Source organism: Dama dama, chromosome 14, assembly GCF_033118175.1.
Source record: "Dama dama isolate Ldn47 chromosome 14, ASM3311817v1, whole genome shotgun sequence".
NCBI classification, from domain to species: Eukaryota; Metazoa; Chordata; class Mammalia; order Artiodactyla; family Cervidae; genus Dama; species Dama dama.
Window position 1 is genome coordinate 74,732,471 of NC_083694.1, and position 72,089 is coordinate 74,804,559.

At 49.5% G+C, this 72,089-nt stretch overlaps 1 long non-coding RNA gene and 1 other non-coding gene across 2 annotated transcripts; one reads left to right on the top strand and one right to left on the bottom strand.

Annotated features, from left to right (window-relative positions):
* Positions 1–685: 685 nt before the first annotated feature.
* On the bottom strand, positions 686–42,233 carry LOC133069467 (uncharacterized). The gene is made up of 4 exons (XR_009695877.1): positions 41,706–42,233; positions 33,984–34,684; positions 6,022–14,537; positions 686–5,909 (listed from the first exon to the last, which is right to left on the bottom strand). It is a non-coding gene; the product is annotated as an uncharacterized LOC133069467 (long non-coding RNA).
* TRNAG-CCC (transfer RNA glycine (anticodon CCC)) lies at positions 16,406–16,478 on the top strand. The gene has a single exon. It is a non-coding gene; the product is annotated as a tRNA-Gly (tRNA).
* Positions 42,234–72,089: the final 29,856 nt, after the last annotated feature.

The window sequence follows — 72,089 nt, forward strand, 5'->3', positions numbered from 1 at the left end:
CTACACCTTAACTTATATAGTACTGTATGTCAATTACCTCCCAATAAAACTGGGAAAATATATATATATATATATATGTATATATATATATTCTGTGTATGCATATACACAGAATATAAATGTATATAAACAGACACTGTGTCAAACCTCAAACTACACAGAATGAGAAGTTCCCAGAAATATCTCTTTTTGCCCATGGGAACTACAACCCCAAGTAAGGCAGATACCATCTTTGTTGAGTCAGCCCCCAGCACAGCTGGGGTTTTGGAAATGCCTGCCCTAGATACAGTCTCCTGCTCTGCTCAGGAGAGGGGCCCCCAGTCCGAACCTGCTCTATTGCTTGAACCCCACCTTTGTCCCCAAAAGACGACCCTGCCCCCCAACCGGCTCTGTGCTCCCAGAGGCCTGCATGGTTGACAACTCTTTTCAACACCTTCTTTCCCTTACAGCAGAGGGCATAAAAACACACAACCGTCATCCTTGAGAACAAGAAAGTCAAACTAGCAGCCTAATGGTGCTCAAACTGTGGCCCATCTGGACCGACTTTGATTCAATAAAACATTTTATGAAAGGAACTCCAGGTGTTTCAAGCACCTGACCTAATAGGAAGCGAGGAGCAGCCACATGAGAGGAGTTGTAATGAAATTTCTCCATCAGAGATTCTTTAGAAAGTGAGAGAGAAGCATTTTTTTTATTAAACTTTTATTTTGTATTGGAGTATAGCTGATTAACAATGTTGTGATGGTTTCAGGTGGACAGCAGAGGGACTTCAGTTCAGTTCAGTCGCTCAGTCGTGTCCGACTCTTTGCGACCCCATGACCCGCAGCACGCCAGGCCTCCCTGTCCATCACCAACTCCCAGAGTCCACCCAAACCCATGTCCATGAGTTGATGATGCCATCCAACCATCTCATCCTCTGTCATCCCCTTCTCCTCCCACCTTCGATCTTTACCAGCATCAGGGTCTTTTCCAATGAGTCAGCTCTTCACATCAGGTGGCCAAAGTATTGGAGTTTCAGCTTCAGCATCAGTCCTTCCAATGAACACCCAGGACTGATCTCCTTTAGGATGGACTGGTTGGATCTCCTTGCAGTCCAAGGGACTCTCAAGAGTCTTCTCCAACACCACAGTTCAAAACCATAAATTCTTCGGCGCTCAGCTTTCTTTATGGTCCAACTCTCACATCCATACATGACCACTGGAAAAACCCAGCCTTGACTAGGGACTTAAAACACTTAACAAATCGCGTTTAGATAACCCTTCCCATCCAAGGCTAGGACCCTTTCTCTGCACGCCTCCCCCCACACACATTAAGGCACAACAGGTAACATGAATATAACTAAGAAATTATGCTTTGACTTTGTCTCATGTTCCTCTCAACAGTGGAAAAAATAGATGCTCCATAAATACTAATCACTTGGCTAATTAATTGATCAGCTGATACCCCTTCTAAAGTTATTTATTATCGGAGAGAACCTGGACTTACACTGTAAACACTTTGTTCCTGTTTTACCCCCAGGAGATTATTTTCTATTTCAAAGGAGTCTCACAGTTTAAACTGGACTGTGAAAAATGAACCAAAACAGGCGGGCAGATACTTCTCAGAATCTATTCCACCCACAAAATTTGCATTACGTCTGATGGTATTTGTCAAATGCCCTCAAGCCCTTCCTATTTATCATCCTCTCCCAGAATAGCTGGAGACTGTGCATATTTGCTTTCTGTCACCTAATAATTATGAATTTTATGGAAACTTCTTAAAGGAATGGAAATGATAGGCAAAAATAGATTTCGTCTCAGCCCACCAAATGATTGCTTTTAAAGATATAAACACAAGTTTAATTTCATCACTAAGAATTATAGGTTATCACATCACATATACCATTAAACAAATGAGTTTGCCTTGAGAAAGTTCACTGGGCTCAGCTATATGAAACCCAGCATCTGCTACTTTCAATGCTTATATTTGAATTGGCTAGATATGTTTAAAGTAGAAAATGTTATCCAGTGGGCATCTGGTTAAGAATTTGCAAGCAAAGATCCCTGCTTCTCATACTTTCACAGAAAATGAAAGTGATACTTAACTATCAAAATAAAAATCCTCTGAATCTACCTAAGTGAGGCAGCTTCCCCTTTTTCTGTTATTTTTAACCCCCACAAAGTAGAAGAACTGAAAGAGATCTTTCGGTGCTGATGCAAAGAAACTGAACTCTTTTTGTTCAGAAGTCATTTCAGAAGTCATTTCTTCAGGCAGTTTATAGCATCTTTGAACAATGATACTTTGTGGTAAAATCAAGTGTTAATTATAGCTTGGGAAATGATCATCGGTTTTATAAGTGCTCTTGATTCTGCCAGTGATTGAGCTCTGTGCATTTCTGGCGTGGTGCTCAACGCCCCGAGAAACATTTACCAAATGCTGTCTTTGGATGTTTGTGACCTTTAAACCCCCTTCAGCCTTGCTCTCCTCCTCCGGGGATGTTTCAGGGCAGTTTGATGGGCCCCGTATTCACAGTGCGTGCAAGCGGAAGCGAGGCTACAGACAGGATCTCGGGGCTTCTCTCCGGGTCGGGAAAATGGGGCCGCTGCAGGCTGGTGTTTACCCTGCCACCTCTCGGCCTTACCAGAAACGACACCTCCATGCAGAGTCCTGTCGCATGCTGTCCGCCCGTGGTATTTGTGCTTTTACATGAGGGGAGGGGAGCTCAGAGACCCCCCTGGAGAGAAAGTTATGAAAGCCCTGGACCTTCTTCCTGGAAAAAAACACGTGCACACAAAAATCCTGACCCTGAAGGCCTCCCATGCACCCACGCCTGAGCGAGTACACCACACATCCAGCAGCGCAGTCTCAGGTTCTGTGCGATGACCAGAAAAATCTGCAGCGTGGAAGAAAGCGGGCGATCCGGGAGGATCATTGGAATGCGAGACTCAGAAAGATAATTTTGATTTTTAGTTCAAAATTGGCTGTGTGTTGAAAGAATTAAAAATAAATAAATAAAAAACCTCCATCAACCTTTCCCTGCAGCCGAGACTGTTTGGATTTCACTTCAAAGTTAATCAGTGGGAAAGGCAGGCTCCCTGGGCATCCCGGGCGACATTTCCAACAGAAGCATGATGCTTTGACACCGCCGTGTTGATCTCGCAAATGCTCCCGGAGCTGACTTCCGGGCGGGTGACCCTCTGGAGCCTGTGGTCCGATCGCTGGCTTGGTTCACAGCGATGGCGTCTGGTCCGGTGAACGCTGCTGCGGCCCAGCCTCCTCCGCGGTCTCCGTGCTGCTCGGAACGTGTGTGCGCATGCTCAGTCGCTCCCGCGTGTCCCACTCTGCAACCCCATGGACTGCGGCTCACCAGGCTCCTCTGTCCATGGGGTTTCCCAGGCAAGAATACTGGAGCGGGTTGCCATGCTCTCCTCCAGGGGATCTTCCTGACCCAGGGATGGAACCCGCATCTCCTGCGTTGTCAGGCGGGTTCTCTACCTCTGAGCCACCTGGGAAGCCCCTGTTCTGCACATAACCCCGTGCTTTCCTGATCTGGAGGCCTCCCCCCGCCCTGCCTCCCATTTCCCACCGAGGGAGGGGGACACACAGTCGGTAGAGCATCTGAGAAGCTGCTGGGACTCATCCCCCTGGCCCTCCTCCCTAATGGGTGATTGGCAGACACCTAAAGAGCTATCGATCCACCCTGCCGGTCCAACGCCCTGGTCTTCTTACCTGTCAGCGTGCCCAAGGTACTGACCCAGAAACACTTGGAACCCTACACACGTCCCCTCCTCGAGACGAATCCTCTCTTCACGAGGTTCCCCTGTGCCTGCTGTAGACTTGGGGAAGAAGTGATCTTTAACATTGCCGGAGACACAACCTGATGGCTCCGTCTGCCCAGAGGACAAGAAGCCCTCTCAATCTGCTTTTTGTTCTCATTGAGTTTGAGTTTTATCTTTGCTTTGTTACTCTCATAGCTCTCAGGTAGCGTGTCATTCCAGCAGCATGTAGTATTTTATCTTGAAAAATAATCATCGTTATTTTATGGGTGGGAGAGAGCTTCCCCAACATGCTGTGTGTTGCTACAGCTAAGAGCGATTTGACAGACTCTTAGCTGCTGAAGCCATGAGCCTTAATAATGTCGCCTCTCGCCCGAGCTGGGCTGCTTCAGGAGTTTTATTAATGTAATAAAATGTAGCTTTTACAGCTATCTACAGCATGTAACTACAAATGCATATTATTGATATTATCAGTGTGATGCTTGAGTTTCCTTTTCCATTAATGGAAACGCTGCATTTTATACATGAGTTATACAAAGAATTAATGATGGTTTATACAAGTCTGTCTACAAGTAGATATTTTAGAAGCAATTATACTCATACGAGAGCAATCCTCTCTTGAATAACAGCTTTTGTTCCAAAAGTTGATTTTAAATTTATTTGTTCATAAACATAACATGATCCTCACAAGGAAATACAGTCAGTTAAAGCTGGGGTGTTTTGTTTGTTTGTCTGTTTTCTGGCTGGGCCTGACGGCTTGCGGGCTCTTAGCTCCCCAACCAGGGACTGAACCTGGGCCCCCGCAGTGAGAGCATGGAGTATCACTGGACGCCAGGGAGCTCCCCTGAAGCTCCATTTTACAGGAGAAGGGCAGAACATGGCATCGGTTCTTGTAAAGTTGTCCCTGTTCATCGTTTTAAAAAATCATGTCCACTTTTACGTTGCCTTTCTTTCCTAGAACTAGACGTTCTCGAGGTGGTGCTGCACTCATAGGTGGTGAAGAGGTTAACCGTGTCTGGATGGCACCGCAAGGGTGCACAGGTCACAGCGGAACTAACGTGACCCCAGGTACCCCCGGCCCCTCTGCCCACTCATGGTGGTGAGACTCACCCTTGTCACTCATGCCCTGGGGGACCCTCTGGACAGCATCTCAGAGCAGCTTCCCCCACTCTCCTGATCTCTGCAGTCCATTTTTTAGGAGAACTGCCTTGCTTCCCCAGACTCAGGCTTCCAGTGCCCTGGACCTTTCTTTGTGATTGAAGTGTAGTTGATTTACAGTATCCTGTTAGTTTCAGCTATACAGCGCCGTACTTCAGTTATATGTTTGAAAGTGTTAGTCGCTCAGTCGTGTCCAACTCTTTGCCACTCTATGGACTATAGCCTGCCAGGCTCTTCTGTTCATGGGATTCTCCAGGCAAGGATACTGGAGTTGGTTGCTTGCCATTCCCTTCGCCAGGGGATCTTCCTGACCCAGGGATTGAACCAGGGTCTCCTGCACTGCAAGCAGATTCTTTACTATCTGAGCCACTGGGGAAGCCCAGTTATCTGTATACACGTGTCTATTGTTTTTCAAATTAGTTTCCCATTTATGCTGTTACAGAGCATTAAGCAAAGTTCCCTGTGCTATACAGTAGGTCCTTGTTGGTTATCTGTTTCAGCCCATAATATTTAAAACAGTGCTAACTCCAGCTTGATTACCACCGAAAAGATCATCTCTAAAACTCAGTGACATCAAGGGTCTAGTCTGGACTTCTTAAACCAGCAACCAGAGTTAACCCGAATTGGAATAAGAAATTTTGGTTTGCAGAAGGTGAAAAAAAACCAACTTCTAGAACATGTTTCTTCACAAGAGGGGGGTAGGCCTCATCAGGCTCATGAAACCTAAAGGGAAGAAGAGGTTGACATCCTGATTTCAGAGCCCGCAAGAGAGCGGGGAGGCCGTGTGTTCCCAGGGCAGTGGCCAGGGGCCAGCCCCAAGCTGGGCTCTCGGAGGGCACTTACCTCACCCGCTCACGCAGGAGACAGGCGCCGCAGCCTCAGCCCGGCTCCACAGATGAGAGACTCGGGCCCAGGAGACTCTGGTCTGACGCTGAAGGCGCCACAGCGGCCAGCGGAAGGATCAGTACGCTCCCCGGTGGACGGCACGCGCGCGCGCTGTTTGTGAAGCAGGACGGGCTTTGTGAAAGCTGTCCCCCCACCACCACCTGTGGGGAGCCCCTCACCCCGGGAGGGCGCCCACACCCCTCCCCTGCAGCCCCGTTCATACCCGCGCTTTCCTTCTCTCCTGTCTTCTGGAAGGCTGAGGCCGACCTCCCCTGGGTTTGCGTGTCCCAGCCGAGTTCTCTTCTTGGTGACCTCCGCCCGCCAAGGACACGGTGTGACCAGCTGGGACCTGAGCCCTCCGGGAACCTGAGCGCACTCGCCGACCCTTCCCGGGGTGCTCAGGGCTCCTCTCGGATTTTGACATTTGACAGAAAACCATGAATAAAACACGCATGTAAACTTCATCTCCGTCATCAGTGACCATACAGTTATTACTGAAAACCCTCTGCACTCAGGACTCAACGTGATGACAAACGACACCAACGTAATGACCACAGTAATTCACCGTCCTGTTTAAAGGTATTATTTAGCAAAGCCAAGGTTAGTGCCATGTCGTCGAATGAATTAAAGGGGTCCGCAAGACTTGGCACACACCTCAACTCAGCCACATAGCTGTGTCTCATACTCATCTCAAATTAAAAAATACTTTTCTTTGTAACAGCCTCAAAATACCTCAGGAGAGATTGTCAGAGCTCGCTTGAAAACTTTTTTCAGAACTGTTGGCCAATATCATCTTTTTAAAATAATTTTTAAAGTAATTTATGTATCTGCGGCAGCACTGGGTCTTCCGCTGCCTGTAGGCTTTCTCTAGTTGCAGCGAGGGGGGCTACTCTCTCGTTGCAGGGCGCAGGGTCCCATTGCAACAGCCTCTCTGGTTGCAGACTCTAGGGCGCGGGATCAGTCGCTGTGTGCACAGCTTTAGCTGCCCCGCAACACGTGGGATCCTCCCAGACCAGGGATGAAACTGTGTCCCCTACATTGGCAGGCGGACTCCTATCCACTATACCACCAGGGAAGTGCTAGCCAAAATAGTCTTTTACTTTTTAAACTTACTTTCAAAACTCCGGACTATAGAATATATTGACGATTAGGACAACAGGATTGCTTTTTTCATAACTAACAGCAGAGTCCCAGGAGAGTCTGGCTACCATTATTAGCCTGATGCTACTATGTGTGGATAACTTACGTTCATTAGGGGGAAGAGTCACCTTGGATTTTTTTTTTTCCAAAGAAGCCCTGGTTAGATGGCTTGCAGACACAAGCCTCGCCCTGAAGGAGGGCCTCTGAGCAGAAGAGAAGGCACACGTGTGCCGAGACTCCACATCCTGGTTCATCCCGCGGAGGCGGGGGCGCGGCTTACGCTGCCCCCTCCGCTGTAACCGCCGGCGTGTGGAGCGAAGGGCGAGTGGGCACCGCCGGCTCACATGTGGTGATACCAGCTGTTTGCAGACCCCTGGAGGGGAGGGTCAGTGTCCTCAGCCCACGCCACCTGCTGACCGAGCCCGCCACGGACCAGCAGCGATTTCACCTCATTAATGTATAACCACGGGGGTGAAAGGAACCATTTCACAATCTGCAAGTCGCCCCGATTTTCAGATTCCTCCAGGTCGAAAGCAATCACCAGCCAGGCTTTCTCCCCACCCAGACATATTTATTCTTCCTCTTCAGATTCAAACCGTTCCTGAAGGCAAACAAAAATTACAGCAAACCCGGCCCGCTTGTCTACAGTATTTACATGCATTACATACCCTAAAAATATGTAGCTTATTAATGACTGATTTTCCAGCCTCTTCAATAAGCCTTTTTATTAGCGTGACACTCCTTCACTTACAAGTGTCAGACCATCTCTCCCCGTGTGAGCTCCCTTTCTGGTATTTAATGTAAAGACAGAACAGTATTTATATCCCTCACAATAAAAGAACGGATTGTTTTCAGGTTATACAGCCGCGGTGTGATAAAGAAAGAAGGAACCTTACAAAATGATAAATATTTTCATTAAAAAACTTTAAAACTAAAAGTTCAAAGATATGTTCTCCTCTCTTATTTCTTGTCAAAACATGACTTAAGACCCAAAACTAATCTACTTTCAATTTTATTCCATATTTCAGCGCTGTCATAGTACTCAGCAGAGAGTATTGGAATACGATCATTTTTTATTTTGTTGATGTTACCGACAGCTTTATTTCACAAAGCAATCTTATACTATGTCTACCAGTGGCAGGGCACAGAGGTCAAATAGTCTATCCTTACAGGTAGAGAGCTTATTAAATGGCACGTCTATTAAACCCGATGGACAACATAAAGAAACATTCCTGCAAAATACTTTAAGCATAGTTCAATGAAGATATGGCTCCAAAGGGTAGTAAATAATTTAAACGGAGACCAATAAGAAATTTGTTATATTTTTTACTAGCATCTTCAAAATTATATTTCAAACAAAGTGGTTAGAATAGAGAGAAACACAAAAGCTGCAGTTAACAGCCCGGGTTCAATGGCAAATGTTCCAGAACGTGGCTACTTCAAGGCAAATCCCAACATTAATGAATCGACAGTTCCACTGCCGAGTTCATTTTAAGAAATCCAGACATAAATATTACATAATCATGAGCTGAGATAACTGCTTTTAAAAAATCATCTTACTGTCATTTTTATTCTAGCTTTGGAAAATGGTTAATTTTTAAATTCAGTGTAGGATAACATTTACTCGTGACAAAACTTCGCTTCTAGGAGAAACAACTGCATCAGAAGAGTAGCGTCAAAATAATGTGAAAAATATTTGCTTAATTGTTACATATTAAAATATTACATAATATTTTACATACACATAAAGTAGTGTATAATGCCTGGTAGGAAAATCTAAGTGTGATTACCAAGAATTAGAAAAAAATTTTTGATACTGCAGGATTTTTTTTCCCTGGTATCTCTGGTAACTCTTTGAAGATCAAAAAATTGAATCATCCTTTTAATCACAGTGCCTCCCCATGTATTTTATTAACCACATTTACAAAAAAGGAAAAAGGGGACCCATGAAAGAGAACTCAATTTCAAGCTGTGGGTTTTCTACCAAAATGACAAACTGAATCAGTACCTTTTAATAAGTTTATCATAAGTAAGAGTATTTATAACATAAATAAGAGACAGAGTCTCTTGCTCTTGATGTTGGCTACCGGTCTCTGACCAGGCAGCTGGGTCCATGGCCTCTTACCAAGAATATAGACACCTTGATCAAGGATCATTAATAGATTGGCCTGGTGGGGTAATTAATTGGATTCAGAAACATGAAGCCTGAGTTGTTAGAGTGGACAGTTACCTTCTCTGCCAGCATTACTCCAAAGACACCGTCCTTACTTCGGCACCCAGTAAATCATCTACCTAAACGTATTTGCACCCAATCATTTTTTAAAGTCACAATCTTTGTAGTGTCAACTTGTCAAGGGTCAAAGGGAAGAGCAGGCAAGATTCCCAAATCAATCTGCTTGTAGAAACTGTCTCATTTCATTTCAAATTACCTGCTGTGGTTGAAGCAGGCGATGGACAAACCGCCTTCCGCCATAAACCATGACAGCCCGGGTCGAACGTGGCCCATCACTCACCAGGGTTTAGTCAGGCCGCTTCTGTCATTAACTACTTTTAAACGGCTGTGTGGGGTTAAGTGATCTTGCGGGGCAGTCGCAGGTATAAATACTGTTTGGACAGTTTAATGTCAAGAGACAATTCCTCCGAGATGAAAACTGTGTAACCCAACAGAACAGTTGTCGATACAAGGATTAAGGTGCCTGTGCTGTTCCTCGGAGCCCTGCCTTGACGTGGGTTTTGTGTAAGTCGCCCCAGAGGAGACTGAATGTGGGTCAGCCACCTGACTCAGCTCCTAGACGGTGTTCTGAGAACACCAAAAGCCTTCAGGCATCCAGAGGACCACCCTGCGGTAGGCGGTCTTAGAGTGTTTACGGGTGTCCTTGAGAGGCTGAGCAGAAGATGAGGGCGCCCGGCTAGTGTGGGCAGACCCCCGCCAGCAGCTCCAGAGCCCCAAGGTCAATTGAAATCTCAAAGGTCTACAGCCGATCGTAAAACCAGGGCGGGCGGTACAACACCTTGGGCACGGAACAGTCACGATGAAGAAATCAGGCTGAAATGATGACCCCATCGCCCTTACAGAGCTCTCTCCTGAAGCCAAACTCTGTAATGTCTAAAGGTGACAACAATTAACATTCACCCAGTACTTAGCATATATGGGGCATGCACTGAGCACTTTGCATGCATGACCTCATTTAAGTCTCACAACCCGATGAGAAACCTATTTTTAGTTCCACTTTACAGGTGAGAACGCTATGGACCAGAACTGGTAATAATTTGACCCAGTCGCACAGCTGGATGATGGAGAAGCGAATAAACATTGTGTCTGGTTCGAGAACTAGTTACAATCCACTACATGCTAGACCACTTCCGCAATACTGATGCCCCCGGTGAGACATTCCACTTGCTGGATTTATAAAGTATAATACACGTCGGCTTACTGCCCTGTAGCATGCTTTAGCATTGTGAAAAAACTGTCTGAGTCATTGAAAGAAGAGAGTTGTTAGGTTACTCAGCTCCTTAAATCCAACCAGTATATAAACAACATGAAGACTCTCCAGGAGGTGCGTGCGTGTGAAAAGCCATTTCAAAATCTTCAGTGTCTGTGTGTTTTCTTCCCAAAATTGGTCTAACTGAGTAAACATCATGCCCATTCTGTTTTTTTACCCTATTCTCCACTGTGGTTCTCCAGCCTTACTTCAAGAGGCACCCCCTCCACCCCCAGAGTCTTACCTGGCCCCCAAGGTGAGAATCTCTGTATCAACGAAGACTGTCGAGCAGGTCCCTGAAGATCCTCCCTGATTCACCCCGTGAAGAGACGCACTTCACCCAAGAGGTTTCTGTGTTTAAAACTCATCTATCGAATGTTGTAATATATTTATGTCATTTGATCGCTTTCTAATACTACCCCAATACAGAAGGAAAATGTTAACCTTTAGAACCTTATAGTGTAGGAGTTAAAAACAAATTCAGTTTATGTGCAGAGTTTTGTAGCAGAGAATTACATGACCCCTAGTAAGGCTTTGGAAAGTAAAGATCTTTCATCAGGATAAAAATCTGTGGGGATTAAGAATGGAAATACAGTTTCAGGGACAAAAAGAAACAATGTTATAGACAATTGTGATGTGTTTTTTGAATGGATGCTACTGAGCATAAACTCACCATGATATTCATATTTCTTGGGGTGCATTCAAATCAGCTTCTCAAACCTCAGCACTGTCGGGATTCTGCCCTGATAACTTTTTCTTACATGTTGCTTTGTAGCATGCTGAGCAGCTTGCCTGGTGTACACACACACACACACACACATACACACACATGCTCTTTCAAACTTGTGTGACACCACAGATGCCTCCAGAAGTTGCCCAGATGCCTCCTGGGGGGCGAAACTCTCTCTGGTTGAGGATCTTTTTTTAGATGACCATTTCTCGTTCTATGTTTTGGTCGCTTGGTCCCAAGGCAAGCCGGATCCTAGCTCCCCGACCAGGGATCCAACTCACACCCCTGCACTGGAGGGCGAAGTCGTCATATCACTGAACCACCAGGGAAGTCCTGAGAATCCTTAAACAAGTAATATAACATTTCTTATAGATTTTTTTCAACATGCAATATTTAAATTTATAATGAAAATGTTTGATGTCCACTAGACATTATGCAAGAGAGAACACAATTTTTTTTAAGAGGCACGTATGGGCAAACACATTTCAAGAACACTGAGTTCAATAAAGACGTTGGTGGCCAGTGCGAGGTGAGCAGAAGGAATGTCGGCCGAGCTTGGGACCCCAGGGGACCTCAGGTGGGGCTTGTCCCTCTCAACCTTAACTGCTAGCTGACCCAGACCCAGAGAATTTAAACAGTAGCTGGACCATCAAAGGCAGGAGCGATGTCATATTGGAACATGGCAACTTTGAACACTCAGCAGCTTAAAGAAGCATAAATAATAATGAACACGCACAATTCCTCGACAATTTTAAAGTGATAGTTTTTGAAGAAAATAAACTGAGAAGGTCAAGTTCAGGAGAATATGAAGAATCCCCAGAAATGTTAGGACCGAAAGGGCATGGATGACATGGGACTTCTTTAGACCCTGTTGTAGTCCGAGTGTCAAATTTAGCCATGCTTACTCTGAACTTACTGATGCTGGGAAAGACTGAGGGCAGGAGGAGGGGACGACAGATGGTTAGATGTCATCGCTGACTCAACGGACATGAACTTGAACAAGCTCGGGGAAGTGATGAAGGACAGGGAGGCCTGGCGTGCGGCAGTCCATGGGATTGCAAAAAGTCGGACACAACTGAGCAACTGAACAACAACAACAACCGAGAACTTGCAAAATTGTGTCCCTGTGATTATCTACATTCAGACTTGGGGGTCTGGATGGGCAGAGCCCAGAGGTCCTTCAGTCTGAGCCACACACTAGAAGCCAGGCTGGAGAAGGAACCAGACCACCCATCAGACGTGGCAGGAAAACCACAGCTACTTAAAAAAAAAAAAATTCAATGGAGACCATTCTATTTTTTTATATAATTTTATTTATTTATCCACCCTGTTATTTTATATTAGTTAGGTGGTCACTTAGCTACATCTATTGTACAATACTGGATATTTATAGCAATGATCCTCGAGTATCAACTAAATATCAGAGTGTAAGTACAACCCTCTTCTTGGATATCTTTAAAGATGTTTCTTTTAAAAAAATGACTCAACTAAGTTTAAAAAAAAGAAGTGCATAGCAGCACAGCTAGGAAATGCAGATAGGCAAAACAGAGGAGATAAAATGACCCTGTTCTCCTCACTCAGAGATAACAAAAGCAGAATCTCGGGCGCATTCTTTTGAAACTCTGTGTTGAAACTGACAACTTGGGCTCTTTTCCCATCCCTGTTTCTCGCTAAAAAACTCTCCAGATGGCCCCTTTGATTTCCATGGTCCTCTGCGGCTATAATGCCCTTTAGACGGGCCGTCTCTACTGACCATGGGAAGCGCGTGAGGAAGCGGAGGCTCAGGGGCTCCAGCCCACACCCAGGACTGTCTTCTGAGCCCCCAGCCTCCAGCACCAAGAGTAGCAGCAGATCTGGAAGCGGCCACACGTCCACTTCTGGGTGAGCTGCCAACATGAGAAGTTTCATGCATGCGATCCTAGGTAAGCAGGATCAGAGCAGAAAGAGATTCACAGACACAGGGAGCAGCCTTGTGGTTGCCAAGGGAGAGGGAAACGGGAGTGTGGGGCCGGCAGACGCAGAGTGCGAATTCCACACAGAAGGGATGGGCAGCGAGGTCCTCCTGCCCATCAGCGCGGGGACCTACATTCAGTGCCTGGGATAAACCGTGACGGAAGGAACACAGAAAAGAATGCTACATGTGTGAGCCTGAGTCACTTTGTGTATAGCAGAAATTCACTTCATATTGAAATCAAGTATATTTCAATTTAAGAAAAAAACATCACATGAATCAGCCAGTCAAGGGTGCCTTTGGTACCTGAATCTTTAACATCAAAGGAAGTCAGGACACCCCATCCTTGCATGTTCAGAACAATCTTTCTGGACAGTGCTGCCTGGGCTCTCTCAGGCTGCAGCTCTGTGGCTGCATCCGTGGACACAAGGCCATCCTGGCCATTAGGCCAGGCACAAACAAAGGCTGAGATAAGAGACCAGGTACTGGTGAGAGGGTGTGGCACCGCGGGAGCCAGACCCTGCAGCACCCAGAAAGCGGAACAAAAGAAGCAGCAGGGGGCTTCCCAGGTGGCCCTGGTGGTGAAGAATCCACCTGCAGTACAGACAGGAGACACAAGTTCGATCCCTGGGTCGGGAAGAACCCCTGGAGGAGGGAATGGCCACTCGCTCCAGTATTCTCGCCCGGAGAATCCCATGGACAGAGGAGCCTGGTGGGCTACTGTCCACGAGGCCACAAAGAGTTGGACATGACTGAGGCTACTCAGCACGCCTGCAGGGTGAGGCAGACACAGGCGTTCATGCCCTCGGCCTGTGTGCCCAGCAGCGTCCTGGGCTCCCGAGACACGACGATGCAATAGCCCAGGCAGCCGGCTGCCCTGGGACCAGCCAGGCGCCTGCGAGTGCAAACCCTCCCGCCCCTCCGGCACCAACAAGGCAGACTCGTCCTCTCTGACCCTCGCTTCCTCAAGGACGAAAGGAAAGGAATGTGAGCCCGTTGTACGGAGTCAGGTAAGATAGCTGCGCTGCCGGGCGCACGGGAGAAGCACACTTGTCCTTCGTAGAAACTCACCTGGACCGAGAGCGACACGCTTCAGGACACTTAACCTCGTAAGCTGGGTTCGTCCTGCAGGGAGGACTTGGAGGCCTGAACCTCGTAAGCTGGGTTCGTCCTGCAGGGAGGACTTGGAGGCCTGTAAGTGGCCCAGGCACGTCAGTCACCGAGGGTCAGGTCAGAATTCAAGTCCAGGCGGCCTCTCTCCAGAGCTGGGGCTTCAGTTCAGTTCAGTTCAATCGTTCAGTTGTGTCCGACTCTTTGCGACCCCATGAATCGCAGCACGCTAGGCCTCCCTGTCCATCACCAACTCCTGGGGCTTATGGACCCGCAAAGGACATCCGTTGCGGTGGTTGTCAGTATATTAAATGAACAGCAAATCTCTAGGAATAACGAAATGCAAAGAGCTGGAGGTACCCACAACTCTTCAAATGTGAATGTCATCACTGCAATCTGTGAGACCGATTTGGGACGTCCCTGGTAGTCCAGTGGTTAGAACTCTGCGTTTTCACTGCCAAGGGCATGGACTCAGCCCCTGGTGGGGGATCTAAGATCCCAGGAGCCACAGCACCCACACACACACACACACCAAAAAAGGAATGAAACCAATTCTATGAAACTTCTACAGAAGCAGGATTTTTTACATAGGGTTAGTACAGGATGTTTTATATAATGGATCAACAAGATAGTAATAATGCTGATTTTATTATTACTCTGAGTTCAGTGTCTGCTGGCTAGGGTTAGCACCAGGTTAGCATGTTAGCACGATCTGCAGGGTGCACACGACCTGGGTAAGGCTGGAAGGCCGCACTCTGGCCTCTCACCCAAGGACCCAGCAGAAGCAGCTTTCAGACTGGAGGCTGGAAAGTCAACGCTGGAAACCCAGAGGAGCCCCACCCCTTGCCACCCGGATTCCTCGCCCGGAGCAGCTGAGCCTTCCCAGTTCGCACCTGGCAGCCGTATCAGAGAGGACGCCCCCTTCGCTGCCCCCTCCCCGGATGTGACCTCTGCCCCCGAGGGCCTCCCCTGCTGCAGGCTGCGTCTCAGTCCTCCTCTCCCGCCCCCCTCAGTGGGCCGCCCCGCCCGCCCACACCACCCGCTCCAGTCCCCGCCCCTGCCTCCAACATCTTCAACACAGTCTCTGAAAAGAGGCGGGAGCCGGAACTCTCCACTCTCCAGGCTCTGCCTTCATCTCCCCGCCTTCCCCCAGGTCCTTGCCCTCTGTGGACGGGGCATCGCTGCCCTGTGAGGACACACGGAAGACACGCTCCAGCCTTGCAGAAAGTGATAGATCCTCCTAGCCTGGCAGGAGAGCCCCGCTGCTTGCTGAAATATTAAAATACTTGCTTGTCAGTGGGTCCATAGTCACAACCCCAACTCTCCCTCCCAGAGCCGCTGCCTCTGCATCCTAACCCAGGACCCTGAGACCAGCCGGCATTCCAGCCACTGCCGCGTAGAGTCTGAGCCCTGGGGGGGGCTTCCAGAACCGCTGCCCCTTCCCCAGCCCACAGCCTAATGCCAACTGGTTGGTGCCTCCGCCTTATTGACTGTTGAGTGCTTTGGATCTTCGCCCTGGGTGACAGCGTACGCCTTTTAGAGAAGCACCATTGAACTACATCCCCAAACCCAGGGAGGAGCTGGGGGTGGGAGCAGCCCCTGCAGGGAAGGGCTGGCCCCTCCAGTGAGCTCGCACTGTCCAAGGCAAGCGAACGCTCAGGTCTTCGCTCTGTCCACTGGAAGCTGGGACCAGGAACTCCCCAGCCATCAGTATTATCCGTAATCATGTCATTTCTCTCCTACCTGCCCTGGGGAACCAGGACATTTAAGCAGAAGCAAACATAAAATGGAAGATGAGCACTAAAACTCAGATCCACCCTGGGATTACTCTGCATCCAGCCAAATCAGAGATTAGAGAGCTGCCATCTGATGCAGAAAGTAGAAAGCCAGAGTGGACAGTGACCGTGTAATCCATTTATAACCGTCCTCTTAAGAGATGCTGGATTTTGTAAAAGGCTGAATGTTGTAGGAAAAAGCCAACTCTGGCAGGAAGTAAATAAATCGAAGTGGTGCATGTTTGCTTGTTTATTTAACAAACTATTCTGAGTGCTTTTGGGCTCCAAAGAAACTTCTTAGATGTTTAACATTCAGTCTAGAAATATAACCATTCTTTAACACATCCCGTAATTTATTTTAGAATATCAATTGTGTGGTAACTTTTTAAGAGGTGCATTTAAAAGGCAAGAGAGGAACTTCCCTGGTGGTCCAGTGGCTAAGACTCTGCACTCCCAATGCAGGGGGCCTGGGTTCTATCCCTGGCCAGGGAAGTAGATTCCACATGCTGCAACTAAGATCTGGTACAGCCAAATAAGTAAAATGACTACTTCCTTTGAAAGGCAAGAGAAAAGACAGCTTGGTGTGTTCTCAATAAGTTAGACACAGGACTACCGTTGTTTTGTTGTTGTTGAGTCGCTCAGTCACGTCTGACTCTTTGCGACCCCATGGACTGTATGTAGCCTGCCATGCCCCGCTGTCCGTAGGATTTTCCAGGCAAGAACACTGGAGTGCATTGCCATTTCCTTCTCCAGGGGATCTTCCTGACCCAGGGGTCAGACCCGCATCTCCTGCATTGCAGGCAGATTCTTTGCCAGTAAGCCACCTGGGAAGCTCACACAGAATTACCATATAACCCAGCTATTCCACGTTTAGGTATACACCGGAAAGAATGAAAAACGGGTTTTCAAATAATAACTTGCACACAGATGTTCGCAGCAGCATTATTTACAACAGACAAAAGGTGGGAACAACCCCGATGTCCACTGACAGATGAATGGATGAATGAATCGCAGGCCATCCACACAATGGAACTCAGCCATAAAAAGGCGTGAAATCCTGACACACGCCACAGCAGAGGTGAGCACCCGAAACACATTCTACGCGGGAAAAGCCCCATCAAAAGGCCACACACTGTGGGCTTCTGCTGTGTGAACTGTCCAGGAGAGGGGAGTCCCCACTCAGAAGGCAGGGACTGCGGCGGGGAGAGAAGCGGATGGACTTCTCCATGGGGGCAGGTCTCCTGCTTGGGGCGGGCGATGTTCAGGAATTGGACCATGGTGATGGTCTTGACATTGGGAACGTGCTAAATGCCACCGAACTGGACACATTGGCATGGTTAAAATGGTGAATTTTGTCATATACACTGTATCACAGTTTTTTTAAAAGGCGGGGGTTAAGAGAAGACCACGGGAGTGTGGGGTCCTGGATACCTGGTCTACTGCTCACAGCTCTCAAAGAGCCTCCGCGTCAGCCCCCCTTCCCCCGCCGTCCCCCAAAGCAGCAGCTTCTTGCTCCCACAAACAGCAGAGCTTCCTCCTGGCTGGCCTTGTTTGTTTTGCTTTTTTCTTTAAAGAACTCTGGTTGGGTTTTGAATCTTCAATATTTAACTTCTCTAATCACACTGCGAAGACTTTTGTAAAGTATTTATTTTCCTGATGCTTTATGTAAAGAAACTCAGGACAGACTATTTCTTCCTTTGACAAATAAGGCGTGGCTTGGGCACACCAGAAACGGCCGGCTCTGTGTGTGAGTGTGAGCCTGGTCAGGAGGGCCACGCCAGAGAAGCTCCGGGTTGGAAAACCACTTGTCGGCCGCAGATGATAACCTTAAGGCTGGCAGGCTGACCAGCTCTCAGGACGAGGGCTCGAGGAGTAAGAAGGATGGTCTCTGTACCTGGAACCCATCACCGAAACCAACCCCAAGTTCTCCTTTTAATGTCAGGACGTCTGCACATGTGCGCGCAGACAATAAAACATCGTCACATTGTCCACTACCAGGAACAGAAGCAGCTCACTTTTTGTCTGTGGAAAATATGGAAAATTCTTCCACATACACTCAAGCCCACACATTAAAGGGGGGGTGGGAGATACAATTTTAGATTTCCTATATATTTCTGAGTCAAAAACAACATCTAAGGTTGCTATTTTAAAACCAAATTAGAGAAACTTTTATGACAGGAAACCTTCCTAACAATGACACCTTGTTTCCTGAAAACGACAAGTAAATTCCACATATTCCCAGGTGGAGTTAGCCAGGGTCCAAGGGCCACAGTTCCATATCAGAATCGCACAAATGTGTGTTTACGTCTATCATTTGAGATGGAACGTGGTTTGCATTCCGGGGTCCTGATGTTTGGAACACTTTGTAAAGGATTAGACAGACTAAAATGCAGAAAACACATTAACACTTGAGAAAGGTTTACATGATCGAGTTATTTATTTATTTTTGGCTGGGCTGGGTCTTCCTTGAGGCTCACAGGCTCGGTAGTTGGGGCTCCAGGGCTCAGCTACCCCTCTGAATGTGGGATCCTAGTTCCCTGAACAGGGACTGAACCCATGTCCCCTGCGTGGGAGGGCGGATTCTTAACCACTGGACCACCAGGGAAGTCCCTAGTTTACTTTTGCTATAACTAAAAACCCTCAGGAAACTCCAAGCTAATTTTGTGCTATTAATATCATGTCTAATGATTAATTTCTACGAAACTTTCCTAGCAAAGTGTTCACAGATCCAGGAAACCCAGAGTTACCCTCGCCCCCTTCCAGCCTAGACACAGCAGTGAATTGACATGAGACGCAGACCTCCCTGTAGTCACTCAGCAGCTTGGGGCTTCTTTTTTGTTTTTCCCTTTTGAAGACTGTAATTTTACTGAAGCTTAAAGAACAAAGTATTTTTTTTTTAATGTGTAAATGTGTGTAACTAACTCACTTGGCTGTGCCGAGCAATTAACATTGTAAATCAACTCTACTTCAATAAAAAAATAAATTTTAAAAACTCATTTTGCTTTAATAATTCCCCCGACACACACGGCAGCACCAGGGAATGTCCATTCTTCTGAAACTCCCTGGAGCGCGTGCCTGTCACTCTTTGCTTGCTTTTTAGTTGAAGTGGAGTTGATTTGCAATGTTTCAGGTATCAGTCAGTTCAGTTGCTCAGTCGTGGGATCGCTTTGCAGCACGCCAGGCCTCCCTGTCCATCACCAACTCCCGGAGTTTACTCAAACTCATGCCCATTGAGCCGGTGATGCCATCCAGCCATCTCATCCTCTGTCATCCCCTACTCCTCCTGCCCCCAATCCCTCCCAGCATCAGGGTCTTTTCCAGTGAGTCAGCTCTTCACATCAGGTGGCCAAAGTATTGGCGTTTCAGCTTTAGCATCAGTCCTTCCAATGAACACCCAGGACTGATCTCCTTTAGGATGGACTGGTTGGATCTCCTTGCAGCCCTAGGGACTCTCAAGAGTCTTCTCCAACACCACAGTTCAAAAGCATCAATTTTTCAGTGCTCAGCTTTCTTCACAGTCCAACTCTCACATCCATGCATCACCACTGGAAAAACCATAGCCTTGACTAGACGGACCTTTGTTGGCAAAGTAATGTCTCTGCTTTTTAACATGCTGTCTAGTTGGTCATAACTTTCTTCCAAGGAGTAAGCGTCTTTTAATTTCATGGCTGCTGTCACGATCTGCAGTGATTCTGGAGCCCAAAAAAACAAAGTCTCTCATTGTTTCCACTATTTCCCTGTCTATGTGCCATGAAGTGATGGGACCAGATGCCATGATCTTAGTTTTCTGAATGTTGAATTTTAAGCCAACTTTTTCACTCTTCTGTTCCACTTTCACCAAAAGGCTCTTTAGTTCTTCACTTTCTGCCATAAGGGTGATGTTATCTGCATATCTGCGGTTATTGATATTTTTCCCGGCAATCTTGATTCCAGCTTGTGCTTCACCCAGCCCAGCATTTCTCATGATGTACTCTGCATATAAGTTAAATAAGCAGGGTGACAATATACTTCAGGTATAGTGCAAAGCAATCCAGTTATACATATATAACATGTATATTGGCTTCCCTGGTGGCTCAGTGGTAAAGAATCCGCCTGCCAATGCAGGAGACACAGGTTCGATCCCTGGGTCGGGAAGATTCCCTGGAAGAGGAAATGGCAACCCACTCCAGTTCTCTTGCCTGGAAAACCCCATGAACAGAGGAGCCTGGTGGACTACAGTCATGGGGTCGGAAAGGGGCAGAGACAACTGAGTGACTAAACAACAACAACAATATATGTACACATATATATTCTTTTCAGATTCTTTTAATAAGTTATTTAATAAGATATTACAAGATAGTGAATATAACGTGTGTGTGCTCAGTCAGCCGTGTCCAACTCTTTCGACCCCGTGGACTGTAATCCACCAGGCTCCTCTGTCCATGGGAGTTCCATGGACAAGGATTCTTTCCAGGCAAGAATACTAGAGTGGATTGCCATTTCTTAGCTCCTTGAGCTAAACAGTGGGTCCTTGTTTATCTATTTTTTTATTTAGTGGTGTGGATCTACTAATCCCAAGTTCCCGAGGTGGCCCTCCTCCGTGTCTGGGACTTGAAATGGAGCAATCGTGGGCCCAGGCAGCCTCGCCCAGGGACACCTGTCCTGTCCTGCAGCGGGCGGGGACGCACTGAGTCAGATCACCAGCGTGCACAGCCTCCCGCTCCGGGCCGAGGGCCCGGGAGGCTCCGTCAAGAATCCTGCCCGGCTTCCCGGCTGCCACATTCCCAGTCCTTATCTGACCGCTCCACCTTTTCTGGGAACCTGACTGACATTCCATGGACGCCTCGGGCACTGCCGAGTGGCCGGTCCTGCTGAAGTCCCGGCCGCTGGTATTCTGAACAACCGGGGTCCAGGGGAGAAGCACCCTGGGCTGGGGGGATGCTTTAACCTTGCCGAGGCATGGCAACCCCAGATGACGAAAGCACATCTCTCCATCCTTCCGTCCTTCCGCCAGCGTCTGGCCTGTTAGGACTTTCAAGTCCCTTTGCTGGAAATGGTCAGCCCGAGAGCCCAATTTTCTCCTCAGTATGTATCTGGGGGTGATCCTGATGCTGGGAAAGATTGAGAGCAGGAGGTGAAGGGGGCAGCAGAGGATGAGACGGCTGGATGGCATCACCAACTCGATGGACATGAGTTTGAGCAAACACTGGGAGTTGGTGAAGGACAGGGAGGCCTGGCGTGCTGCAATTCAGGGGGTCGCAAAGAGTCGGACACGACTGAGCGGCTGGCTGAACAACGGCAACAATGCACCCGAGGACGTGAGCAAAGACATCTTTACAGAAAAGGGAGCGCGGCTCCGACCGGCATATCCTTCCGGTCACAGAGTGTGCCCGAGTGCTGGGCCTGTCCCCACAGAGGCCTGGCTCGGGGTCAAACTGCCTGTCTTCAGGTTCCAGGCTCCGTGCTCCACAGCCCTGTTCCTTGGGCCAATTCCTTCACCTCCCTGAGCCTCAGTCTTTTCTTCTGCAAAATAGGAGAATAATTAAGCTACCTCCCACTTAATGGGCTTCCCTGGTGGCTTAGATGGCAAAGCATCTGCCCACAATGCAGACCTGGGTTAGATCCCAGGGTTGGAAAGATCCCCTGAGAAGGAAATGGCAACCCACCCTCGCCTGGAAAATCCCATGGACGGAGGAGCCTCGTAGGCTACAGGCCATGGGGTCGCAGAGAGTTGGACATGACTAAGCAACTTAACTTTCTCTTCTTCCCATTTAAAGAAAAGACTGGAACAAAAAGATTGAAGCCGGCCGTGCCTGCAGAGCGCTGAGGGTGCTTGCGCGGCTGACAGCTCTCCTTGCTCTGAGCTCCTCCTCTGCTAGCGCAGTTTGAACAGCTGGGACAGGGGCAGGAAGTGGAAACCGTGGCGGAAGAGGAAAGGGGGCCTCTGGGGTGTCTCAGACACATTTACAGCCCCAGGTGGAGGAGGCAGAGGCAAGGCGGAGACCAGAGCTTCTGAGCCCCCAGGTGCCAGGGGAGCCCAAGCTGGAAAGGAGTGGAAGCCCCTCCTGGAGGGAGCCAACGCGACCCATGGCGAGGAGTCAACCCCGCCGGTGCACGTGGCTTCTTCCACTGATTTCTTTAGCTTCGTTCACTCATTCCACTTTGGCGACGCTGGGTCCCCGTTGCAGCACACGGCCTCTCTCCAGTTGCTGCTCGAGGGCTTATCTGACCCGCGGCATGAGGCCTCTCAGTTCCCCACCCAGGGAGGGAACCCCAGTCCCCTGTATTGGAAGGCGGATTCTTACCCACCGGACAACCAGGGAAGTCCTGCACGCGGCTTCTTCCTGTTGACAGCCGCCGCACACCCCTTGCCAGAGAGTAATTAACACAGGTTCAGCCCCTTGCCCCCAGTGCTCCGGACACCCCTCCACCGGCTTGGGGAGACACTCGGGGCTGAGCCCCTCGACCTGTTTGGTGGGAGAAGTAGATGCTCACTAAATATCTCCTGAACACATCAATATTGGGGCAAAGTGGAGTCAAACACACACGTGAAAAACTGAGGATCAGGACGCAGAGACCAGTCTGTATTCAAGCAACTACCCCTCATCCTTGAGGTCAGGGAGGACAAGTGTTTGCTCTAAGAGCCGAAGAGTGAATAGTCAGGACTGGGCCATCCAGGTGGGCTCTCCCACAACGAGCCAAGGCTGCAGCACCACAGGAAAGCCGCAGCGACAATGTGTACATGTGTGTGTGCCTGTCCTTTGCGTGTGCACATGTGCGCCTGTCCTTCATGTGTACACATGTGTATACCTGTTCTTTGTGTGTACATGTGTGTGGCTGTCCTTCACATGTGCACGTGTGCCTGTCCTTCATATGTACACATGTGTGCCTTCCCTTTGTGTGTACACATTTGTGTGCACCTGCTCTTCACATGTACACGTGTGTGCCTTCCTTCATAAGTACACGTGTGTGCCTTCCTTCACAAGTACACGTGTGTGCCTTCCTTCATATACACTTATGTGTGCCTGTTCCTCACATTGTACATGTGTGTGGCTGTCCTTCATGTGTACAAGTGTGTGTGCCTGCCCTTCAGTAAAACTGTTTGGACACAGACATGGGAAGTCTGTATCATTTGCACATGTCATCAACTCTTCTTTTCATTTTTTCCAACCAATTTTAAAAATATAAACACCACCCCAAGTTCGAAAGCTCCATAAAAGCAGGGGGTGTGGTGGGTCAGCCCTGCTTTAGGAAGCACCTACTCCTGAGTAGGTGGGGGACTAGGGAGGCCATGATGGCCACACTGTCTCCTCCTGTGTGTTCTCCCCTTGCCAAGGACATCTGTCAAGGATTCAGGGCCCACCTGAATAATCTCATCTCAAGATCCTTAATTCTATCAGCAAAGCCTCCTTTTTCCGAATAAAAGATAACAGTCACAGGTGAAGATAACTCCTGAACTATCTTTGCCTGGATGCAGTCACTGGCCGCCAACAAACAAACGTAGATATACTGGAAAACCACCGTTGGAGCAACTGACTTGGGCAAAGATCAGCCTGGAGGCTAAAGCTAAGGGGTGAAAGTTTCCTGGAAGAAAGGACCTTCACACAGACTCTACGAATCACCCAACAGACTACTTACTAGTTAAAAAGGAGACGGATGACTTGGCAGGGAAGAAGTCTGGTGAGTGCCTCTGAGCCGGGTGATCAGATCTTATTTATTGTTATTGTTGTTCGGTCACTAAAGTCCTGTCCAACTCTTTGCAACCCCATGGCCTCCAGCACACCAGGCTCCTCTGTCCTCCACTATCTCCTAGAGATAGTGCTCAGATTCATGTCCATTGAGTCAGTGATGCTCTCTAACCATCTCATCCCCTGCCACCCTCTTCTCCTTTTGCCTTCAGTCTTCCCAGCATCAGGGTCTTTTCCTATGAGTCAGCTCTTTGCATCAGGTGGCCAAAGCATTGGAGCTTCAGCTTCAGCATCAGTCCTTCCAATGAATATCAGGACTGATTTCCTTTAGGATGGACTGGTTGGCTCTCCCTGTAGTCCAAGGGACTCTCAAGAGTCTTCTTCAGCACCACAGTTCAGAAGCATCAGCCTTTAGCACTCAGTCTTCTTTATGGTCCAACTCTCACATCCATACGTGACTACTGAAAAAAACACAGCTTCGACTAGTCGGACCTTTGTTGGCAAAGTAATGTCTCTGCTTTTTAATATGCTGTCTAGGTTTGTCACAGTTTTTCTTCCAAGGAGCAAGCATCTTTTAATTTCATGGCTGCAGTCACCATCTGCAGTGCTTTCGGAGCCCAAGAAAATAAAACCCGTCACTGCTGCCACTTTTTCCCCTTCTATTTGCCATGAAGTGATGGGACTGGATGCCATGGTCTTATTTTTTTTAATGTTGAGTTTCAAGTCACCTTTTTCACTGTCCTCTTTCACCCTCACCGGGAGGCTCTCTAGCTCCTCTTACCCTGGCATTCATCTGATGGGATGCTCTGAGGGGACCTGCCTCACCTGAGTAAGACACCAACTGTCCCTCCGACTCTGCCCAGGAGGACACGGCCACAGCCAGATCAAGGCATATTCTGCAGAATAACTGATCTGGACTTTTCGAAAATGTCAATAATGCCAAAAATGTTAACAACTGGTCAGTCCAGATAAAAAGAATACAGGCGTTCATTGTATTATTCAGTCAACTTTTCTCTAGGTTTGAAATTCTTCAAAACAACAAGTGAGGTACAACCTGAATGAATACAACGTTATATGTTAATTATAGCTCAACAAAACTGGGTGGAGGATAATGAAGGCTATCCTAAAAAATGATCCCAGGGCTATGTTTAAAACTCAGAAATGAACTAAAAAGATAATCTTTGAAAACCATTTGAATGATGGAAGCCTTGCTTGCCAAAACTTCACATAATAAAAACTAAAGAAAGGGACTTCCCTGCAGGTCCAGCGGTAAGACTCTGTGATCCCAGTGTAAGAAGCGTGGGTTCAATCCCTGGTCAGGGAACCAGATCCTGCATGCTGCTACTAAGACCCAGCACAACCAAATAAATAATATTAAAAGAGAGAAAGAACACACCTAGGTTCAAATGAAAGAAGGAAGGAAGGAGGGAAGGGATTTTTAAAAACCCGAGGCTCAGCTGCATACCTGCACGGTTTCCTGAGCAGGGGTTTCTGGGAAGGTCGCCTGTCCCTCCGACCCAGCTCTGACTGAGCCCGGGTTTGGGGTGGGGGGAGCCGGGCCCAATCCGTCCATGTGTCATAGCAGCTGCTGTGTCAAACGGAGGGGGGTCCCTGGACCCCGGCGTGCAAGAGCAATAAACACCGTCCACCTGACTCCTTATTTCCGCCACTGTTTTGTAACCCAAGTCCAGCTTCCTTATCTGTAAGATCATCATGTTAGGCAGCTTGAACTGTGACCCAACCACTGAAACGTAAACAACTTTAGAAAAACGAAGTTATTCTAATCAGTAGATGTTTTCCTTGGAAATGACAATGAAGCACAGAGATACGGAGAGGCTTCGTGCCTGAGATATTCTTAAAAGGCAAACCAAACCTCTGTAGCTTTTTATCCACCCCAGGCACTAGCCCCAAAATATTAGGCTTCGGTTATCATTAATCAATTCAATTCTACACTGAATTCGGTATTCTTCAGTAACTCCCCTTTCCAAAACTGCATCTGAGGTAGTGATTCATTTTACTAAGAGCTCTGCAATAGTTGAGCTCTACATAACACAAATATCAAAGATCCAAAAATAAGATGACCTGGAAAGAGAAGGTCAGTTTTTCCTACAAAAGCTTCAATGCTATCTGCAAAATAAATATAATGCGAGTACATGTGTTTGTGTGGCCAAAAATTTATCCAAAAATCCAGGTTTTTGTTAAGTGCCTATTAGCTCTCAGACACTGCGGAACTCCAATTCCCGTGAGGTAGTTTGTAAAAGTGACCAAAATGTCTTTTTCCTGCATCCATTTTCTTACAGTCACAGAGAGGTCCTTCCCGTCAAAAGTGAGCTTCCCCATGCCTTGCATATCCGTCCTGGGGCTTGTGACACAAATGTGATGCAACCCGTGACTTAAACCCCGCCCCCCATGTCTAGGGGTTGCTCTCTCACTGCACCTGGGGGCTCAGCACCCCCGAGTGAATGAGCCCGAGTCAGGCAGGTGGAGCAGAGACTCTGGCCACCCGCCAGGCACTGCGGCAGGGCCCTCCTGGGTATGTGGCCACCATCCAGCCCACCGCTGACTCTGGACCCGCCGCCCGCCCAGGAGAAATCCCCGGAGCTGCCACACCTGAACCCTCTGACCACAGAATCACAAGCTAGAGACTTGGTTGTTTGAAGTCACTAAACCTGGCAAGAGCTGGAGGGACTGTGTTCCTGGCAAGAAGCCACCTGACTCAAACGTTGACACAATTCAGGCGTTTCACAATTCAGAACGCTACGTTGGGCTTCCCTGTGGCTCAGGCAGTAAAGAATCCGCCTGCTGTGCTGGAGACCCAGGTTCGATCCGTGGGTGGGGAAGATCCCCTAGAGGAGGGAATGGCAGCCCACTCCAGGATTCTTGCCTGGAGAATCCCATGGACAGAGGGGCCTGGCGGGCTACAGTCCTTGGGGTCGCAGAGAGTCAGACGGGACTGAGCGACTGACATGTTGAGACACTGTAATTCACGCACTTGACACGGTTCATTCTTCTAACATCAGAGACGCAGTTTCATGTCCACCTGCTCTGGGTGGCGGCGTGGCGGACAGAACGGCGGTCCTGCTAAGGCCACCAAAGCTCGGGGACAACACTGCGGTGTAGTCGGCGAGCGTTCCCGCAGCATCTGTTGAGTCCACAGGAACCTGGAGATGATCAAAGGAGCCTGGTTCCACCCTCAAATCCTTACTAGGAAATGGGAAAGCACAATAGGAATCAGACGGGAATAGACTCTGAGCACCGATGGGGTGGGACGCAGGGGAGGGGAGGAGATGAGACTAAGTCCTCCAGGCCCTGATGCCTGGGAGTCAGCCCGGAAAGTGGGGAGGGGGTTTACAGGGCAGAGAAGCGAAGGAGAGACCTAGCTGGGACCCTGTTCTTTACAACTTCAAGTCCTTCCTGGGACTGGAACCCAGGACGTGAGTTGAGAAAGCAGCAGGGTGAGCGGAGCTGAGAGGTGGAGGGGAGGCAAGGGTCATCACGGCGCACAGATGTGTCACCCTAAGACCCTGCACTGGGACTTCCCTGGTAGCTCAGCAGCGGAGTCGGCCTGCCAATGCAGAGGACACAGGTTCGATCCCTAGTCCAGGAAGTTCCGCATGCGGAGGGGCAGTTAAGCCCGTGCTCCACCACAAGGGAAGTCACTGCATCCAGCCCACACGCCACAGTGGAGAGTAGCCCCCACAACTAGACAAAGCCTCTGCTCAGCAATGAGGTCCCAGCGCAGTCGCAAATAATTTTTCTTTAAAAAATGCTGCATTGCATTCTCAAGGTAAAGGGGAGCCACTGACGGTCGCTGAGGCGGGGGAAGACAGGACAAGTTCCAGGGGGGAGAGCGCTGAGTGGATGCTCAGCGGGAGGCAGGGGACCAACTACGTGAAGCTGCGGCTGCTCGGACAGACCAGCGCGGAGGCCCTCACCGAGGCGGCCTCCTTGAGGCTGGAGCACGGAAACCAACCCGAAACCCGGGCACGCCGTGGGCGGGGGGAGTCGGGAGGGGAAAGGTGCCGGCAGGGTGGCCCGTGGGCTCAGCGATGTCAGGGGCCAGGCTGGGGGTCGCCGTTGATAGGTGAGGCTGGGATTCGGCCTGAGCTGGGTTCCTCGGAAACCCCGAGAGGAGAGTGATGCGCGGCCTCCCTGGAGCAGGGCGGAGGAAAACCGCAGACCGGGGACACGCGCCCAGGGATGTGCCCTCGGGAGAGCAGCTTCCACCCTGCGAGCCACGTCTGTGCAGCGGAGAGATGAACCCTTATGCAGCGGGGTGTGGTGAAAACTAAGTGTGATATTGTTCAACACGGTGCTGGGTGCACGACAGGCGCTAGACGCCGGCTGCCTTATCATCAAGGGAGATCAGGAAGAGAATAGATCAGTGTGAAAGCCGGGGAGGGGCGGGGATCGGGAGCTCCAGGGTTTGAGACACAGGCTAAGGAGCAGACCCAGGACACCAAGAGGAACCAGCAAGAGAGTCAAATCAGCAGAAGAAAGTCCGACAGCAGGCCGCCAGCGCTCTGTTCGATCCCTGATGGGGGAACTAAGATTCCAGATGCAGTGCATCTGGGCCAGAAGAAAAAAAAATTAAACTGTCAGCTATTAATAGAGATCAAGTTATATTATATAAGAATTGTTTATTTTTGTCACCATCTTTAATTTCCGACAATAAATATGCATTATTCACCTGTATATGTCCCCCAAACCCCACATTAAAAAAATAATAAAATAAAAGCAGTTGCAGAATATTTCACCTGGTGATGGTGGGGAGGAGCGCTCACCTAGGTTTCAGCATCACTCACAATCTGACCCCCTCACGATTCTTCTATGGGGCTTCCCAGGTGGCGCCAACAGTAAAGAAGCCGCCTGCAATGCAGGAGACCCAGGTTGTATCCCTGGGTGGGGAAGATCCCCTGGAGAAGGGAATGGCAACCCACTCCAGTAGTCTAGCCTGGAGAATCCCATGGACAGAGGAGCCTGGCGGGCTACAGTTCATGAGGTTGAAAGAGTCGGACACCACTGAGTGACCAACACTTCCACTTTCACTTTCCTATGGTCGTTTCTAGCGATTCTGTCATCTTTCTCCAGCCAAACTGGGCTCCGCTCTCCCTTCTCAGACTCTTCCCTCTGCCTGGAGCACCGCCTCCCGGAAACTAACACCCACCCTGACCGGGGTACTGGCTGGGTTGGGGTGTTAGTCCTCTTTGATAGATAGGCCTGTCTATCAAGATACCGCCGACCACACCACCCCCACCCGGCCTCTATCTCTGATCTTTCTCAGCAGTGACTCTGAAGGCACGACTACTTCATTTAGTGCCCGAAACACTGAGCCTGAGGTCATTCTTACGGACCAGCTGCAGGGCAGGGGTGGGGGTGGAGGGTGTCTCTGAATTCTGAAATCATTGCAGAACAGTGTGTGCACATCCGTGCGCTTTCTGGGAAAGAGGACCCACGATTTCACCAGGTGTCAGAACACCACTGAATTCTCATTCGGACCATCTGCCCCACACACTCCAGGGTCACTGCCAGGACTGAGCCAGCCCAGCGACCTGGTGTCTGTGCTCCACATGGCACCGAGCCCGCGTCCCCCCAGTGTCCACACGGCGCTGGGCTGTGAACCCTTGACACATGCTGGCCCAGACCCAGTGGGAAAGAGGACAGTGTTGAGAAGAAAACCTTAGCTCCTCCAGTTTAAAGATCCTATCACACCCCAGGTAAGAACAAAAGTGAAAATGAAATCTTTGCATTTTCTCCTAAATGGGAGCCAGGCGAGGACGCGGCCGCGGGCAGCCACATCTGTCCCCGACACTTCTGTCTTGAGTAACCATGCTCACAGCTCGCTGCACGCCGTTCCCTCTCTGTGCAAGGCGGGACGCGGTGCTTGTCTGAAGGAGGAGGCCGGGATGACCCAGAGGATGTCGGTGGTGCTCCGTCAGGCAGCGTCCTCCCCAGTCCTCCCGCCAGAGAGCCTGTGGGCGCAGACTCAGGTGCTTGTATTCGAGCCCTGGGGGGCCGCCGTCCTGCAGGTCTAAAACATTCCAAACGTGTTCACATTTGACAGTGCTGGTAAGAGAACCCAGGGCTGGAATGCACTCTGACCACACGTCTTAACCCACATTCCCATTTGATAAGCATTAGGAACTTCACTCTCTTTACAAATTGTGTTATGAAAATAAAGGTTTAGGCTTTTCCCCTTTTCAAAGTGCCGACTCGGGACTTCCCTGGTGGTCCAGTGGTTAAGACTCCTCGCTTCCGCTGCAGAGGGCTCCTGGTTGAGGAACTAAGAACCAAGGTCCCACACGCCTCGTGGCCCAGCCAGTGTAAATAAGTATGTGATTCTACAGTAAATACAACTCGACAGTAAGAAGGGAGGAACTAGTGACTCTAAGAGCCCAGCTGAATCTCAGACGTGCTACCCGGGAAGAAGCCAGACCAGGAGAGGACGTGGCCTGGGGGTCTCCCCGAGGGCCAGGGATGGAGGCGGGAGGGGGTGCAGGACCCTTGGGGGGCGAGATGGAGACACTCCTTACATTGACTGTGATGCTTTCATGGGGGGTGTGTGTGCGTGTGTGCACTCACTCAGTCATGTCCAGCTCTTTGCGACCCCATGGACTGTAGCCCGCCAGGCCCCTCTGTCCATGGGATTCTCCAGGCACAAATACTGGAGTGGGGTGCCACGCCCTCCTCCAGGGGATCTGCCCGACCCAGGGATCGAGCTCCAGTCTTCCGCACTGCGGGCAGATTCTTTTCCAGCTGAGCCAGCAGGGTGGCTACAAATGTCAAAACTTGGCACATATGTGCATTGACCGTATGTGAATCACACATCAATGATGCTGCTTTGAAAAATTCTATTATGCCACTGAATTCTTTCAAGAAAAGTGAGCATCGTCCACCCGGTCCGCCTCTAAAGGGGAGCCCACTGGACACCTGGCTGTCTGTGAGTCAGTCTGGAGCCCCGGGGATGCAGCACTTGGCCTCAGCGCTACCCCCTCCCCAGGGCCCCGCACTGACGCCTCTCCCCCCGCCCCGGGGCCCCCTGCCTTTCTCCTTCTCCTCAGTCCTGCAGATGCAGCTCAGCGGTCTCCAGAGGGGGCCCTCTTCAGGTCCCCAAGGCCCCAGGGTATCTTCCTCACCTCCTCTCACCACTTCTTACTGACTATCTGTTCAGGCTTCTGGTTCAGCTCCCATCCCCCCCACCCCGCCCCAGACTGTACACCTAAAGGGGTTCTGAACCTGTCTGATGCCTCGGTTTCCTTTGGCAGCTGTGTGAAACCTCCCCAGAATCAGGCAAAATACACAGACATATGCAGAAAGCTAATTATGGAATTAGAAATTATGAATTAGAAAGCTAATTAGAGTTGTGGTGCTGGAGAAGACCCTTCAGAATCTCTTGGAGATCCAACCCGTCCATCCTAAAGGAAGTCAGTCCTGCATGCTCATCGGAAGGACTGATGCTGAAGCTGAAGCTTCAACACTTTGGCCACCTGATGCAAAGACCTGACTCATTTGAAGAGACCCTGATGCTGGGAAAGATTGAAGGCAGGAGGAGAAGGGGACAACAGAGGATGGGACAGTTGGATGGCGTCACCAACTCAATGGACGTGAGTTTGAGCAAACTCTGGGAGTTGGTGATGGACAGGGAGGCCTGGCGTACTGCAGTCGCAAAGAGTCAGGCATGACTTAGCAACTAAACAACAATTATGAAATAGCTAAATATTAAAATATACATTTGATGTACACAGTAACATGGGTGTCTTTTTATTCAATGACCAGGTTTAGTGGTAGGTCGGGCAACTACCATAATTTCAAAGTAGTGCTACAAATGCACTATATTTCAAGAGCGCTGCCAACAGCTGTGATGCGCCCGAGGGTCACAGGGACAGCTCTACCCCTGGCCTTCCGTCGCCACTCATCTCTGAAGGAAGCGCTGCATTGCAGTTGGAGGTTACTGAAAATGTACCCTTTTTTCCTTCCACATTCACAAAGCCCCTGAATTCCACCCAAGGACAAGGATCCGTGGCCGCCTGGGTAAGAACTGCTATTCACGCTGTGTACAATTTATCTTTGTGTTCTCAACACTCTTAGCACACAAGGGGCACATACATCCAGATACCAAACACTGTAAAAACAACAACGACAACACTAAGTATGAATTCAAAAACAAAGATAAATAATTTCTCCTGCTGATAACTGTTATCATTACTACTAGGGTGCTCGCAGCCAAGGGTAGCCTGGGAAACTGTTCACCGACGGCCGAGGGGCTTCAGACATATCTACCTGGGACCACATTATTCCCTGGTGTCCTTGTAAGAGTCTCCAGTTCTCTCAGCAGTAACATAAAACCATGCGAACAGAACTGAGAAGGTTCAGGGGACATGGGGTTGGGCGGGGGGAGTCAGTTCCCTTGCCATGACCTTGCCACATGCAATGTGACCTTCAAGTGACTATGCAGGTCCAGATGCACAACCACAAGAAATTCCCTTTGCTCAGTCTTTTTTTCCACCTGTTGCCATGGAGACTAAAGCAAGATGCTTCCTCCCACCCGCACCTCTCTCTTCCTATGTCTAAACACCTCTTTTCCTCTCTCTTGCTGGTGCCGTTTTTGTTGAGAGCATTTTCTACGAGCATAAGGATGCTGAAATGGGGTCACGTGAACTGGAGGGGCCACAGAGCACCAAGGGGGCAGCCCGGTCCCCGGTGAGAGTTCACAGGATCCCTGGTCTCCGGCTGCACACTGGGCTGAGGCTTCTGCCCCCAGAGGGTCAGGGTGACGTAGGGGTGTGGCCAGCCTCGGAGGAGGCGGCTCTACCCTCCGACCCACCCGTTTCCTCTAGCCCTGGAGGTGGACCAGTGTCTAACATCCAGCATCTTTCAGGTGAACTGAGGTGAGTAAACCTGAGCACCCCTTTTCTCCCCCACCCAAGATACTGGGAGTCAGTCTTACCCTCAACCGAGTTCAAGCCTGCTGCCAGGCAGGCGCCCCACCCCCTCCCCTGACGCCGTCACAGCCTAGACACCCTCGATGTCATCGGTGGGCTGGGGAGAGACGGGAAGACTCCTTAAGGCCACGGCGTCCTGGCTGCTGGAGGTCCTGGGGTCTCAGGGGGCTCCTCTCACCCCGGGGCTCATCTGAGGATGTCAGGCACCCTGCAGGGATGGGCATCTGTCCTCCCCTCTTCAGTCTCGCTCACCAGCCTCACCTTCATCCACAAACACGCTCATGTTGATTGCGTCCTCAGAGTATCAGCAACTACCTTTACACCACTTCTGCCCAAAGTTACCACAGTTCCGCTGAGCTATCTGCTCCAGCTTCCGAGGCCAGTGTCTTCACTTCCTCCTCCCTCTCACCCCCTCCTCTGGCTTCCCGGAGCTCTGCTTCCAGCCACCAACTCTGCACTGGGCTGCAACAAGGCTATTAAAATGGATGGAATCAAGTCGAGGACGTCATCAGTGCCAACTGATCCCCAAAGACAGCTCTGCGTCCCCGGAGGGCAAAGTCGCAGGTGACGCCAGCTACTCCTGCACCTGGAAGCTGTCCCCCACACCCTCCCTGTCTCGCTCTGAGTCTCTGCTGCTTGTGGGCCTTTGAGATCTTAGTGCCCAACCAGGGATAGAACCCGGGCTCTGGCAGTGAATGCGATGAGTCCGAGCCTCTGAGTCCCAGGCCGCTTCTAAGTCTCCTTCCTCAGTCTCTGGTCTCCCTCAACCTAAGACGGCCTTCAGGAGGTCTCGGTCACTGGGCTTCTAACTCTTTTCCTCATGAATATCCTAAAATGAGAACTGCACGCCCCTAGGCAGTGTTCAATTTGACATCCACGTTTTTTAACCCAAGTTTAAATGGCTGCAAAGCAACTCATTAATAGTGTTGTGAGTGCACAAATCTTCTTTAATAAAGCCAGAAATAGCACATCATTCTGTTTTTCTTTCTTTTTCCATTCCACTAACCCCACAGATTTAATTGCTTTATTGACATGTAAGTCACACATCATACAGTTCATCCATTTGAAGAGTACAAATTTCACGGTTTTTAGGATAGTCACAGATTTGTGCAACTATCAACACAATCAGTTTTCTTTTGTTGCTTATTTTTTGGCCACGCCACACAGCTAGCAAGTAGGATCTTAGCTCCCCAACCAGGGACAGACCCAGGGGGCTGAGTCCTAACCACTGGACCATCAGGGAATCCCCCCCTTTTTTTTTTCTCTTTTCTTTTTCTCCCCCCACAATAAGTTTTAAAACACTTTCATCTCCTTAAAAGAAACCAATCGCTGCTGGCAATCACTCCCCATACCCCACTCTCATACCACAGCCCGGAGCCACTGCCAACCTCTCTATAGGTTCACTTTCTCGGGACATTTCAAACACACGCCGTCACGCAGCATGTGGTCTTTTGTGAGGGGCTTCCTGCAGGTAGCATCACTTTTCGATGATCCAGGCTCTCTCCTATCTGTTGTCCGAAGCCGTTCCGCTGGACGGACAGACCACACTTCGTTCAGTCACTCCTCGGCTGGTGGACTGCAGGCTTGCTTCTGCTACGGGCCGTCTTGAATGATGCTGCTATAGACATTCATAGAGAAGCTTCTACGTTGCCCACTGATTCTAAGCCAAATTTACCTTTATTCTTCAGAGCCTTTTATTGACTACTTTTCCATGTAACTCATCCACAAGCTAGGTACATAATTAAAAATTTTAAAGTTCCTGTGACCATAATTCAAGCACACACAAAAAAACTTCTGGATTGAGAAGCAGGAAATCCTGATTATTAACAGTGCAGAGTTAGTCGGAGCATCAGAAGCATATCATAAACTTTGACGATGATTCAACATAAAAGATAAAATCTTAATGGAAATACATCCCTTAACAAGTTGAACTGGGTTTATATCCCAATGGTTAGCGCATGGGTCTGTGGATGCCTCATTATTACAATGAAACATTTTGGCATACCTTGGCATCACTGCTTTTTTTATTTTTTGGTCATGCTACGATGAGGCATGTGGGATCTGAGTCCAGGGATCAAACCTGTGCCCCCTGCAGTGGAAAGGCTGAGTGTTAATCACCAGACCATCAGGGAAGTCTCTGCTTTTCTTTTTATAGACGCAGTCCCTGAGGAACTCTTCTCACATAAGTAAATGAAGAAATACAAGATTTCTACTCAGAGCAGCATTACTCAAATCTTTGAAATCTGTGCAAATCACAGTCCCAGGATCCCTTTGGCATCTCTCATCAAAAACCACATTTCATTCCCCCAACGAGGTGGACGTGAACATCTTGAAACGCCTGACGGTGTGGGGGCGCATCCCTGGGTCCTCGAGCACCACCCCAGCCCCCTGAACCTCCGTCTGTCTGGAGCCCAGGGGTGGGGACACGCGCCCCGGAACACAGCAGAGCAGAGACGTGCCTTTCTTCTGCCATGTGGGAGGGGGACGCTTGTTCTCAGAAAGGGGTGTCATCACCCAGACCACAGGCTCCATCTTCTCCCCAGCCTGGCTCCTTGCTCTATGCCTTTCTCCGGCTGCCACACGGCTGGGTCAGCCCGCAGGCCCCCCAAGAGCCCCATGCCCAGCTGAGCTCCCCCAGATCGCCCTCCATCCTCAGCAGCCAAGCACCCTCAACATCCTGCCCCGCACTGCAGCCAGACCGGTCCGTGCAGAAGCACATCCTTCCCTCCGCCTGCAGAGCATCTCCTCCGGGAGACAGAGGGGAGACCGGAGTCTCCAGGGGATGGACTCGAGCCCTCGGCCTCTGACCTCTGACCGCGGCTGAGAAGGACCTGACCAAGGGGAAGGCAGGCTGGTGGTTAAGAGGACCTTGGGACAGGGGCGCCTGGGTCGCCGGCAGTTGCAGGAAGATAACCTGGGGTGGCCTCTGACCTCTCTGAGCCAGTGTCCTCGCCCGCAGATAAGGACACACCCTTTCCTACAGGGCAGGGATCAGGATGAGGGGTCGAAGGTGGTCATGTGCTGGGGCCTCCCGGTGGTCCAGCGGTTAAGGCTCCGGGCTCCCAGGGCACGGGGACCCGGGTCGGGGAACTAAGATTCCACAGGCCACAGCCAAGACCCAGCACAGCCCAAGAAACAAACAAGCAGAGGGGGCCTGTCACTCTCTCAGCACAGCGCCCGGCACACGGCACACGGGGCGAGGCCTCGGACGCCCAGCTGCCACCGCCATGAAGCAGACCAGCCGGTCCCAGCCTCGAGTCTGGGCCCCTTCCCCCTTCCCTAGGTGCTCCCCACCCCGGCCTGGGGGACCCCACCTTCAAACCCATCTCCCCTGGGCCCCGTCTCAAGTGTCCTCTGCTGACTGCCTCTTCTTCCAGGACTCTCAGGGCTGACGTGCCCCAGAGCGCAGCCCTTTGACCCCTTCTCTTCTCCATCCACTGCCCCTTTATGGTCTCTTTAAATCTCCAGGCTTTAAACAGGTATATGCTGATAATTTTTGCCAACAAAGGTCCGCCTAGTCAAGGCTATGGTTTTTCCAGTGGTCATATATGGATGTGAGAGGTGGACTATAAGGAAAGCTGAGCACTGAAAAATTGATGCTTTTGAACTGTGGTGTTGGAGAAGACTCTTGAGACTCCCTTGGACTGCAAGGAGATCCAACCAGTCCATCCTAAAGGAGATCAGTCCTGGGTGTTCATTGGAAGGACTGAACCTGAAGCTCCAATCCTTTGGCCACCTGAAGCAAAGAACTGACTCATTGGAAAAAACCCTGATGCTGAGAAAGACTGAGGCGGGAGGAGAAGGGGACGACAGAGGGTGACATGGCTGGATGGCATCACCAACTCGATGGACATGAGTTTGTGTAAACTCCGGGAGTTGGTGATGGACAGGGAGGCCTGGCGAGCTGCAGTCCATCGGGTCGCAAAGAGTCGGACACGACTGAGCGACTGAACTGAGTGATGCCTGAAACGCAGCTCCAAGGCCTCCCGGGAGGCTGTGCTGCGGACCAGTCAGGCCTGGGCCTCTGAGGACGTGAGCGGAGAAGCTCCCCCTCGCTGCGTGTCTCCGGCCCGTGCTGGGACCTGTGAGGAGACCTTCGAACTTCACGGCGGTCAAACCAACTGTCCCCGCTCACCAGGCTCGCGACAGCTGAGACAGAGCCGTGCCCACCCGCCGCCCGCCGGCACCTGGTCTTCAGGCCCGGCCGACCGCTGGAGCCCCGCGCCCTCGTCCGGCAAACATGTGCCCGTTCCTACTTCCGGCTCCGCAGAGTTTGTTCTTTTAATGCCAAGTCACTATGTTATGGCCATCAACCCAGACTGGGAAAACACACAACTGATGCTGAATACAGTTCACATTTTCACCTGCGGGTCACACAACAGCTCCAGTACAAAGTGCACCAAGTCAGACTCTTTCTCGGGGCCTGTCCGGCCTCCCAACTTTTCTGCCCTTTCCCCTGAAGCCGCTCCCTGAGGGACACACACGCTCCAAGCTGCTGACGACGTTCCTGCCATAGTTAACATTTCTGGCCCGTGAGTTGTCACGTTCACGACCTTCCCAGCTCCCTGCAGGGACACCAAGGCGAAGGGTCCTGCCTGAGGCCGACTCAGTCAGCCAGGGTGAGGAGGGCGGTGGGGACGATATAGCCTCGGGTTTTTCACACACTCGGCCTGAAGGTATTCAAAATACAAGTCGCAGGACTTCCCTGGTGGTCCAGTGGTTAGGACTCTGCCTGCCGTTGCAGGGGACACAGGTTCCATCCCTGGCCTGGGAACTAGGATCGCACGTGCCTCGGGACGACTAACCCGTGGGCCACAACCGCTGAGCCCGAGCTTTCGAGCCCACGTGCTGGGACGACTGAAGCCCACGCTCCTAGAGCCTGAGCTCGGCGACAAGAGACGCCACGGCCACGGGCAGCCCGCGCTCCACAACCGGGAGCAGCCCCCGCTCGCCGCGACTGCAGAAAACCTACACACAGCAGCAAAGGCCCAGCCTGGCCACCAGTCAGTCATTAAAACACACAGCTGGTTTCTCTGTAGACGGCCGTGGCCGGCCTGGAGGAGGCGGTGGAGGCTCCTGGCACCGTGGCGGGCATGGGCAGCACACACGCAGGGCAGCGGCCAGCGCTCTGCCCCACATGGGTCCAGGGATGCTGTGCCCAAGGCTCGGCCACAGAGGGCCCCGAAGCGGCTCCCCACTCGGGACGCGAACCTGCTGGAGGCCAGGGGGACGGTAACTGGCCCCGTGGTAAATTCCCACCTTGTGAAATGACCCCGGATGTTTGTTAACATTGGTAAACAGACATTTCTGACTTCCTGGAGTGTTTGCCTTCTCTCTAGCCCCAGATGCTGACTTTAGAGGAACCACTTTTATAGGATAAAAATAAAGCAGCAGTTCTCAGTACACATTACCCTGACTTTCATCTTCATCTATAGCCCGCATTCCCATCAAGAGTTCTATAAACTTTCTGACTCTAAGGAAACTGTAGCTTCCTGCCACTTCCTCTATTAACAGTCACAGCCATACCTCCTCAGGGTCTATTCAACTCCACAATCGAAATAGGAAAACAGATTTCCAGAAAGTTCAACCGAAGGTGGACATCACCTCTCGAGATCTGATTCATTACTGTATGTGGTTTGTTTGCCAGTTATTAGCTCTTTCCAAGAAAACTAATTCAAGAAACTTAATTATGCAAAACCTCAGAATAATGGTCAAGATTAAGTTTCTCTTTTTTCTAAACCTTGCACGACAAGGGCTTTTCCATTTATATTCATTTTCACTTTCTAAGAATGGGAAGAAACATTTACAAAATTTCACCAACATATGACCAATCAGAAAAGGGACTTATCAGACTATAAGAAATCTCCAGAGACTTCCTTGGTGGTCCAGTGGCTAAGACTCCAAACTACCAGTGCAAGGGGCCTGGGTTGGATCCCCGGTCAGGGAACTAGACCCCGCATCCTGCCACGAAAGATCCTCCGTGCCACAGCTGAGATCAAAGATCCCAAGTGCAGCAAAGACCCAGCGCAGCCAAACAAATGAAAAGAAATCTCCAGAAATAAGTTCTAAAATTAATACTAAGTTACTCTGCATCAACACATGAGCGTCTTCCAGTCTTATTTGTATTTAAATTAACGGCACACCAGCTCACAGTTTGATTTTTTCTGCTGTACTTTTCCCGGTGCAGAATGGGTTGACCCAGCAAAGACCAGGTGACTCAGCACACTGAAACTGCAGACCTCAGGTTTACGGGGTGGATATCTTCCTCTCCTCTAGAAAATACTGCTGAGACGATATCAGGATGGGATTTTTTTTTTTTTTTAATTCAAGGTTTAAAAGGTCAACAAATCTAAACATATGCCTCTCTAGCAAAAATAACAACCAAAAGACAAATATAGAACAGAGAAAAGAGGAATAAGATTCTCATAAAAACAATTCTAATCTGATTGTTAAAAAGACTGCTGGACTTAAGTGCATTAACATTTAAATTGCCCCAGTAGGATGCGGGGGAAATACCCCACTGCTGCTAAAAAGACGGGGAAGCTGGTGAGGTTTGCACCTTTCCTTCTCCTATTGTTTAAGCAGAGCCAGTTTTTTTCCACTGGCAGATAAACAGACCACAGTGAAGATAAAAACAGGCCTGGAGAAAGCGAATCCTTGACAAAACGGCAAATAAACTAGTTTCTTCTTTTATTTACAGAGACTATAAAGCTGAGAATTTTGAGCAGTAGGCTTTTCTGCTGTTGTACGTGCTAGAGGTTCCCAAACCCAGCAGATTACCAAAACCACAAGGGAGGTTTTCATAAATGCAGATTGTGGGTCCCCTTCCTGTCCCTATTCTGGTTCAGCAGGCGTGAGACAGGCCTCGGAATCTGAAACACTGCCCCAGTGATCCCCACAGCCATCGGGCCCAGGATCAGACAGCACTTGTAAAACACACAAGTGGAGGAAATCACGCTGTGCATACCATGCGCCCCCCAGGCCCACTGTGACCTGTATGGGAAAACTCAAAGAGAACTTTAAAATTTAGCTGGATGCATCTTCTTAGGTGAAAGCTGCTACAAACATTAGTGACATCCTTAACTGTCCTAACTTCTAAAACTCCCAGTGAAATTCTAAGTTTATGCAGTTATTTTAGGACGTGACCTTGCCTCCCAGTTCCTGTTTAGAATGATTAGCTACACATATCTTTGTATGCAACAGAGACTTCCCAGCAAGGCCCTGGGCTGGCTAATTTCCTTCCATTCCCTCCTATAATCTCAGCCACCCCTGGAGGTGGTTATAAGCATCCCCATTTCACAGATGAGGAAATGGAGGCTCAGAGAAGCGAATTGTTCTGATGAAAGAGCCAAGATTTCCACTGACGGCTTTTGCTGGTCTGCAGGTGGGGAGGTTGGCTGTTTGGAGGAATCTACCCCTGAGGTCCCGGACTCTCCAACCTGGCATCATTTTCACACGTTCTGGAAACACTGGCTGTGCTGCGGCATCGGGTCAGCCTCTGGGAGGATCCAGAGAAGGCCACATGCTCCCTGCACGGGAAGGGCCCTCACGGGGAGAGAGGGACTAAAGGGCAGGGTCTCAGGAGGCCTCAGGGTCTCGGTCTGATCCTCCATCTCCGGGGGCACCGTCGGGGCTGTGGGAGCGGCCCTTCTGAAATTCAGAAACGGAGGGCGCCTGGGCGGGAGGGGCCGCGGGGACCTCTCTGAAAGGCTTCGCAGAGGATGTGGCTTGTGAGCTGAAGGAGGAAAAAGTGTCACTCGGCGAAGAGGAGGAGGAAGGGTGTTCTGGGCCCCGAGCGGCACGTGCCAAGCCCACCTCGTGCCCTGGTCTAGCCGCTGGCAGGAGGGGGGACAGGGCAGGAGAGAGGGACTTGATGCCACGTGGGGCGTGGTTGGCACTGAAAGAGCCCACAGTGGTTCCCAGGAGCAGAGTCACACTTCAGCAAGATGCCGATGTTGGCCGCAGGGTGGGCGGGGGCTGCATGGCAGGCGCAGGGTCTGGGGGCAGGCTGCTGGACTCAGTGGGGCCGGCCCGCTCTGCAGTCGTGACCCTGAGGCTGGGGCAGTGTCTGCGGGCAGGGTGGAGCCGGGCGCCCCTGCTGGCTGACGGGCTGAGGCGGGTGGGGAGGGGGCCAAGCCCAGGTCTTCTCCCAGGCCTCTCCACTGGGGGGAGGCCCACGTGGTCGGCCGGAGGGGGGGGCGGGGGGCGCAGAGCAAGGGGCCAGCCTGAACGAGAAGGGGGGGGCCTTCGTTTTGAACAGGGCGAGCTCGGGCTTGGGGTGAGCCGGGGTTTGTTCTATTTGTGGTCAGTTGGGAACACAGACGGAGCGGGGGAGGGCAGAAGAGCAGGTTCACGAGTCACTCGGGGTTGTCGCTGGCGTTTCAGGGAAGGGGGGCCCGAGGGCACACAGATGGGGACGGAAGCAGCAGGAGAGGAAGGCAGAGCCGCTTGCAGGACGCCCCTGGCGGCCCAGTGCCTAGGACTCTGTCTTCCAGTGCGGGTGGCCCAGGTTTGACTACTGGTCGGGAAGCTGAGACCCCACATGCTTTGAGGCCAAAAACCAAAAACAAAATAGACACAATGTTGTAACCAACTCAATAAAGACTTTTTAAAAAATAGTCAACATCAAAACAAAAAAATCTTAAAAAAGAGAGAGAGAGAGAGAAAGCCACTCAGCAAACACGCACGAGGGGCCAGCTACAGGAGACAGTCTGCCCCGGAGCGCCAGGAGCGAGGGCAGAGACAAGTCCCAGGTGCAGCCCGGAGTCGGGAACACTCCAAGAAGAGTCTGGTGCCCGGGGGCGGCTCCTGCCCCAGGTAGGGTCTGGCCAGGCCAGCTGAGACCTGAGGTACAGAAACATCACCTGAGCGCTCCCCAAATGCAGGCTCCTTCCAAGCCTTCTAAGGAAGGAATGTATCATCCCATTCAATCCTTAGAACCACCCAAGAAACATCGAAACCATAGTATCCCTGCCTCAAAAACAAGGAAACCGAACTCCGTCTCCAGACGTGGTGAGGAGCCTGCCCACACAGGCAGTGGGCTGGTCCGGGAGGAACACGCTGACCCCGGCAGGGCGCCCCAGCCCGAGTCCCTGCTCAGCGCCACTCACCGCATGACAAAGCTCGGTGGAGAGGGGCCTCGGAGAAGGAAGAGTGACCAAGACTGTAGCTCAGTGCTTACGAGCGCAGAGGCTGTGTCTAGAAATAGCAGCGGTTGGTGTTTGCTCTATTATTATTTAAAGCAGGCGACTTCACAGAGGTGTGGTCAGCAGCCCCAAATTTAAACGCTCTAGCTCATCCACTTGACTTCTGCAACCTGGGGACAAAGAAGGACCTCTATGAAACTCAGGTTCTTCATCTGTAAAAGAACACACAACTCAAAGATGATCCTGAAGCTAGTGACCTGTGACCTGACTCACAGCAAAATACGTTTCACTTTCCCTACGCGGTGGTACCGTCACAGCCGACAATGCCAGAGGAAGTTCCCCACTGCAGATAATACAGCATCCCTTCAGGAGAACAAGCCGAAGCTCACAGTGGGTGCAGCGTTAACAAGATGGTTTACAACTATTACGAATTAATAACTGACTGCTATTCTGAGAAAAAAAAAAAGTTGAGTGGGGTGAAAAACGTTCCGTTGAGATCTACAGCTGTTATTAACAAGCACTAAGGAAAATGAGATTTCTTTTATTTGGAAGTTAGCTTGGACACACTAAAGGCAAGTTGGTTTCACAGAGATGTGGCTCATTCCAAAGCGACGTCGTGAGAAAGGCCAGGTTCCCTCTGCCCTGGGCCTTTTCTCCCACTCCTCTCCTCTTTCCAGAAGCAGAAGATGGTCTCTTAGGAGGAAAAAAATGGAACGGCAAAAGGAAAGCAAATTAGTTCTTGGGACGAATGGACACCAAGATCCCAAAGCGCTTGGCAACGTGCCATGAGGGGGGCCACCCTGGGCTGACCCTCTGAGCAATTAGGCTTGGGGACAGCTGTGCAGAGAAGGCGCGATCTCGGCTCTAAGGGCACTGCCTCCCTCACATCTGCCAGCCTCCTGAGAGCAGCCTGGGGCTTGGGGGCACCCGGGCAGGCTTGGCAGCACCCGGGCCTGTGAGTGAGCCTCATGCACCTCTCAGGAGGAACAGTCTCCCTGGGCAGCTGGATGGACATGCCCAAGGCCCCGGACATGCCCCATGCAGCGCGTGTGCACACGCACACACACACACACACATACAGAGTCACACTGACTTTCATTGTACTTGCTTCACGGCACTGACATCTGTGAAAGGTCATCTTGTTCATGTTTTCACTCGTTTCTTTTCTGCCCCCTCCTCCTCCGCCCTCTACACCATCAGAGCCTAGATATTGTCTTTCGTGTTCGCCCTTATACCCCCCGGCACCTGGCAGGAAGCAAGGAACTCAATAAATATTTATTGAATCAATAAAGCAAGGCAGACGAGCAGGGTCAAGTTGCAGAGGCGGGAAGGAAAGGCTGGGATTGGAACGTGGTGACTCGCCTGGCGTGGCTGCCCACGGACCTGCAGGACAGCAGATGGGCGTGAAGCTGGAAACCCAAGCGGAGACGGCGTCCCCCGCGGCCGGCAACGAGGGAGAAACCCACTAAGGAGGTAACGTGACAACACGGTCCTCTGTTTGCAGGGCTTCCCGGGCAACTCGGCGGTAAGGGCTCCGCCTGCAATGCAGGAGACGCGGGTTCATCCCTGGGTCAGGAAGATGCCCTGGAGAAGGAAATGGTACCCACTCCACTTTGCTTGCCTGGGAAATCCCATGGACAGAGAGGCCTCACGGCCCGTGGGGTCGCAAAGAGTCGGACGCGAGTGAGCAACTAAGCAGCAACAAGAGAGCAGAGATTGAAAGCTCTCATCACACAGAAGAAAAAAGCTTTTTTTTATTAATAAACAGAAGTTGACCAGGGTTGGAGGATATTCGGGGAAACAGTTGAAAATCAATTTGGTAGTATCTCTTAAAAGTGAAACTGGGCATGTTCACCATGTAGCCATTCTGCCTTAGAAACCATCCCCTATGTCCGACTTAGGGAAAAGTAATCCAAGCATTATCTCTGTTAGTGAAAATTTTTTATTCATCTGCATAGCCACTAGTGGACTAATTAATAAAAATATGGTATTATTCATACCATGACATGATGGGATGAATGGCAATATTAATAAAAATAGGTGTGTATGTGTATTTATATATCACATATACCTGGTGGCTCAGATGGTAAAGAATCGGCCTGCAATGCAGGAGACCTGGGTTCAATCCCTGGGTTGGGAAGATCCCCTGGAGGAGGGAACGGCTACTCACTCCAGTATCCTGGTCTGGAGAATCCCGTGGACAGAGGAGCCTGACAGGCTACAGTCCACGGGGTCGCAAAGAGTCAGACACGACCGAGCGACTTTCACTTCATTTTATATTATATAGGGATGGATTTCAAAACCCCTGTTCAGTGAACGTAAGCAAATCATAGAACAAGGGGCATGTATGGATCCACATATGCATATACATATGTACACTCATAAAACAATACATACATACATAAAACAATACTGCATACTAATTATGAGCACATGTAAATGTATGTAAAATGTTTTAAAGGCACATATCAAACTGAACATGGACTCTGCAAGATAGATGAAGGTAGAAGGAAGGAATGGAATTCATATTCAAAGGGAACTTGACCTTGTCTCCAATAGCTTGTTCATTTCAAGAACTGAAACAGATGTGATGAAAATGACAGCGCTAGTGTTGGGAGTTCAGCCGTGTCTGACTCTGACCCCATGGACCGTAGGCTCTTTGGTCCATGGGCTTCTCCAGGCAAGAGTGCTGGAGCGGGCTGCCATTTCCTTCTCCAGGGGATCTTCCCGACCCAGGGACTGAACCCCGGTCTCCTGCGTCCCCTGCAGGGGCAGGTGGGTCCTTTACCACTGAGCCGCCAGGGAAGCCCCACAGAAAGTTACAACATTCATATAGTGGTTATACTGATATCAGCTCTTAGTTATGGACGATGGAAACTGTGACAGTACTTTCTCCTGAGAGTCAGAAGAGAGCTGCTAGACACAGATGGACCTACTAAGAGGGTTTCAGGACAGGCCGGGCTGGGAGAAAGCAGGCTTCGAGGACGGGAGCCGACAGTCACACTCCTCGCCGAGCCCCGAGCTGAGCTCCCTGGGCTGCACGGCTTCCCACGAGCTGTCTGTTTCACCCGTGGCCATGCACACACGTCAGTGCTCCCTTCTCGACGGATCCCAGCTTATCCTCCCCCCGCCGTGTCCACAGGTTCGTGCTCTACATCTCTGTCCCTATTCCTGGTGCTCTGCGATGGCCTGGGGGTGGCGTTGGCTGGGGGGGCGGGGGAAGGCTCAAGAGAGAGGGGATATATGGTACTTAGAGCTGATTCATGTTAAACAGCAGAAACTAACACAACATTGTAAAGCGATTATCCTCTAATTTAAAAATAAATTAAAAAATAAAAAAATTTAAGTATACTTTTTTTTTAATTAACGAGAGGCTGGCTGCACCATTAAAAGAACTAAAAAACATTCAGTTCCATATTAGAAAGGCCTGCCATATAAATGAGACATCCAGGTGACATCCAACAAGAAGTCAGAATTCAAAAATCCAGCCTTCACTGAACAGGGGTCCTGGGAAAGTGAGGGATAAAATGGGTGCCTCAGTTTCCTTAACACACACACACACACACACACACACACACACACACACTTTTGTAAGGTCCCTAGAGCAACCTAAGGACAGTGCCCAGTAGACCACCAGTGTTAGTCTCCCTCTTGTAAAGTCAGGTTCCTACATCTTAATGTACTTTTCTAAGACGCCCGAGGGTCTGATCTCTGATAACCAATTAACCACTCTTAGGAAGGCAACTTGGTCACAGTTCCCTTTCGGTAAACAACACATTAATAGAACAGTGACCCAAGTTCCCACTGTCCAAATAAAAAATTTCAAGCATAAAAACTATTTTGAAACCAAACTCCCTATTCTTCCGTGAAGATAAACTCTCAACTATGCAAAGAACGCGTTTATCTTGATTCAGGAGCGCCCTCCCAGCCTCTGCTGTTTACGTGTTTGCACAGTGACTTTCCACCCTTCAGCTGTGTGTTTTGCAACCCCTGCAAAAGTCAACAGTCTCAGCTCCTCTGTAAAGAGGGAAATGCACAAGACAGCGGTGACTGGTCAGGGTGACTCACGGGCAGGGTCAACCGGGGAACACACCAGCCAGGGGCCCGGCCTTCCCAGTTCCTCGAGCCGCTGGTTTCTGGTAAGCCCAAACAATCCACTCCTTCACGGCACCAGGCTTCCTGGAGGCCTCGGGGACGGGAATGTGAGTTTCCAAAGCCTTCTCCTTGGAAAGGAGGCAGCAGTCAGAAATAAGAGCTGGCCTGCAGGTGGGGTCCCCACCCATTTAAGAACATCTCAGTGGAAGGGATTCCACTCTTGAACCTCTGCTTCTTACTAAGGTGTAACTGAACTCCACAAGGGCTTCCCTGGTGGCTCAGTGGTAAGACTCCGCCTGCCCCTGCAGGAGACACGGGTCCCATCCCTGGGTCAGGAAGGTCCCCTGGAGAAGGAAATGGCACCCTGCTCCAGGATTCTGGCCTGGAGAAATCTCATGGACAGGAGCCTAGAGGGCTACGGTCCACGGGGTCACAAAAGAGTCAGGCACCACTGAGCGACTGTGGTATGTGTTAGTCACTCAGTCGTGCCCGACTCTTTGCGACCCCGTGGACTGTAGCCCACCAGGCTCCTCTGTCCATGAGACTTTCCAGGCAAGGATACTGGAGTGGGTTGCCATTAATGTAACAGTCCCCATAACTCTTATAACCTTGCCAGTGAGTTTCTTTTTTTGAGTGATCTGTTCAGACTGGGTTACTTTGGAATCCCTGAGAACCATTTAAACTCTTCTGTGCTGTGTGTGTGTTGGAGTTGCTGCTACCTTGGACTTGAGCTCCTGACAGCCACAGGGCCGGTCTGCTAGGACAGACCTTATAAAGCCCAACACTTAGGGGCTGTGTATATAAAGACTTAAGGGGTTATTTTACCAGAATAAAGTTGCTCTGTAGCCATCCTGTGTAAATCGCATTTCTTTCTGCTAACAAATTGAAGAGTTCATAAAGCACCTGAAATTAAATGACAGCTTAAAAGAATAAACTAAGTGATACTCAAATTGAGGTTTACTGACAAGATCAGATATTTTCAGTTTAAAAAAACCAACCCAGCACTGGTTTCTGATTGTGCTTTTCTCAGGGGAACTTAAAACATTTTTACAATTTTTTTTCCCTATCACGTTTCTCATTCCAATTTTATTTTTAAAAAAAAAAAGCTAAATAACTTACCCAAAGTTACCCACAGCTAGATGACAGCAGAAATCAAATAAGAGCCCAATTAATTTAGCCATTAAGAATCTGATAAAGTGTATTCTTTTTGCTAGGCTGTATTGCCTCCTTATTTTATTTCCTTTAAAAAATAATTGTTACATATCAGTGAGTAGCAACATTAAAATAGAAAAGGGAGCCACCATTAATTATCAGCAGGTCCTTTCTTGAGGCAACAAAAACAATTAAAAAAATCAGCTATAAAAATAACGCTTTGTCATAATTTTACCTACAAGTTCAAGCCCTCATCGTCGTCATTAATTAAAATGCCATAAACCTTCCTTTCCTTTTGCTAAGATATTCTTAAACTGGCATACAAAGCACCAAAACGCACGTCAGCCACAACACACACAAATCCATCACTCAGCCTCAGTCCATTAGTCTTGCCAAGGTCAGTATCCAGTATTCCTGAAATTTTCACTTGTAGAATGAATAGATGTTTTGTAAGGATTATCTATTCAGGCAGGAAAAAAAGGGGGGGAGGGGGAAGGAATGAAAACAAGAAACAATTAGCCATTCAGCTGGCACTGCGCAGATTTCAAGTATGAACTCCTTCGTTTGTTTTTATTTTGTTTTTGTTTTTCTTACCTACCTTGGGGCTCCAGTGCGTGAAAAGAAATATATCTTGTGAGATTTTTCTGGAGCCCTTCTCCAGACCTCTGTGGGGACAGTGCAGTCAGCTTTGACTCTATTTTGCAGCCTTGCCGCCGGGACTGGAACCGGAGCAGTCTATTTGCATTTCAACACCCTGCTTTTGTTTTCTGTCCCTCCAGAGGCGCGCCCCCTTTAAAAGCAGGTGAGGCAGTTAGATCATTCCAATGACCCTAGAAAACTCCAAGGGGGAAACTTGTGCAAACAGTGCGGTTATTTTAGCAAAAAGCCACCTCTTACTTCAGTCCAGCCTACAAAGCCCAAGATAGACCATCTTGTTAAAGATTTACCTTGGATTGTTCTCAATTCTCTCTCTGCCCCAGAGCAGGAAGAGCAATGGAGGGGTGGGGGTGGGGGGAACCTCCTGGAATCGCTCCTCAATAAATATCAATGAAACGCTATCAACGCAACGCTCAGACGTTCACAGGGATTCACGGGTCACCGTATCACATCTGCTTCTGAGAGGGACAGCCTCTACCATTATTGCTGCAGGAGCTCCCCTATAGAGCTCTAACAAGAGTGAAAGAAAAAAAGGTGAGGGAGTTATAGAGAAAATCTGGGAAAGGGGCCCACCATCTAGGACCCGAAGGACACTAAGTCCAGATGCTGGTAACCGAGAGTTCCCCCACACCCTCTCACATGGCCACACGGTCACAAGATCCGAAGGCAGCTTTCCAAAAGTTCACTGATCCAGGAGGTGGTGGCAGCAGATAAATATTTCCCAAATTGCACACTTTAACAGGCAAATGCCTCAGAGTCCACGTGGAAGGTCAGTGTTTGGGGAAAGACTGTAATTATAATGAGGTCACAGAGTCCCAGCTTAGTGTCGGAAGGGCCAGCAGAGTCCGTTCCTCGAGGCCTGCAGTGACAGGCCAGCTGATGATGGGCCTGGGAGCGGGGGCCGGGTCTCTGGGCTCTAGTAGCAGGCTCTCTGGAGGCTGGGTACCAAACCTGCTGAGGCAGGATCCAAAGACTTAGCAACAGAGCACGCGGATCCCAGGACTTGGCAAGTCAGCCTAGGATGGAGACGTATCTGCCTGCATCTCGGAAGCCTGACCCGCCACCAGCACCTGTGAGTGGACAGGCCATTGGCTCCTGGACAAGCACCCGCTTCTCCCACCTGCCTGCTCTCCAGCCCCGCCTGTTCTCAGGAACCCTGCCCCCCTGCCACCCCCGCCCCCCGCCTGCTTCCTCCTCTTCAGCAACCCTCTGCTTTTGGGATCAGTTATCACCTCCTTCTGGCCAATCCCTTTGTATTTCCTGTGAATCTGAGCTGGAAGCCATCAGCCCTGGAGGAACGCGGGCACCTCCTTTCCCCTCAGCCTGCAGGCGAGGGGTTCAAATCCTGTGGGAGAACCTCAAAAGGGAGATGGGGGGGGGGGTGGGGGGGTGGGAATGCTTGCCTGGTGGCTCCTTAGATGAGAGTCTGCCTGCCTGTGCAGGGGACACGGGTTTGAGCCCTGGTCCGGGAAGATGAAACACGCTGCGGAGCAACTGAGCCCGTGTGCCCCAAGTACTGCAGCCCGTGCTCCCCAGAGCCCTGCTCCACGACGAGAGAAGCCTCCCAGTGAGAAGCCACAACCAGAGATGAGCCCTGCTGGCCACAATTAGAGAAAGCCCGCGCTCAGCACCGCAGACCCAGCACAGCCAAAAAAGCAAAACAATTTTTTTAAAGGGAGATGCGCTCCTGAGCACCAGGATCAACAGGCCCCAACGCTGCCAGCACCTCTGTTCTCTTTGTCCCTGCAGCTCGCTCTGCACCACCCCGTCTCCACGCTCACCTCTCCCGAGGGGAGGGCTCTTAGGCCTCCTTCCAGCCACCGTCCTGCCTTCCCTCTGGGCCCAGGAGGCCTGCAACCCTCCCCTGCCTGCCCCCTCCATACCCCCCTCCACCGCCGCCACCTCTGCAATCTCTCCTCACCATCACCCGAGGCACTTCGACCACCTTCATCTCTAATCATACGAAAATGCACCAGAAGAGACTATCCGCCCTGCCTTTAGGATACCTCTGAACCAACCGTGTCTCCCCACCCCGCCAGGACGTTCCATCCAAGACGCAGTCATTGCTCGTCCGGACGGTTAACGGCCCCCTGCCCGCCCCACTGCCCAGTTCCGGTCTGTTCTCCACACGGCGGCTGGTGATCACAGCCTGCAGCGAAATCCTCCTCTGCCTGAAACCTTTGGGTAGGCCCCACAGAGGCCGACAGGTCAGCGCTGTCCGGGAGAAATGTCTGTGGTCGTGGAAGTGATCCAGGCTTTCTTTTTGGCCTCGCCACGTGGGGTCTTCGTCCACCCACGAGTGATGGAACCAGAGCCCCCAGCAGTGCATGGAGTCTTAACCCCTGGGCCGCCGGGGAGGCGATCCCACTGTTAGCACAGGAGGCACTACGTGTGGGAAGTGAGCGCTGAAAACTAGGGTATGACAATTCTACTTTTTTTTTTTTTTTTTTTTTGGTTGCACAGCTTACGGGATCTTAGCTCCCCAACCAGCGATTGAACCCGGGCCCTTGAGAGTGGAAGCCCCGAGTCCTAACCGCAGGACCAGCAGGGAATTCCTGAGGATATAAACTTTTAATGGAAAGAGAAAACACTTCAGTTCCCTCACAGTAAGGCAGCCCCTGCGGCTAGAGGCCGCCACACTGGAAAACCACACTCTGAGCGCCTCACCCCAGCCCCGCACCCGGTGCCCCCTTCCAGGGTCTGCCCAAGTCTGCCCGCCACCAACACTACCCTGCAGGCAGGCACAGCCGTGCCTCTGCTCAGAGTCCCGATGGCTTCGCTTCTGACTCAAAACAAAAGCCAAAGAATGTCCTTATCGTCACCTGCAGGGCTCTCCGAGGCCTGGCCGCCCCACCCACCGCGCCGGCCAGTCCCCACCGCTCTCCCTGTCCACGCTAGCCATGAGCAACTCTGGCCTCTGCAGGGGCCAGTACCAAGGACACTGTTGCCAAGGGCCTTTGTTGTTGTTGTTGAGTTGCTGTCGTGTCCGAGTCTTTGAGATCCCATGGACGGCAGCACGCCAGCCTTCCCTGTCCTTCACCACCTTCCGGAGCTTACGCAAATTCACGCCCATCACGCCGGTGATACCATCCGACCATGTCGTCCTGCCAAGGGCCTTTAACTCATGCTCTGCTGTCACGGTGCTTCTGTCGCAAGCTCAGAGCCCCTGCACTTCCTGCACGACACGCCCCAGTGTCTTCCCAGGAGGGCGGGCGGATCCACCCTTATTTGCCTGGAAAGTCCTGTCCCAAACCCGCTCTCCATTCTTGGCTCTGTCTCCAGCCTTTCCTTCAGAGCACTTATCTCCATCTGATAAACCCTGTTTGTTGCTTGTTTATTGTCTCTCACCCCCAGCAGGGCAGGGCCTTGTCTGTTTTGCTCACACCACTATTCCTAATGCCTGAAACAGTGCCTGGCACTCAGGGGAAAAAAAAAAAAAAGAGCTGAATTGGAGGAAAGAATGTGGATGGCAGTATGGTGCTAAAAACTATTTCCAACCATCTCAACCCTTCTGCAGATATTCCCCGGGGAGAGCTGAGAGCTGGTGTCAGTCACTCGGTCGCATCCAACTCTTTGCAACCCCGTGGACTGTAGCTCACCAGGCTCCTCTGTCCATAGGATTTCCCAGGCAGGAATACTGGAGGGCACTGCCATTCCCCTCTCCAGGGATCTTCCCCACCCAGGGATCGAACCCAGCTCTCCTGCATGGCAGGCGGATTCTTTTCCTCTCCAAACACAGCCTCCTCACTTGGAGAGGCGCGTGCTCTGCCTGCACTGGTGCCGATGACACAACACACCGTCCGGTGCGGACGCAGCGGTGAGGGAAGTTGCCCAGGATCAGCTGGAGTGAACCTCATCCCGCCTCTCAAGGGGGGTTTCCGTCACCAACAGAAAATCTTTCGTATAGAGCATGGTAACAACACAGCCTCCTGATTAAATCTCTTCTGACTCAATGCCTTCTTAGGAGGAAATGAGAATCATTACTTTGATGACAGAACAAATGAAAAATAATTCAGTCCTGCTCACAGGAAGTGAGTCCTACCCCCAACTTTCTACCCTTTATCTTCTCCCCTAAATGGCCCGTCTCTCAAATTGCTTTTAGATTCTCCAAATGCTATGCTCCAATACTTTGGCCACCTGATGCAAAGAGCCGACTCACTGGAAAAGACCCTGAGGCTGGCAAAGATTGAAGGCGGGAGGAGAAGGGGACGACAGAGGATGAGACGGTGGGATGGCATCACCGAATCAATGGACATGAGCTTGAGCAAACTCCGGGAGTTGGTGATGGACAGGGAGGCCTGGCGTGCTGCAGTCCACGGGGTCACAAAGAGTCGGACACGACTGAGTGACTGAACAACACGCTAAATAAAATACAGGTGGCCTTCGTGTCTGAAGGTGTTGCTGCTGAGAGTGCTAGTTTTATGCTAAATTTTTTGCCATCAGCAAACAGTCATGGCCAGCAAACTCCAGGCCAGTCCCTAAGACTAAGTCAACTTCCTCTTAACCCGCTGGACAGGAGTGAAGGCTCTTTTTCCTTTTCCCCTTGGTTTTGCATTTACCATATTAATGAGGAGCGGGGATGGCCTAAGTAAAATGCAAGCCACAGGTAGCTAATAGTTTTAATTCTGTAGGCCGAAACTAGTTTTCTCCCTGAGTCCTAAGTCCACGGGCTGTGAAGCCTCTCCGTGGAAGTGGAAGGCTGTACACGGCGCTTTCTGTCTCACATCCTGTTCTCCGCTGTTGCCTGACAGCGGCATCAGTGAAGGGGAAATGTGTATCTTTGGCTACAAAAATGCAGATGTGACTGCTGTCACCCGGCGGACAGAAAACCTGAAAACTCCCAGGGACCCTGGGACTCCTGTTTCCAACATCCTTGCTCATCAGAGGGGGAGCCCCGGTCAAGCAGTCTGCTGCAAAGCCCAGGTGCTGTGATGCATGCAAGCATCTTGACATCCCTGCCATCCTGACGCTTTCACGGAAACCTAATGATTATCCTCCGAATGGTGCAGGGGGCAGGGAGGGAGGGAGACAGAGAGAGAAAGAATTTCCACGGAAGGCCTGCATATGACTCTTCTGATGCTATTCACAGTTATGATTTGCAAATTACTTTTCAAAATTACTTCTCTCAAAATACCCAGACACCTGGCCACAGGCTGGCAACCTAATGCTAAAATAGGCACCTTGACCAGCTAACCCCGGGGCTTCACCACTCAGCTGCCTTTGACCACAGATGATCTCTGCCAAAAGAAATACAAACAGCTCTGGGAAATGATTACAAAAGTTGGGATGGGTCCAAGCTTTTCAAAAGTGATGGTTGTTTGGAATATCCCATGGCCAGGACGTTTTTCTCAACAAGTCAGCTCTGTGTAATGAAAGCAATTAGGAGAAATTCAGATGGGCCCACAACTCTCTCTCTGCCTAATATGGGAATAATAATTAACTGCTCAGAATCGGAGTGCTGGCTCACAACTGATGATTCACCTTTCAAGTTGTGCAAAGAAAAGGTCAGACCTTTTGTAAAGCAATTTAATGGTGTGTATCAAGAGTCATAAAAATGTCTGTTCGCTTTGACACAGGAAGCTTACAGCTGGAAACCGATCTGCAGAGATGAGCCAAAAGAAAAAGATGTTCCCTACAAAATCTGAAACAACCTAAATGTCCAATAACAGGAAATCTGTTAATTATGGTACCTTTTTCTTACGAAACATTACAGAGCCATTCATGGGAATTAAGAAGAGTGTCATGATATGTGGACGATGCTGGGTCAACATAACAGTCGGACACTGTCAGATCATACGGGCACCCGGCTCGATGGAGGAAGCACAGACTCTCGGATGGGGAATCCGTATGCAGGCCCCTCCCTCTTCCAAAGAGGACCGGTCTGTGAAAGTCTCTGGGTCCGCCCCCTACAGCCATCGCACGCTCTGGGAGGCAAGTAAGCCCTTCCTAGTCTAGACTTTGGATCCTGGACCCAAAGGGAGGAAAGTCCACAGCTGTGAGACCTGTTTTGACGTTTGTTTCTCAAAAGCAGACTTTTCACCCCTGGGAAGAGCAGCTCCCTCAGGGGCCCACCTACAGCTCTCCTCGGGGAGGTGCAGAAGAGGGGATGCTCCCAGAGCGGGTTCATCGTCTGTTCGGACAGGGCAGGGAGGGGTCCTGACACTACACTGGTGTCCACGCACACGCTGGCCACCAATGTTTCCATGCGAAGCGCGCCCATGTGCATCTGCTACAAAAAGCACTAAGGATGGGGGATCTACTGAATTCTGTAGCTTTGTCTCAGTGTCTTGAGCTCTCTGAACTCAGGTATCTTAGAGGAACACCTACCGCTCAGCTAAGGCTTAGGCAACCCAGACAGTCATCCTGGTGTGTCAGTAAATAAGAAGAAATTAAGAGTCCTTATTGACATTATTGATGGATGTGACTTACATGGTTCCAAATGAGTGTTTTCCCACTAGCTCTTCAAAGGGAACACTTGAAACTCTCCGGGATCCCTTCTCACCCTCGGAGCTCTTCTGAGCCGTCCTGCCTCTGTTGCTCAAAAACTGCTGTGACCTTGGGTCAAGGGGACACTGCTGCGGGCGCTCCACAGAAAATGTGCTTCTCACACTAAAATGGCCACTTAAGCAAGAATGTGGGGATGATTTATCTTGCAATGTTTAGAGCTGATCTTCCTGCCAGCTATGTCAGGACCGCACAATCCGTCAGGGACAAGTGGTTATATGCTCCCAAACAAAGAAGAATGCTCTAACGGCCCAAGTGTTGAGTATCTAACACACCCAAACCACCTTAATAAAAGTTAAATTACCCACACCCCAAAGAACACAACCACCAACAATAAAAATACAAAAAAAAATTTTTTTTTTTTTTTTTGTCCACACGGTATGTGGGATCTTGGTGGCGCTAGTGGTAAAGAACCTGCCTGCCAATGCAGGAGATGTAAGAGACGTGGGTTCGATCCCTGGGTCGGGAAGATCCCCTGCAGAAGGGAATGGCTACCCACTCTGTATTCTTGCCTGGAGAATCCCACAGACAGAGGAGCCTGGCGGGCTATGGTCCCTGGGGTCGCAAAGAGTCAGACACGACTGAAGCGACTCAGCACACACACAGGCATGACCTGAGTTCCCAGACCAGGGACGGAACCTGAGCCCTGAAGCAGAAGCTCCAAGTCCTAACCACTGGACTGCCAGGGAGTCCCTAAAAACGTTTAAGCACTAAGAGCAACAGAAAGTAAAATACATCCATTTGTGTCACATAAAGACTGCCTTCCATATATGATGTTAAGCAGCCACATTGCAGGATATGAGGGTAAAATGAGAAAGGAAAAGAAAAGGAATCAAGTGTCATAATCAGAGACCGCTTATTTTGTTCACCGTGGTATTTCCAGGAGCTAGCAGGTTTACTGTAAATGTGTGGAATAACGAATGAATAAATGCACAGATAAGCAGAGCTCATAAAATAGAAACACGGTTTGCAATGCGAGGCTGTGAAAGCAGGCAGACCTGCCTTCACAAGTCAGAAGACAAGCCCCGCCCCAGAGAGGATGCTGCATACACACTGCATTCAAAAGCCGGGTGTTAAATTTCAGGTACAGACGCTGCCTTTGAAAGACAGAGACAATATTAATAAAACCAGACTGGGGCTAAAGAGGCTGTCTCTGTAGACGAGGTCATGTCCGAGTTTCACAAGGCTCTTGGTCAAAGTGACGCACAGGCTTTGAGCATACTCCCAGCCCCCAGTCCATCCCACCTAAATCTCCTGCGCCCCTAATTCACCATCTCAGCTCTGAGCACCAGTGGGCTCCAAGGCTGCTTGGGGACACCCACTGCCCAAGAAGCATCGCCACTCTTGCTAGGATCCCGTGTAAAGCGCCCCCCACCCCTGCCTGGCTCAGGGTCCCGGGTCCCTCCTCCCAGCACTTATCACAGTCCAGCTATCTCGTTTGCTCTTCTCCATCTGTTACTCCCCCTGGATCGTCACTCCCAGGAGAGCAGACCCTTGCTGTCCTAGTTTATCAGCGTCTTCCAGCACCTGACACAGTGCCTGGTAGCTGGCAGATATCCAAACTCTTAAGAATGAATGAATGACTAAAAGAAAACTGGATCCAAGGGTGAGGTAAACAGCTTATCAGGAGCTCCAGGAAGAGCTATGTAAACATGCTCTCAGACTGCTCACTCTCTGCTGCTATCTGGTTTTAAGTGAGATTTAGAAAGAGGTTTTGTAAGTAATTGACTTTATTCTCCATGGAGGAACCATCCAAGTCTTCCCGATTCTAAGAAAGATCTGAACAGCTCAAAGTGCTCTCAAATTTAAGGTATGGCCTACATTCCTCAAAGTGTATGTATTTTTAAAAATTAATGTATTAAAACCTGCAAGATTCCAGCTATAGCATAGCCTGCAACTCTATTCAACTTACCAAGTAAGTATAAAGGTCCTGTCCCGCTTCTCATTATCACGGGTATAGTGAGACTACTCAATCCACTAACTCAACAGTGAATCTGTAGAAACCCAAAGTTTCTTCTTTTTGACCTAACCGAGTGACGTTAGGGTATTCTAGTTTTTCATTATGTGTGGATTCTCAGGAAAGGATGTTAGCTAATGGGACCTTTTCTTATCAGACATGTGAGATTCGATGTAGACCTCTCTAACCTCACTGCTGGTTCAGTTCTACCACCACTACACACATTGCACTCACCCTGCACTCCCTGAATTACGGATTGAAAGAAGGAAAAAAAGTATTTATGGCACAATACTGGCACTGCACCAAACTAAGTACATCATCCAACTAAAAAAAACATTTCTTTTTCTTTGCCACACAGCTTGTGGGATCTTACTTAGTTCCCTGAAAACAAGGACTGAAGCTGGGCCACCCCAGTGAGAACCCCAAGTCCTAACCACTGGACTGTATAGATGTAAGGATGTGAGAGCTGCACCATAAAGAAAGCTGAGCACAGAAGTGATGCTTCTGAACTGTGGTGTTGGAGAAGACTCGTGAGAGTCCCTCAGACTGCAAGGAGATCCAACCAGTCCATCCTCAAGGAGATCAGTCCTGGGTGTTCATTGGAAGGACAGATGCTGAAGCTGAAACTCCAATACTGTGGCCACCTGGTGTGAAGAGCTGACTCATTTGGAAAGACCCTGATGCTGGGAGGGATTGAGGGCAGGAGGAGAAGGGGACGACAGAGGATGAGATGGCTGGATGGCATCACCGACTCGATGGGCACGGGTTTGGGTGGACTCTGGGAGTTGGTGATGGACAGGGAGGCCTGGCGTGCTGCAGTTCATGGGGTCGCAGAGTTGGACACGACTGAGCGACTGAACTGACCTGAACAACTGGACTGAGGGAATTCCCAAACATAATTTTAAATTGCATTCATAGTATACATTCTATTGGAGGTTTTGTCCTTTATACTTATCTCTTCCATGTTGCCAGACACTTCACATTTACACTTTTCACTGGTGAATATTTCATCTGATAAATCCCGTAATTTTTTTTTTAATGTTCCTTCTGTGAGACACGAGGCATGACCGTGTGTAGGGAGACCATCAAAAGGAACACCACACAGATCTGACTACCAGGTTCTAAAGCAAATTCTTGGACTGAGGGATCCAATCAGAGAACACGAACATTTTCACATCTAGGTCATTTCAACATTTCAACCCAGACTTCGGCTTGTTCTCAGAAGCATGAGGAACCTGGGTGTTAATGGAAATGCAGAATGAGTATAAAAAGACTATGGCTTTTGTTTACCTCAAGAAAAGCAGTAGAGAAACAGGAAAGGGGTCAGTTGTATCCAGTGTCTGGCCCACCCAGCCGGGAGTTTACGGGGAGTCGTGGCGCTCTGAGACAGCTTACGAGGTATGCCCTCGGGACACCTTCACTTTCCTTAGCGCCATTCTGGAGTAATTATTCATAAAACTATCCAGTGCAGCTTCTCTTCAGAAACCGGCTTCAGAGGTGCTGGCTGTACCCCCTGACAGCCGGGATATTACCGGCCTCGTCCCTGCGGCCCGGGCCCTGCCGAACACGTGCTGACCCGCTCGGCTTCCTGAATGCCAACAACGCTGAAGGACGTCTGAACTCACCACACGCGTGTAAGTCAGGCCCAGTCCTTGCTTTTGCAACTCTTTCCTTTCCTACCGCTCCCTTCTTGGACAGCTCTCCCGGTCAGAAAGCATGTCACAGAAGGCAGGTAACAGAAGCGCGTCCAGAGGTGAGCCCTCGGGAAGGTCAGGTTCGGGTCCTTCCCCTCCCTGGGCTCTAGCCCGCCCCGCCCCGCCCAGTACCCTGGCACGCGGCCACACTCCTTGCTGAATGTTTTGTATTTTTCTGTTCCCTAAAGGACCAATCTCTACAGAAGAATATTAAATAAATTTAACTGGAAGAAATAAAGTAAGAAACAGCCGTGGTGCGCATCACAAACAGCTCCCTTTGAAGGAGATGGAGGAAGGGAGTCATGGAACGAGACGACCGGACTCCACATCGCGGAGGAAGCCAGCGGGGCGGTGAGCGCCTCGCCCGGAGAGATGGCTCATCCCGGAGCCTCACCGCGGCCCGGGGCCACCGCGGCGCCAGCGCGCCGGGAGAGCGGAAAAGGAAGCCCGACGGCAGGGACGACACGACAAACAAAAGCTCTGTCCAGGTGCCTTCCAGCTTGCCTGCGGCTTCCAGTTACTACAGGCTGGTCGGTAGTGGATTCAGCGTAAACCATCTCTAAAAGAGCGCACGGAGATTCCCCAGGAAGGTGTCTAACACAGGAGCTCCTGGGGATTCAAGCAACTTGACACCTTTCTCCAGTCCGCGGACGACTCCACCCAGTTACCCATCACCAAGTTCGGGGTGACCTGTCTCCAGCCTCGCGGCGTGCTCCACGTACGCGATACTCCCGCGTGGCGCTGGGTAGCTAGTGGATGCTAACAGCAGTGTGAAAAGTAAGTGCAGGTGACGCTGCCGGTCCAGCAGGGACCGAGACTAGAGCAGAGCTCCAGCTGTGTTGCACAAGAGCGTTAAAGAAGGTAACGATCACCTCTACTACAGACGCGGACTGTACACAAGTAGAGTTTCCATCACATTCTTCAGTGTTCACGAGGTGAGAGAGAAAACCCGTTCAGTATCACCTAACAACCCTAAATTGGGAAAAGAATTTGAAAAAGAATAGATATGAGTATATGGAGAACTGGATCACACGGCTCTACACCTGAAGTAACACAACATTGTTAATCAAATGTGCTCCATACAAATAAAACGTTTAAAAAAGACAAACTTGAAAAAAGACAAAACCAGGTTGGTTCATTCTCTTTAGTAATTTTTTTTTCCTTCAAAAAGGTATAGGATTCACTGCCATATACAGAACCATCCTACAACACATTCTAGAATTTAGAAAAACTCTGAGGATAGCCTAAGCACCCTAGACTAACGTGCTGTCTCTGTGCGTCTCAGAGGAACGAGGACACAAAGACCAGAAGTTGCTGGATTAGCACATTAACAAAGATCTACCAACAATCACGAAGGTGAATTTATTTTCCACACTAGCTCCGGATGGAGCAAACAGTATTCCAATTAAATCGTGAGGGTTAAGTTTAAAGACACTTTGCATTAGCTTATTTTTAAACAGATAGTAATATTCCAACTAGTGCGACCATGGACCAGTTTCTCTGTAACTTAAGGTCGAAGCTGCTTTTGTTTCTGACAACACTAACACTTTAGGAAGTTTTGGCCACTTCATTTCTGTTGTCTTTTGCAGAGCTTTAATCTCTACATATACATGTACCAATGTAGACAAATTAGAATGCACAAGTACACAAAGACTTGGGGAGAAAACCACCCACAATCCCATCACCCGGACATAACACAGTTAGCCCTTCCAGACTTTTCTCTATGTGCTCGTTCTTATAAAAAGAAAAAAGGAATGATCCTATACTTTATTTTACAGCTCCTTGCTTCTTCTTTTTTTTTTTTTTTTTTTTTAAGGAAACTGAATCAATACCAAGCATTCTCCCATTTCTATGAAATCACTTTTTTAAGCACTGTGCGGCTTACAGGATCTCAGTTCCTTGACCAGGGATTGAACCCAGGTCACGGCAGTGAAAGCGCAGAATCCCAACCACTAGGCCACCAGGAACTCCTCACAAAATCACTTTTAATGATCACACTCTAGAAACAGAGCGGGCTAGTCAGCTTGTCTGCACATCTAGAATGCTTCCATCTCCCAGGTATAAACAGTGCTGGGATGAACATCGCAGTCACATCCACAGCACTCCCACAGAACTCACCCCAGGACTGTAACTGGTAGCTCAAATGCTCTATGAATATTTTAAGACTTTTGACATAATTGATCTCCAGCAAAATTGTACTAATTTAAACAACTGGCTACATGGGAAAGTTTAGTCCATTTCAAAGGGATGGGACAATAACAGTGTGTTTAACTTGCATGATGTCTTAAATCAAAACGCAGGAAAAACCCATTAACCAAAAACTGCCAATAAACCTTCAAAATAATCACAAAAATGCAGAGTAAAAGGACTGAATTTCCCCTTAATCAAAATGGAAACATTTCTCAGAAAGAACCGTCTGGAGTTGGTGAGACTGGGCATAATCTGGGCACTCTCCGACGGTGGAGCTGAGAGCGCACACACACGTTTCTGGAGGCAAACGCAGCAGTCTCGGAACCTTGAGAATTTTCAAACTCTAACCTACACGTACAGACTCGGTGCAGTAAAGTCATCAGAGACAGGCACAAAGAACTAGACAGGATGGCATTCACAGCTTTACATATTTCATCATCACAGCGGTGGGAAACTGCCAACAACCGGCAACAGGGAAGCAACAAACCAGACTTTTAAAAATACACAGAAAAATCATAAAAAGAACAAAGCCTACACAGGCATAGGGAAAGCTGAAAGGAAATACGACAAAATGTTCATTAAAAAGTTTTCTAAATGTTGAATGCTTTCTTTTTTCTGTGTCTTCCAACTTCTTAGCAATGAACATTTGTTATCTTGATAACCAGAAAAAGCAAAAGAAACATATATATGAACTTTTTTCTTTTGGTAAAGTAAAAAATGCTACCAAGTCCTCTTTCTGTTCTAGAGTTTTATCTTCTGCATCTTGGCTCACACTGTTAATGGACTCTGTGCACCTAAAGGGTTATAACTTAAAAGATGTTTGCTTCTAAATGCTGTCCCATGATCTCTGCAGAGTTCATGAGAGTATTTAAAATTTGCTTTTCTTTAGGATGCGATGATTTATATGAGCTTTTAACAGCATAGTAACTTTGCAGTTAAGGCCCATCTATGGCACATGTGGCAATAAAAGATGTTTTCCTTGCATAAAGACAATGAAGTGTGACAGAAGGTTGGACACGAGGAAGAGAATTAGTCAATTATTCTCTAGCTCACCGCCCTGTGCAGCAGACATCTGGAAACAGAGCAGGAAAGGCGGCTGGGACGAGGCCTCCAGGGTTATTTGTTTATTCGTTAGAAACACTCAGGAGTGGCCCTGAGATGTTGACGTAAAACCTAGTCACAAACGCCCATTTCTCTCCCTTTCTGTCTCTCTCCCTCACTCCCACTAAGGGATGAGACCCAGGCAGACACATAAGACACTCCATCATTCAGGGAAGGTATGCTCTTCACTTTCCAAAACACATTTCTCAAGTCACCAGTTGGGTTTTAGTGGGTCCCCTCCAGCACCTTTTTAAAGATGAAATAAAATATATCAGAGGGCAATAAGAAAGATGAATGTGTGTGTGTGTGTGTGTGTGTGTGTGTGTGTTTGTGCGCGCGCACACACTCAGTCGTGCCCAACTCTTTGTGACCCTGTGGACTGTAGCCCGCCAGGCTCCTCTGTCCATGAGATTCACCAGGCAAGAATACTGGAGTGGGTGCCATTTCCTCCTCCAGGGCATCTTCCTGACCCAGGGATCGAAGCCAGGTCTCCTGCATTGCAGGCAGCTTCTTTACCACTGAGCCACCTGGGAAGCCCAATACTGAAGATATGTTGTGTGAAAACTGTACCTGCTACCTGATTTGTATTAAAGGTGATGGACGGTGCCTTCACGGGGAGCATTTGAAGGCTTCTAATGTAGTGAAGAAACAGTGAAACTAACATTCTCCCCCACACCTGATTAGACTGAAACCCCAAATCAAGTATTCCTGGAAAGTATGAAAAAGTAACGTGGGGCAGAAGGATCCCGTAGTTACGCCCTAACCTAACCTGAACCCCAAACCACAGGAAGCGTTGGCAGCCGGGCCACACGGAGCCCTGGTCTGTTGTTGACGCCTGGTTCCCCTGCGACACCGTAATTACACAGCCTGTGGCACCACAAACCCCAGGCTCTCTGCGCCCCACTCCTGGCCAGACTGCTCCCTTCAAAGCCTCCCTTTGTGAACTCCGGACGCACAGCCCAAGTGAAAGTCTCCAGCCCCAACCTCCTGCGCTCACCGCAGCCTCTCTCCCCGCGGCCTTTCAAGAGGAGACTTTTCTCCACTCACTTAACACTCGCGGGGCACCTGCCATGCGTCCGGCCCCGAGGCGGGGACAGAGTGACCGCGCTGGGCTCCCGCAGAGACAGACGCCTGCCTGTCAGGGGGCAGGGACAGACTCTGAGAGAGGCAACCACCGTGGGCCGGAGGGTCCTGCAGGACGTTTGGGGTTACCTTAGCCGGGGAGCAACACTCTGAGTCCTTCTAGAGGAGACAGATTGGACGGTGGCAAAAAGGAGGCTGGGAGGAGAGGAAGGCAGTTAGTGGAGAGACCAAGGGACTCTTCTCAAGGCGACTGAGAACCCGGCCGCCTGCTGAAACAGGGAGAATTGGGAAGGATTGGGTCTGGGGGCTGGGTGAGGTCCCACTCTCCTCCTTTCTAAAGACTTCCTGAAAGCTCCCCTCCTGAAAGACTGTTCTGGGCCTCAGGGCATCTGGCTCCGGCCCTGCCCACCTGTCTCCGGGTGGACGCCTACCACTACAGGCCCCAAGGGGAACGCTCTGGAAGGAGCTCCTCTCCTCGCCAAGTCTGCCGTGCTCCTGGAAACCCTCCGGATCGGAGGGGGCGCCACCCAAGCCCTCGCCGCCCGAGCTCCTGCCACCCCGCTTGGCACCATCCAGCCGGCCCCCACGGTGAGGTCGGCCTCTGAACTAAACCCCGCTCCCCCGGCCTCCACCTCCCGTTCCACCCCACCAACACCCGCCGCTCTCCTGCCCCAGAGCTCCTCCTCTCCCCGCCCGTCTGACACCCTTCCCCACTGCGGTTCCGTCCTGCCGCCTGGCCAGGGGGTGCCACCTTCCCCGCAGTCGCGGCTGTGCCCAGGCCTGGCCTCCTTTCCTCGAGGCTGTGCTGCCTGCCGGACTCCTCAGCTTTCTGTCCTGATGTCCCCGCCTCCCCTTCCCCCCGGAAACTCCCAATCCCCCCCATCACTCTGGGCTGCTGCCCTCTGCCACTTACTTGACTTTAACTAAGGTCAAGTGGAAGGACCACATCTGATTCTTAGCTTCTCCATCAGCTAGTGGTGCCTAGCACGCAGTCCGACTGTTACGGGTGATACCCTATCTTGAACACTGACATACCAGCAGTGAAGTGATTCTTGAGTGGAAGAGTGAAGTCATCATTTTAGGTCTTTCACCAAATTCACCTAGGCTGTTGCGTTTGACTGGGAAGGAAACACCACCGCCCACCAGGAAAGGGATGTAAAACTGGCTGCTCACCTGCGGGGACTGGTTTCACGTGGACCCACTCTTTTGCTCTCTCCGACCCATGGCATAAATCTGCAACACCCCTGGCTGGTTAGGATCTCCTTGGCAGCACAGAATATCTGAATCATGAGCTTGTTAGAAACGTTAAGGTATTATTTTCCTTTTTTGGGCAATTTTAAAATAAAAAGCTAATACTGAAAATCATTAAAAGTTTGTGGCATTAAGCCTGCTAGAAAAGACTGATTTCTGTGTTATCGGCATGCTAAAATGGGAAGTCTCAACAGTGAGGCGAACCTGTTACACATAACTATGATATTACTATTCATCTTACACAGGTATCTTAAGCAATTTGTTTTGCTAAAAATTCTGAAGTGTCCTAGTCGAATTAAATCCTTAAGCAATAAAAAGTATGAGCTGCCTCTTAATGAGATAATGATAACAAGATACTGGTTTGCATTGAGAAGCATCTATATCCTCCAAGATGAGGTGTTTTATGCCTGACATCCACTCACTTAGAATACTGAAGTCAGATCCCAAATACTAGCAACAACTTTTATTTTCCTTTATACCTATTTTGGGGGAAAGATTAAGTGGGATAGCTGACTATATAATGAGAAGTCCCAGAAAAACCAGTCATCAGATTATAATCACAAGCAGTAGAAAACCCTGTGACATTTTTGTTTTTAAAGATATTCTCTAATTATCTTCAATTTCCCAGTTCATCCTCTAAGCAAGTCCTAAATTAAACAGCTTCAGAAAAGATTCCTCAATAGACGATAAATCAAAAAATACAGTTAATGTATAATAAACACTAGTTTTTACTCTTGACTATGTCATTTTCTATTTTCTCTCTAAATTAGTTGCTCTGAAAACAAACTGCATGGTATTATGAACAACCCTGATACCATTATACAACTCCCATTTCTAAGAAAATTGTATTTCTTCTTATCTACTTATTAGTATTTACTAAAGTAAGAATGCTATGATGAATAACAAGAAGAGTCAAATTTTTCTATAAATTGTTATATTTTGGGAAAACAAAATGCGGAAGGTGCTAATAATTATACTAAATTTACTTTCTCTTCATCATGCCAATGGAAACTACAAAAATAATCCGAACATTGTAGAGATAGTAAACAATTTACTTTTTCATGTTCTAAAATGTCCTTTCCTCAAAAAACCTTTTCCAGTGCACAAATTGCAAATATTAGCATTATCCGCTATACAGACTGCAAACTGCCAACACAGCTGAGGACAGCGGCATCACCACCCCCTTGGTGTGGAATCACAAACAGGACATGGGCAGAGTCTGTGAGAGAGAAGGGGTAAAAATAGAAACCTTCACTCCTATACATCCACTCAGCCTACTTCTGCCAAGTCAACCTCTTTCAAGGGAGGCCACAGGCCTTACCTGTCACAGAGCAACTTCCTGTCCCCACTCTGACTGTCACAGCAGTCCCGAGACCCAGGCAGGCACCCATCTTATACGTATGGGGAGAAGTCGCCTAGAACAGCTTAGCAGGGGCTCACAGCCCCGCCGCCAGGAGCTGCTCAAAGAACTCTCGCCTCTGGGACCTGGGGCTCACGCGCTGTCTGTCTGTTTCCTGGAAGCCGGGCGCCAGGCTGGGCAGGGAGCCCCTAGAAGGTGGAGAGGTCTGGGCTGAGCTACACTTGCATTGCCGCTCTGCCCTTTCCACCTCTCTCTGGTGGAAGGGTTCTAACCCAATCTGTTCACCGGTAAGATGAGGTGATTATGATCCTGCCTTCCAGGCTTGTAGGGAGAATTAAATGAGGCAAAGTGTGCGGGCTCTTGCACAAAGTAGGTGTTCAGTAAATGGTAACGCACCCCCACCACAAAAGCCAGTAGAGCCTTGGGAACCGGGTTCTTCAGGACACGTGCTTAGGGTGACAGGGCATGCATTAATCGGGCTCCTCTGGGTTTACACAGCTCCAAAATCAGACATTCGGGCCGACGGAGCAGAGTCCCAGGTCACCTATAATAAGCTGCTTCTCCCAAGATGACAGGCCCCCTCCCTGCTCCATGCATGTCCAGAACTGCTGCTGATCCGAAGCGGTGATTTGCACGCCACGTGAAGCGGTTATCAGATAACACACACAGCTGAAGACTGGTCTTTAAGGGACATTTCCTTTTTAAAGAGAAGAGAGTCTTGGAACAAAAGGGAGATTAGTTATCTCTTCCTTCACTAGTTTGTGTTTTGATGCTTTCAATATAAACATGAAATTAATATAAAAGGAATCTGAGCTAACTACAAATAGATTTATTCTCATTGAAGAAACTAGGCTGATCCCAAACTCTGAATATCACATAATAATCCTAAATCCATCACCATGGTGAGCCAGAAATTGTCCAGCATGCACCAGAATCATTATAGTGCTGAGTCAAATCTCCAGATGCCTCTAATACTCCATCAGCGATTTTAATTTAAAATTTAAGGAGCAGGAAGTTCCTTCAATTAACTAGTATCACTGTCAGATAAAATAGTGAGAGTAACTGGCTTTAAAACAAGCTTAAAAATGAAATTACTGAATCAGGTAGGCCCAAGGAGGCTTTTGAGTGAAGCTTCTGGGCAAAAATCACCCCATTTCTGAGCACACAGAGCCCTGTAGGCATCTCCTACACAGAGACTGGTCAGGTCATCCACGTGCTCCAGGAGCTCCCCCGGCCTGCTCCCTCGGTCACCTCAATAGAGGCAGCCTGGGTGACACCGGCTGTGCTGGGAAACCTTTGCTGTGGGGGCTGTCCGGCGACATCCCGGGTCTCTTTCCACGAGACGCCAGGAGCAGACAGCCTGGCTCCAAGCTGTGACAACCGCACCTGTCTCCAGAAACCCCCCATTGTCCCCCGGAACCATCGCCGTTCCTGTCTCTCCTTGGGCGTCGCAGTGCGCGGGCGCGGCCTGGTAGGTTAAGGAAGGTCATCAGCTCCAGCCCCTGGGGTGGAGCTCTGCATGCCGCTTCACAGACGGGAAACTCCGGTTCAGGACAACGAAGTCACTTCACTCTCATCCAATGCGGAGCCTCGCTGCTGAGTCACGTCTAACTGTCAAGTTCTCTATCTGGACCTTTCCATAAGGCCAGAAGACCTCTGATGAGAGAAGGCCCAGCAGGGCAGGGTAGGGTTGGAAACAAAACAAGCCCTGCCAGACTTAGAATCACCAAGGGGTTTCACCACTTCCACCAAAGGTGCGACCTCCCCTGGGTCTCTGCTCCTCACCAGGGATGTGGGAACGCCGGGCCCACCCCCAGAACACAAGGCGCCTGTGCTGACACCCAGGCCTGTCATCCCCATGATCTTCTTACACTCGCAGCGGACAGCGGCCCCCGAGGGCCCTCTCCTCCGGGTGGGCTCCCACACCACCCCGCAGGCCTCCCTGACAGCACACACCCCAGCCCGCAACCTGTGACACGTCCGTTCGCCCCGCTCCCCTACTAGAGCTTCAGGGCGCTTCATTCTGTCCTCTTTTCATCTCTAACCACCCCGAACACTGCCTGGCGCCCAGGTGTTTGATCGGTGGACTGCCTCTTAAAAACTAAACCAGTGACTGTAACAATGGTGGTGAGGGATGTTTAACTGTATACCCACGTGTATCAGACCACTATGCCGTACATCAAAAGCTATACAATGTCACATGTCAATTAGGTTCAATTTATTTAATAGGTGAACAGAGGAAAACCAGAGAAGTTCGAATTAAGGACCTGTGGGATCGGGATGGACTTTGATTCTCCCATCGAAGGGAAGCCAAGGAGAAAGTGTGGGAGCCTTGGTGGAAGTCTTAGGGCAGCGCTTCGCAGACGTCCCAGAGGCTCTGGCTCTGCTGCAGCTTCCGACTCGCAGGCCCGGGGTGGGCAGGGCTGAGACGCTGCAGGCCTCACGTGCCCAGGTGATGCCCCCAGCACAGGCCCACTTTGCATAGCCCAGCCCGAGACCACCAGGCAGGCGCCTGGGCAGGGCCTAAAGCAACGCTGCTCCAAGAGGAGACGCAGGGCCGCAGAGGACTAACTGGAGTGACTTGCCCGTGGAAAGCACACCCGTGTGTGTCTCTGTACCGCCTGCCTTTCAGCTTCAAAAGCAGAGCAGGTGCAGAGAGTCTACACATCCCCAACTAAACAATCCCAAGTTTACACGACATCTTGTCCACAATGTAATGACCATCTGCACACATTTTGGTCTTGTTTGGGCAGTAATGTACTGGAATCTCTAATATTTAAAAATATTAAGCTTAATTCCTGATTACCATACAATAAATACTGACGAATGTATCGCATTCAGTAAGAGACAGCACACGCGCTCTTTCCCGCAGTGGCCGAATGCTGCGGCGGCGCCTCACATCCCCGGATGGAGCAGGGGACGTGCCAGGCGCAAGCGCAGGCGGCCGTCCTCCGGGCTGCGCTGGCTCAGTGTAATGGGGACCAAAACTAAGCGCAGCACTGACCGTCACCGTTTCCAACCTACGGAAGTAGCTTTGCCTCAGAGAGCCTCTGTGACAGGAGAACGCTCCATTTAGTCTTATTACAAAAGGCAACTTTAAGTAAGCAAAGTGCAACTACCAAAGCATCTTTTTAAAAAAACTATTCCTAAAATCAAGTGATGCTATATTTTCTAACAGAAAAAAAACGACTAAAACTTACCTTATTTATGGATTAGTAAGTTTCAGCTAACCAAGACGTTTGATAGAAAAAAAATGACAGGAATCAACAGAATTTTTGCACTTCCAAAGTGCAAACTAAGTTTATGATTTCTTGGTTCTAATCAAATACCCAATAGTGATCATTTCTAAAAGATAATTCACTGACATGTTACTCTCTTCAGTGTTTAATTTTTACCTTCCAACAGGTATTTCTAGAAATGCACTGCAATTTTATCAAGTGAAAACTTTCAGTTTTCTTCAAAAAAAGATCTTTAACTCACATTTTACCATCAGCCTGAACTGGTGCCACCCAACACCTGCAGGTCCCCTGAAAGGTCTCAAGTGGCTCTTCTTGAAACACAGGCAGAAATCGTACATGAAACAAAGAATTTCAAACACAGGTGAAGCTCAGTTTTCTAGGCGTGTTGATCAGAAATGGGTTTTTTCCAAAGCCCAAGTCAAGCTGGGTTCAGGCAGTGGTTGCTCCCTCTTGACAGGCTAACCTTTCTTCCCTCGTCTTCAGAATCTCAAGAGCTCTGAACATATTAATCTTATTTATGGCTGAGCTATGTCCCCACCATCTGTTCTTGCTGGTATTTCATCAGAAAATTCTTTTTTTCTTTAAGGAATATATTCAGCCCTTGTAATTTGTGTTCTGAATATTTTGTTACAAAACATACAGTACATGGTGGGCAAGGAGTACTGAGAATAAATTTGATTACCTAAACAACTGTTTACACCTGGCTTTTAAACAAAACCATTAACTGAAACATGAAAGAAAATTCTACAGATATTTTAAATTTCTTTTCTCACATTCAGTTGCCAAGATTCCAACTGATATTTCAGTACTGAACATTTTTAACGAACAGTACTTTCAGGTCATTCAAAATGTTTTTGTATTTTAGTTCCAGATGGAATACTGGTTCAGCTGGGTGGACTGACTGAATATAATCCAGAGGGATCATTTCTTGTTAAATTATAAAACACGCATACAACCTGTCCTCCTTTTCACATGTCAATTACACTAGCATCATCAGCAAAAATCCTATTATGTCATTAATAGTCCTATCTTCTTGCCAAATGCCAATTTCAGAGGTTTAGTAAAATTCAAGAGTGAACAAAATGAAAAGCTGTAATTTTCTCATTCATTCTATCAGTCTTCTCTAGAAAATTTCCCCCAATCTTATTTTAATTTTGTCTCCATAATGCACTCCCGTGTCTCACCAGCAGGAACCCACGCCAGCTTACCACTGCTGCTCTTCTTCCCAAGCGGTCTCACTCAGCCCTCCAGGGCCCCTCAGTGATGCTCTTCTTCCCAAGCGGTCTCACTCAGCCCTCCAGGGCCCCTCAGCGATGCTCTTCTTCCCAAGCGGTCTCACTCAGCCCTCCAGGGCCCCTCAGCGATGCTCTCCTTCCCAAGCGGTCTCACTCAGCCCTCCAGGGCCCCTCAGCGATGCTCTTCTTCCCAAGCGGTCTCACTCAGCCCTCCAGGGCCCCTCAGCGATGCTCTTCTTCCCAAGCGGTCTCACTCAGCCCTCCAGGGCCCCTCAGCGATGCTCTTCTTCCCAAGCGGTCTCACTCAGCCCTCCAGGGCCCCTCAGCTATGCTCTTCCCAAGCGGTCTCACTCAGCCCTCCAGGGCCCCTCAGTGATGCTCTTCTTCCCAAGCGGTCTCACTCAGCCCTCCAGGGCCCCTCAGTGATGCTCTTCTTCCCAAGCGGTCTCACTCAGCCCTCCAGGGCCCCTCAGCGATGCTCTTCTTCCCAAGCGGTCTCACTCAGCCCTCCAGGGCCCCTCAGTGATGCTCTTCTTCCCAAGCGGTCTCACTCAGCCCTCCAGGGCCCCTCAGCGATGCTCTTCTTCCCAAGCGGTCTCACTCAGCCCTCCAGGGCCCCTCAGCGATGCTCTTCTTCCCAAGCGGTCTCACTCAGCCCTCCAGGGCCCCTCAGCGATGCTCTTCTTCCCAAGCGGTCTCACTCAGCCCTCCAGGGCCCCTCAGCGATGCTCTTCTTCCCAAGCGGTCTCACTCAGCCCTCCAGGGCCCCTCAGCGATGCTCTCCTTCCCAAGCGGTCTCACTCAGCCCTCCAGGGCCCCTCAGCGATGCTCTTCTTCCCAAGCGGTCTCACTCAGCCCTCCAGGGCCCCTCAGCGATGCTCTTCTTCCCAAGCGGTCTCACTCAGCCCTCCAGGGCCCCTCAGCGATGCTCTTCCCAAGCGGTCTCACTCAGCCCTCCAGGGCCCCTCAGCGATACGACTGGAGCAAACGCCCTCTAACACCCATCTCCTGGATCCCTCTCCCCTCTTGCCTTTACACTACAGTCCTTCCTTCCTTTTCAAAGATGAATCTGCCATAACAGTTCTAATACTCTGAACATGTTACACTCTGTTCAACATTTTATAGGTTTTTTATATTCACATAAATCCTTACGTTTATGTGAAAATAGGTTTTTTATACTCACATAAATCCTCAGAGTAAACTATATTAAATCTAGTCATAGCCTGATTATTTTCCTTACTAAAAATTAAGAATTTAAAACGTTAGCGAGAAATGGGCTCAGATTTTTCTGAACTTTAAAAGATCAGCTAAATTACCAACACCTCTAAGAAAAACACAGAGCTAACTATTCCAAATGTGACTGAATATAGAAACACCTACAATATCTTAGTGAATTTCATTAAAAACAAGCTCAACGTCTGTAACTTCTGCAGGACTGTCTCCCAAATCCAGAGGAATAAAATTCCACAGTAACTTACTTTACAAACAACACAGCCCTTAACAGTATTAACCCGATTTTAAGACGTTCACTGAAGGTCTACTTATAGCAAAAGTGGAAAGTAGTACAAGATCCAGGCTTTTTTAATGTAATCACTAACAGGCACTTGTATTGTTTGGGCCACTAAGTAAAAGAGGGCACCTTCAGAAGGGATTTTTCAGTCCTACTCTCAAGGTCAAGGTCGTCTACCAGAGACCCAGAAGGATACCCATTTATAGCTCTCACTACCCTCCATAAAGATGGAACTCTCAAATGTTTGCACTTGGCTTTCTTGTAGAGAAGAGCCTAGTTTATGCACAACCAAACATAAAACAGTTACACTGCTGATTCTGTCATTTGATTTTGCAACCCACTCTTTAAAGAAAAAAAAACAACCTAAAATATCACTTTCAGACTCAAAAAAATCTGCATCCCCAAAATCAAAATTAAAACTTTAGCTCCCAACTAAAATTAACTTTCCAATAGATTATGCTTATAAAACAAGATTCTTATTCAAACGAGAAAGAACGGATGAGCCATCACAAGTTAAAATTAAACATTTTGCAATGCAAACCTTAAAAAATAATTATTAATTAGGGAGTTCCCAACTTTTTATAATCACACTTTTACACTGTCATAACCAAGTATGCCTTTATACACTGTACTTGTCATTTTTCCTTTGTGGGTCGGGAAGGGAGACTCTCAAAGCTTTTGTCTTAACTCCTAAATTCTGTGCATATTCACTTCATCGCATGCAACAGTAATTTTGACTCCAATCGTTTTGATGAGAAAGTCACTTAAAACTCTCACCAACCAATGGAAGCTATGTGATTTTGAGTTACTAAAGAAAAGATAACAATACATAAACACAAAGATCAGCCATCTTTTTCCTAGTTGGGAATGTAAACAGAAGTTCACCACGGTTGTCTGTTATTTATTAATTGCTCCACAATGAACTATACAGTTCATACCAAAGTACCCAAGGAAGCCTGAACTGAAAAATCACAAAAGAACTGCGTTTTCCCATCACAGATCTTCTTTACCCCTCTGATCACTTACTCTCAAGGACCCCTGACAGTATTGGGCTGTTCTACACTCCCTATTTCCCCTTCAAATCCTGATCCTTCTCTCCTCCATTCTAAGAGATGCCTACCTCTCTCCCTGAACACACCACCTCTGCCTGCTTCTCCAAAACAGGCAGCACATTTTTAGGTCCAAATCATTACATTTTTCTGTGGCTATTTATCTACATTTCCCAAGAGATACCTATTTCAACACAAAACATGATTTACAAGGCTTTTATCTTGCACAGTGTATTTCAACCCAGCTAGTCACTCAGGCTACCTGAGGTAC